The following is a 72,089-nucleotide window of genomic DNA, read 5'->3' as shown; positions in this document are numbered from 1 at the left end:
GGGAATAGGGAAGCAGGTAAGCCGAACCCCGGGTGGGGCAGGTAATAAGCCGAACCACGGGTGGGGCTCAGATAACCGTCGGACCCTGGCTTTTGCACGACAACGCCTTTCATGGCCTACCACGTCTCCACATTCGTCACCGCTTGTATGGTCTGTGCACAGAACAAGACTCTTCTGCAAGCTCTGGCTGGTCTCCTCCAACCTCTGCCTGTCCCTCACCATCCCTGGTCTCACATCTCCCTGGACTTTGTCACAGGTCTCCCCCATCTGATGGCAACACCGCCTTCCTGACCGTGTCGTTGTCGTGCAAAAGCCAGGGTCCGACGGTTATCTGAAGGCGGTGTTGCCATGGATCGGTTTTCCAAAGCCGCCCACTTCATTCCTCTTCCCAAGCTACCCTCTGTCAAAGAGACGGCCCAGCTCAGCTCTTCCCTGAGCAAGAATAAGGGGTCGGCACACCTTCGGCCCAGATGTTTGTTCACCACCGTCATCGTACCTGGAGTAGAGCCCGGTCAGTCCTCCTCAAGACAACCTCCAAGTATCGATGGCAAGCGGATCGCCACCGGACCCTGGCTCACCGTGCTTCTACACCTGCATTGCTTGCTGTTTGGGGTTTTAGGCAGGGTTTCTGTACAGCACTTTGAGATATCAGCTGATGTACGAAGGGCTATATAAATAAATTTGATTTGATTTGATCATCTCGGGCAGAAGATTTGGCTGTCCACCCGGGATCTTCCCTCCAGGTGGAATCCTGCAAACTCTCCCCCCGGTTTATCAGCCCTTTTTCCATCTCCAAAGTCATTAGCCCCTCTGCTGTTCATTGCCCCGTACCCTCCGTATACATGCCACCTTCCATGTTAAACCCATGTCTCACAGCACTTTGTCTCCTGTTTCTCTGTTTGTCTGTTGTCCATTCGTTTTGTTTCGGGAAACCGACCAGCGTTTGTTCCCCTGCTCCTGTCTATTCTTGCTCCTGTTTTCGTGTCCTTCCCAGTTTTGTTCTTTCTGCCTGCCCTGACCCTGAGCCTGCCTGCCGTTCTATACCTTGCCCCACCTCACTGGGTTATTGACCCCTGCCTGCCCTGACCATGAAACTGCCCACCGTTCTGTCGTTTGCCTGCCCCTGTCTACAAATAAAAGTTTTTTCTTCAACACTGTCTGCATCTGGGTCATACCTGAAACCTGATAGTATGTATGTATTAATTTATGGGTTTCCATCACCCATTTCACACGATATGTTGCAAATTTGAAAACATACAATATGTTACTAATTTGATAAACGTACTATATGTTACAAGACATATGATATGTTATAAATCCTAGTTAGGTGGCTAATGTTAACTAGCTGGCTAACATTAGCTAGGCTAAGGGTTAGGGTTAAGTTCAGGAGTTAGGTTATTTTGATTTATATTACCTTTATTTAACTAGGCAAGTCAGTTAAGAACAAATTCTTATTTTCAATGACAGCCTAGGAACAGTGGGTTAACTGCATGTTCAGGGGCAGAACGACAGATTTGTACCTTGTCAGCTCAGGGGTTTGAACTTGCAACCTTCCGGTTACTAGTCCAACGCTCTAACCACTAGGCTAGGGTTAAGGTTAGGGTTAGCTAAACGGGTTAAGGTTAGGGTTAAGGGAAGGGTTAGCTAACATGCTACGTAGTTGCAAAGTAGCTAAACAGTTGTAAGTAGTTGACTGGTTGCTATTTAGCTAAATTGCTGAAGTTGTCCATGATGAGTCTTAAGTGTCCCGGATTTACCTTTACTAAGTGGTTATATCTGCAGGGCAGCCAGGTTTAGGGTCATTAAATATAGTGTGGATGAAGCAGGTTGAATAAAGAGAAAAACAATACATAAAATGCACAATACATGAATCCCTAAACCTATTTTTTGTGCAATTAATATCAATAAACAACATTAAGGTTTTTCTTTCATTATTTTAGGCTATCTGACATTAGTGCATAAGCCTAAGCTTGATGGCCTAACTTTACACTGCCAAATAGCCTACACCCAATAGCCAAATGCTTTAATGAACTGGCCGCAAAAAGAACAATGTCAGAGTTTAATTCAACAAGAGAAAAGCTGTGAAATTGAGAGTTGAAAATAAATTAAAGGTAATGTATCAGAAAGATTTGGGGAAGTTATCAAAGAGGATGACAGCAGTGCCTATGTTAAGTGTGATGCTTGTGGCCCACTGGGCACACACTGTTTAAATCAATGTTGTTTCCATGTCATTTCAATGAAGTTGCATTGAACCAATGTGGAATAGGCTTTGAATTGATGTCTATGCTCAGTGGGGAGGCGCTATATAAATTTGACAGTCACAATATGGGGACTTCAAATAGGCCTATGGCAACTCAAGGGAACTGTAGCTTACTGTTCAGATGGGTTAATTGGAAACTGAAATCTGGACACTGACTGTAGGTCTGTATCCTCTCACATAGCCTTAATATTATGCTACAACAATAAAATGATAGGCTACACCAAATGTAGGCTACATTTTGACTCAGGAACAGGAGTGGAGAAATAGGATTTCTTTATTTCAGCATCTTGAGAGAATGCATCCTAAAATCTGATAGTATTTCAACCACATAAAATATGCTTCCAAGCTGAACTGAAATCTTATCAGAAACATATTGGGTCGTTTTCACAACTTTATTATTTCCTTACAACCGGTGAAACTGAAGTCATTTGGAAATGTTGCACAGAAAATCTTTCTATTTTTTAGTTTTTTGTTATTGCATTTTCTCTGTCCCTAAAGGTATCTGCTCTATGAAAGAAGCATAGATGACAGAGAACTAGATTGAATCATTCATTCTATCATTTATGACATTATTCTGGTGATTAAGGGTTTTATTTTCTATTCTAGTGCAACATAATGTATAATGACAAAAGAGAAGCGGCCTGTCTCAAATTACAGATAGGTTCAATAACATAATGTCAAAAATAATAAGCAGAAGCAAAAAATCCAGCACCCCCTGTCCCAAAAAAATATGCCTTCTATAACTGTACCCTACAGCGCATTTTCTATACTTGCGGGTTAGGGTTGGATGAGGGCCTCAGATTTTCACTTTATCACATATAGTGGGGCGGTTGCGGATGGGTTATTAGCAATTGCGGGTAGGTGTGGTTGAACAAACATCTAAGCGGTGCACCACTAGTGCGTGTGGTGATGCAAAAATCGATGGTGTACATTATCTCGGTACCAGTCCGGGCTGAATGTCTCTTGCTGAGCTCTGTCTGAAGAAAGAAATGCTGACAGGAATAAAAAGGAGAGGGACGAAATGAAACATTGACAGAGACTCTAAACTCAGTGTGTGTGTGTGTGTGCACCTGTGTGTGTGTGTGTGTGTGCGCATGCATATATATATTATACAGTAGGTAAATAAGTAGGAAACACTCATCTCAGTCGGAGCTCTTCCTCTTCCTATCTGTATCGTTATTGATATCTCCTGTATTCTCCTGGGGCTCCATTAATGGGAGATGAGTGGTTGTTCCCTGCTCCTACTGCTGTTGCTGCTGTTAGATCTCCTCTACTTAGCTTAGTGTTAGTGTGTGTGTGTGGGGGTTTGTTTGTTTTTTGTTTAGATCAGCTCAGGGGTGGATTGACCATCTGGCAATTTTGGCAAATGTCAGATGGGCTGGACCATTTTGTGCTGGGTGAGCTCAGTCAAAGGCTCACATGATTTGTTGTTTGTTTTAATTGCACAATTTCTCTCACAATTTATAATGAGCCTTTGACTGATCAGTGGGCAACACTCTTAATACAGGTTACATCCTTACGCCACACACATGGTAACTCCTCTTTATGATTCATCCCCTCTGGCATTTAGCCACCGTTATATTTTTGCCTTGCACTAATGTTTGTTTCGTTTCATATTCAGGCATAGAAACTTTAGCGCCACAGCAATAGTTCCTAAGACAGGTCCATGCATGTAGGTCAGACGTAACCATAGCAACAGTAAATATTAGGCCATACCACTGGTACAGAAATAAACAGTCATGTCCACTCCCCAGACAGGTGCATGTCTAATTGTGTCTAATGTCCCAGACGCACATACAGAGTGCACTATTCTTGCTGTCTCCTCTGAAATGAACACACATGTTCTGGAAAATACTCAGTAGGTGCAGGTGGACCTGTTTGCCTCCCTGGTCAATAAACACTGCCCCCTGTGGTACTCCATGTCGGAGCTACCAGGGCCTCAGGGCTTGGATGCTCTGGCTCATGATTGGCCATGGCTGGAGCTTACGCATTCCCCCCTTTTCCCCTGATCCAGGCTGTGCTGGACAGGACCAGGATGGCAGAGAATTGTTTGCTTCTAGTGGCCCCATACTGGCCCAGACAACTGTGGTTCAGCCTTCTCCTGTCCCTGTTGTCTGGGACACCTTGGCAACTTCCCCTGAGACCGGACCTGCTGTCTCAGGTCGGGGGAACTCTGCGCACCGCCTCAGTCTGTGGGCTTGGCCATTCAACGGCACCAATGGTCCATGTTAAGACTACAAGAGGGTGTAATGAACACCATGCAGAGAGCAAGGGCGCTTGTTACAACCGCAGCATACCAGTTGCGCTGGCGGATGTTCTGCTCTTGGTACACTGGTATTGATGTTGTGCCCGAGTCATGCGTGCAGTATGTCCTCCAATACCTGCATTCTCGCTTGGATGAGGGCTTGGCAGCCTCTACACTGAGAGCGTATTTGGCCGCTATATCTGCCTGCCATGCGGGGTGAATGGACAGGCCAGTGGGGCACCATCCCTTGGTCTCCAGGTTTATGAAGGGGGTTCGTCACCTGCTAGGACCCGCTCAATGGTGAGCTGGGATCTGTATGTGGTCTTGGCAGCTTTGGCAAAGCCGCCTTTCGAACAATTGGAGTCTGCCTCCCTGAAAACACCTCTATATGAAGGTGGTTTTCTTGATAGCGATTACTTCCATGAAGAGGATGGGTGAGCTCCATGCTCTTTCGGTAAGTTCTGAGTGCTACCGGATGGCCCTGGAGGGAGGAGTATATCTTTCCGCCCCAACCTTTCTTTCCTCCCGAAGGTTCTGTCAGACAGGCATGTGACCATCCCTTTTTATCCTGTCTCCTTATGACCCCCCGGCAGTGATGGGGGAGTCTGGGCCCCCATGAGGGAACTGGCTACCTATGTGGAGCGGACACGGTCAGTGAGATCAACAGACCAGCTCTTTGTCTCACTGGATCGTGGACACAATTACGACAGCATACCGCCTGGCTGGCAGGCCAGTGCTGGGATCTGTGGTGGCACATTCAACATGAGCTGTGGCTCGGTCCTGGGCTCTACTGAGAGGAGTGCCCCTCGCTGATATCTGTGCTGTGGCCAGCTGGGCTTCCTCTTGCACCTTTGCTAGGTACTATCAGGTAAATGTGGCACCTCTCTCTGTGGTGGGTTCAGCGCTCCTGGGCGTCGCCTCCCCTTCCGGGGACTGTGACGAGACCTCACTTCCACATTGACGGCCCCTGCGTCTCGGTCACAGGGCTGAGGATTTGCCGCTGGCTGGCCAGGTCCCTCTAGCACCGAATAATCTGGTACGGGTATACCAATATATTGGAGTGATCCAATATAGTGAAATATAACGAAGGTTACGTATGTAACCACGGTTATGTGAGCTACATGGATCACTCCAATCCTCTACGGTGCTAGAGGCACCTCAAAAATGATGTAGATAACGTGTGTCGCGGCCATGGGGTCTATATATACGGGCGGACCCCAGCCGTGATGCAGGTGTACATGGGAGTAAATCTGTAAATCCTCACCTTGGATATAAACGTCCGCCGAGGAGTGATACCAATATATTGGAGTGATCCATGTAGCTCACATAACCGTGGTTACAGACCTAACCTTTGTTTCAAGTCCTGCCACAACATCTCAATAGGCTCTATGCATTATACCACCTCCAACATTCTCATTTACTTCCTACCGGGTTGATGACTTCCGGAGCGATTTCTGCTATTATTTTTATCATTAGCTTACTAGCTATCTAACTGTCGTCAATGCATTTCTAACTGAAATAGTTTGCGATGACTATGTTTAAATGAAAGCCCGGCGAAGGAGGTGCTAATGAACATTGTTCAGGGCCTCTGTGTTCAGTTTATTCCAAATGTAATGGTATTGTGAGCTTCCATAGTTTCCCGGTCGATGTAGAGATCAGAAAAAGGAACTGGGGGCTGAATAATTTTGCACGCCCAATTTTTCAGTTTTTGATATGTTAAAAAAGTTTGAAATATCCAATAAATGTCGTTCCACTTCATGATTGTGTCCCACTTGTTGTTGATTCTTCACAAAAAAATACAGTTTTATATCTTTATGTTTGAAGCCTGAAATGTGGCAAAAGGTCACAAAGTTCAAGGGGGCCGAATACTTTCGCAAGGCACTGTAGTTAAATTAGCTAGCTAATATGATTGTAGCAAGCTAATGTTATATCTGTCACTGACTTGGTACTCACCTTCATAGTTGTCTATGTAGCTTCCTCTATACATATTGAACGCCTTTTCAATCTTGCTAGCTGGAGTCTCGGAGGATGAATTATCATTTCGATGAACATCATTAATATTAATTTGAGGCAAGTCCTGAAGACACCTGGTAAAAAACTGCAACATAGTGGTAGTAACGTTTTATCATCGATAACAACTAGACTGATTTGCGCTCTATAGTAGGTGCCACCGGAAATTGCCACGCCGGTAGGAAGTGTGTTTAGAACATTCGATCATGGAATGTGCATAAGGGCTATTGTGATTAGGTCTGGACTTTGACTAGGCCATTTCAAAACTTCAATTGTTGTGCTTTTTAGACATTTTCATGTAGACTTGATTATATGTTTTTGGTCATTGTCTTGTTTCATGACCCAGCTGCGCTTCAGCTCACAGATGGATGCCCTGACATTCTCCTGTAGAATTCTCTGATACAGAGCAGAATTCATGCTTCCTTCTAGTAAGGCAAGTCATCCAGGTCCTGAGGCAGGAAAGCATCCCCAAACCATCACACTACCACCAACAAGCTTGACAGTTGTTATGAGGTTCTTAATGTGTAATTGTTTGGTTTTCGCTCCAACTGACTTGAACTTGAGGTGAGGAAGAATGTTTTAGGCCTACCAGAGTTACTCCTCTAATCTAATACAGAATCCCTGAAGGGACATGTGAAAATAAAGAAGATAAATATTTTGCAATCCTTGGCAAAAAAGCATTGGGTTCCCAACACAATAGCGCTCTCTTGCAAAATGTTTTGCGTTCCCTTGCAACCTCGTCCCCATAATATTGTGCACAGCGCGTTTGGGCGGAAGTCTCTTGTGGAAGGCTACCTGAAACGTTTGACTCAAGTTAAACAATTTAAAGGCAATGCTACCAAATACTAATTGAATGTATGTAAACTTCTGACCCACTGGGAATGTGATGAAAGAAATAAAAGCTGAAATAAATAATTCTCTCTACTATTATTCTGACATTTCACATTCTTAAAATAAAGTGCTGATCCTGATTCCTAGCACGGTGGCTAGGAAAAACGACTTAGAAAGGCCCGACACATAAACTACTGCAGCATAAATACTGGAGGCTGAGACAGGAGGGGTCAGGAGATACTGTGGCTCCACCCGATGATACCCCCGGACAGGGCCAAACAGGCAGGATATAACCCCACCCACTTTGTCAAAGCACAGCCCTCACACCACTGGAGGGATATCTTCAACCACCAACTTACCATCCAGAGACAAGGCCGAGTATAACCCACAAAGATCTCCGCCACAGCACAACCCAAGGGGGGGCGCCAACCCAGACAGGAAGATCACGTCAGTGACTCAACCCACTCAAGTGACGCACCCCTCCTAGGGACGGCATGGAAGAGCACCAGTAAGCCAGTGACTCAGCCCCTGTAATAGGGTTAGAGGCAGAGAATCCCAGTGGAGAGAGGGGAACCGGCCAGGCAGAGACAGCAAGGGTGGTTCATTGCTCCATTCTCCTTCACACTCCTGGGCCAGACTACACTCAATCATATGACCCACTGAAGAGATGAGTCTTCAGTAAAGACTTAAAGGTTGAGACCGAGTCTGTGTCTCTCATATAGATAGGCAAACCATTCCATAAAAATTGAGCTCTATAAGAGAAAGCCCTTCCTCCAGCTGTTTGCTTAGAAATTCTAGGGACAATTAGGAGGCCTGCGTCTTGTGACCGTAGCGTACGTGTAGGTATGTACAGCGGGACAAAATCGGAAAGATAGGTAGGAGCAAGCCCATGTAATGCTTTGTAGCTTAGCAGTAAAACCTTGAAATCAGCCCTTGCCTTAACAGGAAGCCAGTGTAGGGAGAAAAGCACTGGAGTAATATGATCAAATTGTTTGGTTCTAGTAAGGATTCTAGCAGCCGTATTTAGCACTAACTGAAGTTTATTTAATGCTTTATCCGGGTAGTAGTCTAACCTAGAAGTAACAAAAGCATGGATTAATTTTTCTGCATCATTTCTGGACAGAAAGTGAATGATTTTTGAAATGTTATGTAGATGGGAAAAAAGCTGTCCTTGAAACAGTCTTGATATGTTCGTCAAAAGAGAGATCAGGGTCCAGAGTAACGCCAAGGTCCTTCACAGTTTTATTTGAGACGACTGTACAACCATCAAGATTAATTGTCAGATTCAACAGAAGATCTCTTTGTTTCTTGGGACCTAGAACAAGCATCTCTGTTTTGTCAGAGTTTAAGAACAAATTCTTATTTACAATGACGGCCTACCCCAGCCAAACACTAACCCGGATGACACTGGGTTAATTGTGTACCACCCTATGGGACTCCCAATCATGGCCGGTTGTGATACAGCCTGGAATCGAACCAGGGTCTGTAGTGACACCTCTAGCACTGAGATGCAGTGCCTTAGACCTATGCGCCACTCAGGAACACAAGACACACTGAGGGTGGAGTTTCGGAGTCCCCGGCTGGGCCAGGGTGAACCCAAAGATGGTGGATAAATGAAGATAGTTCATTCACGTCATTTACCATTGTATACTTAAGGTGGTGGCTCTCCCATAGACACCAATGTGATAGCAGCTGGGTCTGGTCTACTTATTCCATTGACTTTAAATTAAAGAGAAAAAAATGATGGAGAGGAATGTTTCACTTCCTCTGCCGTCTCTGGTGAAGCTCTTGATTCACCTGGCTAGATGTGATGTGGTAGGGTCCAGCTGACCAAGAGGTTATGCAATGGGGTCCAGTTGAGGCTACTATGAAGGAGATGGAAGATTACCTGGCACCTAGGGTGGAAATGAGGGGTGGAAAAACGAGGGGGTGTATATGTGAGTAGAGTGCTGTCAATATAAGGTCAAGTCAAATGTGAGTGTGGGTGTGTGTCTCTGCCGGCCTGCCTGACTGTCAGTCAGTTGCTACTCAAAGCATAGTCTACCTCGGTCAGTAGAGCATTGCATGGCAATGAACTTGGCTCCTACTTCGACTGGCAGACTTTTCCTGGCCTCAGCTATGGTCAGCAGACTGCACTGAGGGGTGAAGGACAGTAAGGGGAAATGATAGGTACTCACCTCTCCAGCAATAGAAGTGTTGAAGGCAGAATAAAGCATCTTTAATGGTGATTGAATGTGAGATAAATCCTAGCCAATAGTTGAGAAGAGCTTCTGTTGCTAGGCTAATCCCAGATCTGTATGTCCACTCACCCTCATCTACTAATCATAGAACAGGGGGTCAATCTGAAGTTATAGAAAGGATGAGGGAGAGAGATAATTCACCATGAGATTTAGGATCAGGTCCACTCTGTCCAGTTAATAGTATTCATGATGATCTTACCTTTCGAAAATTCTAAGTCTGGATTGTTATCTTAGGTCAAAGTGGACCCTGTACATTAACCAAATATAAATGAATACTGTAAATCCATATGTACAGTGCATTCAGACCTGTTGCCTTTTTCCAAATGTTGTTACTTTACAGCCTTATTCTAAAATTGATTAAATTGGGTTTTTTCCTCATCAATCTACACACAATACCCTATAATGACAAAGCAAAAAGAGGTTTTCAGACATTTTAGCAAATTTCTTAAATATCACATTTACATATGTATTCATACCCTTTACTGGCAGCACAGCTATTTTCAGGTCTCTCCAGAGATGTTTGATCGGTTCCAAGTCCGGGCTCTGGCTGGGCCGCTCAAGGAGATTCAGAGACTTGTTCCAAAGCCCCTCCTGCATTGTCTTGGCTGTGTGCATACGGTCGTTGTCCTGTTGGAAGGTGAGCCTTCGCACCACCTTCTGAGGTGCTGAACGCTCTGGAGTAGGTTTCCATTAAGGATCTCTCAGTACTTTGCTCCGTTCATCTTTCCCTCGATCCTGACTAGTCTCCCAGTCCCTGCTGCTGAAAAACATCCCCACAGCATGATGCTGCCACCACCATGCATCACCATAGGGATGTTGCCAGGTTTCCTCCAGACGTGACACTTGACATTCAGGCCAAAGAGTTCAATCTTTGTTTCATCAGACCAGAGAATATTGTTTTTTCATGGTCTGAGAGTCCTTTAGGTGCCTTTTGGCAAACTCCAAGCGGGCCACTCTACCATAAAGGCCTGATTGGTGGAGTGTTGCAGAGATGGTTGTCCTTCTGGAAGGTTCAACCATCTCCACAGAGGAACTCCGGAGCTCTGACATCGGGTTCTTGGTCACCTCCCTGACCCCTTTCCCCCCATTGCTCAGTTTGGCCGGGCGGCCAGCTCTAGGAAGAGTCTTGGTGGTTCCAAACTTCTTCCATTTAAGAATGATGGAGGCCACTTTGTTCTTGGGGAACTTCAATGCTGCAAATAAATTTGGTTAACCTTCCCCAGATCTATACCTCGGCACAATCATGTCTCGGAGCTCTACGGACAATTCCTTCAACCTCATGGCTTGGTTTTTGCTCTGACATGCACGGTCAACTGTAGGACCTTATATAGACAGGTGTGTGCCTTTCCAAATCATGTCCAATCAATTGAATTTTCCATAGATAGACTCCAATGAAGTTGTAGAAAAATCTCATGGATGATCAATAAAAACAGGATGTACCTGAGCTAAATTTCGAGTCTTATAGCAAAGGGTCTGAATACTTATGTAAATAAGGTATTTCTGTTTTATTATTTTATACATTTGCAAAAAATTCTACCAACCTGCTTTCACTTTGACATTATGGGGTATTGTGTGTAGATTGATGAGGAAATGTAATACATTTTCGAATAAGGCTGTAACGTAACAAAATGTGGGAAAAGGGAAGGGGTCTGAATACTTTTCGAATGAACTGTATGTCCTCTGATTCGTATGATATTGTACAAGTCCTATTTCATTGATAGTGTAACCTATATATCATACCAAATGGAGAGAACAAATGTACGTATCATATCCTACGAATTGCCCTGAGACCATGTTGGGGTTTTTGGTAAGCAGGAAGGTCTTGATATAGGCCTAGGTTAAGTATGTTACAGGCATCAAATACATTTTTATTTGTCACATGCAATGAATACAACAGGTGTAGACTTTACTGTGAAATGCTTACTTACAAGCCTTTATGGTATCTTATGGGTAGGAATGTCTTTACAGAAATATTTGGTGTATATATGTCTTGGTGTAGCTCTTTTGGTATTGTTGTGTAAATTTTGACTGTTTTGGTACTGGGGAGTTGATTCAACTGTCTTGCCATTATTAAAAACCTACCTGTTCCTCCAAGGTCCAATAGAGTTGTACTGTACCGTAGGCTTCCCTACCGTCTATGGCCTGCTCTATACATAACGGGGCCATGACTCATATTCACATAAATCCTGCAACAATCGATGGCTGTCACATTTGTTTTAATGTGCGTCGCTTTTCCCCTGTGGAATGCTTACCGGAATATTCATCCGCATTATTTATTCATGACGTATTTGGTGGGCCCTTCATCAAGGTGACTTATGTTACAGAATATTTCACTTTAATTCTAATGCTGTTTTTATGGTTACAGAGTTGGACGCTGTCATATTGACTGAAGTAATCAGGTTTAGGGTCCCAAGAACAGAGACCCATGGATTACACCCCAAATGGCACCCAATTCCCTATATATTGCACTACTTTTGACCAGGGCCAATAGCCCCATAGCATATACCTATGGGGTGTTTGACCAGGAGGACAGGGAGACAGTAGGAACTCAGATAACTAAGTGACTGCATCCCAAATGGCACCATATTCCCTACATAGTGCATTACTTTTGACCAGTGGGTTCTGGTCAAAAGTAGTGCGCTATATGGGTAATAGGGTGCCATTTGGGACACCGCCAACGTAACACAGCAGGTTCTTTACTGTCATGCAGTGGAAGAGATTTGAATGTTTGTGTGTTCCTCATCCTGATGTTGACACCAGAGCTTCTTTGTGATCTATAACACTATTTCCTCCTTTGCTGTTATTTTTGTTTATACTGAAAGTATTGCTTTTATTTAAAGTTTTCTATGTGTGTGGCTTTCCTGTAGACACAGGGCTTTATGCAGCACTGCGTTTCAGTTTGATGTGTTTTGTCAGACAACGTTTTAAGGACACTGGAGCCATTGAACTTCCTCTTTGGAAACAGAGAAACTTGAATCAAGTGTTGCTGTTTCCTGAACTGAGAAGAGAAGGATGTTGGCAGACTAGAGAGAGAGAGAAAATGTTAAGACTAAAGTAGAAAAGCAGGTGGGGGGAAGAGAAAGGGGACAGAAACACAGCTATGCAGCGAGAGACAGATCCATATTGCAAAAGGAAATATCTAGTAAGCTCACACAAATAGCCCTAAAATCTAAATTAGAGCATGACAGACGTAGGTTTACCATGTTGAGAAATAAGGTGATGAAAGAAATCAGACAGGCCAAGGCAAACTTTTTTATTAACATAATTGGTGAAGCAAAGGGAAATTCTAAATTGATATGGGAGAATCTAAAAAAGTTAACAGGGAAAGACCATAGTAACACTGCAAAAAGACTAGAAATCATGGTGAATAACAATCTAACACAGGATGCAGTCGAAATAGCAATAGCCTTCAATTCCTACTTTATTGACTCTGTCAGGGTACTGACACAGAACCCCTCCACTTGTTTCTTGGGCTCAGTGCTAGTGAATGACACTCAACCTGTCTTTATCATAAGGGAGGTTTCTGAGTCAAAGGTGAACAAGGTGATTAGCTCACTAAAGAACTCTAAAGCCAAAGATGTGTTTGGGATGGACTCTACCTTTCTTAAAAACTACAAAGAGTCACTCATTGGCCCCATTACTAAGGTCACCAACACATCTATTGGTCTCGGTGTGTTTCCAAGGGTATGGAAGTCGGCCATAATAACGGCCATCTTTAAATCAGGCGACCCTGCTAACGTGAGTAACTACAGGCCCATTAGTATATTACCTGTGGTGTCAAAGGTTGTTGAAAAGTGTGTAGCAGAACAACTGATTGCCCACCTCAACAACAGCCCCTTCACATTACACTCCATGCAGTTTGGCTTCAGAGCGAAACACTCCACAGAAACGGCCAACTGCTTTCTTCTGGAAAATGTGAAGTCCAAGATGGACAAAGGGGGTGCTGTTGGGGCTGTGTTTCTGGACCTAAGGAAGGCGTTTGATACTGTTAACCATGAGATTCTCATCACAAAATTGTCCAAGTTCAACTTTTCCCCTGATGCCTTGAGATGGATGAAATCATACCTTGAAGGCAGAACTCAGTGTGTCAGAGTGAGCAATGAGCTGTCGCCCACTCGTAGCTATGATGCGGGCGTGCCCCAAGGGTCAATACTGGGGCCCCTCCTGTTCAGCCTGTACATTAATGATCTGCCTTCTGTCTGTACTGGGTCTGAAGTTCAAATGTATGCAGATGATACAGTGATATATGTGCATGCAAAGAGCAAACAACAAGCTGCACAAGAACTCACTACTGTAATGGTCCAGGTTACAAAGTGGCTCAGTGACTCGTGTTTGCATCTCAATGTGAAAAAAACTGTTTGCATGTTCTTCACAAAGAGGGCAACAGATGCTACTGAGCCAGATGTCTATGTGTCAGAGGAGAAGCTCCAGGTGGTATCCGATTTTAAGTACCTTGGCATCATACTTGATTCCAACCTCTCTTTTAAAAAGCATGTGAAAAAGGTAATTCAAATAACCAAATTCAACCTAGCTAATTTCCGATTTATACGAAATTGTTTGACTACAGAGGTAGCAAAACTGTACTTCAAATCTATGATACTCCCCCACTTAACATACTGCTTGACTAGTTGGGCCCAAGCTTGGTGTACAACATTAAAACCTATTCAGTCTGTCTACAAACAGGCTCTCAAAGTGCTTGATAGGAAGCCCAATAGCCATCATCATTGTCACATCCTTAGAAAGCATGGGCTCTTGAGTTGGGAAAATCTTGTGCAATACACCGACGCATGTCTTGTATTCAAGATCCTCAATGGCCTGGCTCCCCCTCCACTCAATATTTTTGTTAAACAGAAAATCCAGACATATGGCAGCAGATCCACAAGGTCTGCCATGAGAGGTGACTGTATAGTTCCCCTAAGGAAAAGCACCTTTAGTAAATCTGCATTCTCTGTGAGAGCTTCCCATGTCTGGAATACACTGCCATCAGACACACATAACTGCACCACATATCACACTTTCACAAAATGCTTGAAGACATGGCTAAAGGTCAATCAGATTTGTGAACATGGTCCCTAGCTGTGTGTTGCCGCTCTCCATGTTGTCTGTTGTCTGTAGCTTGTGAGGTGTGGAAACACTTTGTTGCTTTTATGAATTTTGTCTTGCTGCTTTTTGTTTTATGCTGCTCTGTCTGTATGCTACGTCTTGCTTGTCCTATGTTGCTCTGTCTGTATGCTATGTCTTGCTTGTCCTATGTTGCTATGTCTTGCTTGTTCTATGTTGCTATTGTCTATATTGTAATTGTTTTTAATAACCTGCCCAGGGACTGCGGTTGAAAATTAGCCGGTTGGCTAAAACCGGCACTTTTACTGAAATGTTGATTAATGTGCACTGTCCCTGTAAAAATAAAAATAAACTCAAACTCAAACACACACGTCTTATATGAACTGAACACCGTCCTGGTTATTTATGTATGTTCATGTTGCATTTTACCAAAGGAAACTCATAAAACTGGTACATAACTGTAACAAAATGTGATCACAGGTAAAAGCAGGAAATCCATTTGTAAAAAGTCTATACTTTACCCCAGGATACCCATTACAGGCGGTAACTATAGAAACAAGGTAGCTTTATTCAGCTCCGCTGGGAATTTAGTGAAACAAGGTTGCCATGTTCATGTCCGGGGAATTTAGCTAATAATGTCAGCCTATTTGCAAAACACCTTGTTACTGCATTTCCATGTTGGTTTGTGTGTGTTGCACTCAGTAGCATATATGAATCACATGATTATGAAAACATAAATGTTTGAAAGTGTGTATTCTTATTTTAAATGTACGTAGTTCTGTCCTCGTGATGTACTTGTCTATTAATGTTTTGTTTCATGTTTTGTGTGGACCCCCAAGAAGAGTAGCTTCTGCTTTAGCACTAGCTAATAAAATACTAAATACACAAAGACAGTCCATTCAAAGACTCTCTTTCTTTGTGTCTGGTCAGTGCTTCAGGCTCACATCGTATTCCTTCTTTGGGTGCCAAAATATAGAAAGAGATTGTGATGAAAGAATAAAGGGGTAGAGAAGAACAACAAAAGACTGAGCCCTAAAGAAAGAAATGAGTCTGGGTGTCAGTGCCACAATGTTCCACTGTTTGATTCTCAGACGAAACAGAACAGAAAGAATACTATGACCAGCCATCCGTTCTTTCTGTGTTTGTATGTGTTTGACAGATGAAACATGTTGAATTAAAGCAGGACAGTCCGGCTCTGTGGCTGATTCAGTTGACTGACACTCAGAGAGCCTGACTTGTTAAAGCAGACAGAGGTCTGTCCAAAGACCATAGTGCTACAGAGCCTCTCTCTGTCAGCTCTCAGCTCTGATCGGATGGGTTAGAACTCCGAAGGTCTGACTGGACCAATCCAGACCACCTCTCACCCTCTCTAGATACAGTTGGTTTGTATTTTGGCTTCTTGGCTTAGAGCTTTGAGTACCTTAGAGTAGGGTGCTTTCAGTTCCGCAGGGCAGTACTTTCTACAGTTTAATTTCATTTCCATTTCACTCCTTTATCTGTAATATTTTTCTAACGCTGACAAGGTTTTATCATCTATCTGTCTTTCTCTCTCTCTATTCCATACTTTCTCTCTTTCTCTTGTTCACGTTCTCTCTGTTTCTCACGTTATTGCTCTCTCTGTTGCTCACTTTCTCTCTCTCTCTCTCTCTCTCTCTCGATAATATTACAAATGTTTATTCTGTCTTCCATTGGAGAAATAGGTTTTTGCACCACATGTCCCTGTCACCTCTGTCGCTAAGCAGTGACTCATCCCCTCGGCCATTGTTAACATGGTTTCCACAGGTATTTTTCCTGGGAGAAGATAGGGCCCTGTATCTCTGTGATAACTTAGCTGTGGGCAGCTTGACCATGTGACCTGGCATGACAATCCACTGGCGTGGAGTGTTCTATAACACTGGTGGTGTGTGGGTGGAATGGATGCCCTCAGAGCTCTAAGGCTGAACTCGTTAAACCTCTTTCATCTCCTCAACTCACATCTGACAAAATCAACTCAGCTCCCATCCTGCATTGTCTTCTCAAATGTATATCGACTGGAAAGAAACTCAACTCTCAACTGACATAACCAACTGTTAACATACATCACAGTCTTCTCAACTCTCAGCTGACGAAAACAACTCGGGTCCCATCCAGCATTGTCTCTCTCATCAACTGAGAAACTCAACTCTCAACAGACAAAAAGCAGCTGTTAACAAACATTTCACCAACGAACATCAACTGGCCTAAACATAGGCTACACTATAAGACTTGCCTAAAGAATTGATCAACATTCCTAAACCTACAGTATATCTGGGAATGTCTGTAATAGATGGTCACAGTAACTTTCTCTGATGACAAACAACACTGATGGAGTTAGTGATCCTCTCTGATTCTGACCTTATGTTGCATCTCTGTTTGTCACTTATTCGAAGAAAACCCATATGTTGCATCTGTTTAGCAGACAGACTTACGGCAAACAGTTTGAGTTGATGTGACCAATAATGGCCCCATTTAGCCTTTAGTTGAGTTGAAGCTATTTTCCTGGAAACAGATTGTGAGTAAGTTTGATCAGACAAATGGGCTCCTGAGTGGTGCAGCGTTCTAAGGCACTGCATCTCAGTGCTTGAGGCATCACTACAGACACCCTGGTTTGAATCAAGGCTGTTATCACAACCAGACGTGTTTTGGAGTCCCATAGGGCGGCGCACAATTGTCCCAGCATCGTCCGGGTTTGGCCGGTGTAGGCCGTCATTGTAAATAAGAATTTGTTCTTAACTGACTTTCCTAGTTAAATCAAATGTAAAAAATAAAAAGACAAGTATCAATCGGATGGATTTCAGTTTGCCCAGGATCATGACTCATAAACCGTAAGTCAGTTCATGAGTATGAGTTGATTCTGTGAGTTGATTTCCAGAGAACTCCCTGTAAATTGGAGAATCAACGAGTTGATTATAAAATGCTTCCCTTTATTAAAGGGGAATCAGTGAGTTGATTTCCATATGATTCCCTGTAAAATTGGGAATCTGTGAGTTGATTCCCAGATTTTTTTTTTTTTTGATGACTCCCTGTATAATAGTGTAAGCTCTGGTGGAGCCTTCAATACCTCACAGAGGCCTGTACCATGGGGTCTGTTATGGGAGCACCATATTTCTATTATCCCCCAGTCATAATGCAATCATCTCTGCTGTAATGGGGAATATTGCCTTGCACAACTCACTCATAACTCATTTGCAGAATGAATTGCAATATTAGGCACTACGCGTCCCCAGCGGCGAGTGCAGCTCTTGAGATAACCGATTTCATTAAGTTCACTTGTTTACAACCCATTCCATCTGAGACACCATTGTTATGCAAGAGAAGGAGGCAGCCACAAAGACAGGCATGCAGAGTCTTTCACAGTACAGGGCTCGGCTCAGGAACTCTACAAACATGGGCGAGAAAGATATCTGTATAGAATATGGCCTTAGTCACTAAAATAAAGTTGATTATCCTTATGTTTGTCCTAGAGTCACCGCTCAGGAACTGTACAGGCCTGGGTGAGAGATACAGTGCCCCTCGGATAGTATTCAGTCACGTTGACTTTTTCCAGATTTTGTTACAATACAGCCTTATTCTAAAATGTATTATATAAAAATATATATTTTAAAAACTCAGCAATCTACACACACTAACCTATAATGAGAAAGTGAAAACAGTTTTTAGAAATGTTGGCAAATTTATAAAAAATAAAAAAAAGAAATACCTTATTTATATAAGTATTCAGACCCTTTGCTATGAGACTCGAAAATGAGCTCAGGCGCATCCTGTTTCCATTGATCATCCTTGAGATGTTTCTACAACTTGAGTCCACCTGTGGTAAATTCAGTTGATTGGACATTATTTGGAAAGGTACACACCTGTCTATATAAGGTTCCACAGTTGACAGTGCATGTCAGAGCAAAACCCAAGCCATGAGGTTGAAGGAATTGTCTGTAGAGCTAGAGCTGGCCGCCCTGCCAAACTGAGCAAAAAAGCGGGGGAGGGGGGCCTTGGTCAGGGAGGTGACTCGGGGAGATCACTATGACAGAGCTACAGAGTTCCTTAATAGAGATGTGAAAAACTTCCAGAAGGACAACCATCTCTGCAGCACTCTACAAATTTAAGCCTTTATGGTAGCTTGGCTAGACGGAAGCCACTCTTCAGTAAAAGGCACATGACAGCCCACTAGGAGTTTGCCAAAAGGCACCTCAAGACTCTCAGACCATGAGAAACAATATTCTCTGGTCTGATGAAACCAAGATGGAATTCTTTGCCCTGGATGTTAATGTTGAGGAAACGTTAATCTGGAGGAAACCTGTCACCATCCCTTCGGTGAAGCATGGTGGTGGCAGCATCATGCTGTGGGAATGTTTTTCAGCGGAAGGGACTGGGAGATTAGTCAGGATCGAGGCAAAGAGGAACAGAACGAAGTACACAGAGATTCTTGATGAAAACCTACTCCAGAGTGCTCAGGACCTCAGACTGGGGCGAAGGTTCACCAAACAAGACAACAACCCTAAGCACACAGCCAAAACAACACAGGAGTGGCTTTGGGACAAGTCTCTGAATGTTCTTGAATGGGCTAGCAAGAGCCCAGACTTGAACAAGACCGAACATCTACCTGACAGAACTTGAGAGGATATGCAAAGAAAAATGGGAGAAACTCCCCAAATGCAGGTGTGCCAAGCTTGTAGCGTCATACCCAAGAAGACTCGATGCTGTAAGCACTGCCAAAGGTGCTTCACCAAAGTACCAAGTAAAGGGTCTGAATACTTATGTAAATCTGATATTTCAGATTTATTTATTTGTAATACATTTGCAAAAATGTGGGAAAAAACTAGTTTTGCTTTGTCATTATGGGGTATTTTGTGTAGATTGATGAGGGAAAAAAACTATATATAACATTTTAGGCTGTAATGTAACAACATGTGGAAAAAGGCACTGTGTGTATATGTGTTGAAGTCGGAAGTTTACATACACTTAAGTTAGAGTCTAGAGGTCTACTGATTAATCGGAATGGCCGATTAATTAGGGCCGATTTCAAGTTTTCATAACAATCGGAAAGCGGTATTTTTGGACACCTTTTTTTTACACCTTTATTTAACTAGGCAAGTCAGTTAAGAACACATTCTTATTTACAATGATGGCCTAGGAACATTAACTGCCTTGTTCATGGGCAGAATGACTGATTTCTACCTTGTCAGCTCGGGGATTCATTTTTGCAACCTTCCGGTTACTAGTCCAACGCTCTAACCACCTGCCTTACATTGCACTCCAGGAGAAGCCTGCGTGGCAGGCTGACTACCTGTTACGCGAGGGTAGCAAGAAGCCAAGGTAAGTTGCTAGCTAGCATTAAACTTATAAAAAACAATCAATCTTCACATAATCACTAGTTAACTACACATGGTTGATGATATTACTAGTTTATCTAGTGTGTCCTGCGTTGCATATAATCGATTAATTTCTCTGTTAATTTCTCATCGAATCACAGCCTACTTCGCCAAACGGGTGATGATTTAGCACTGTCGTTGCACCAAACCTAACCATAAACATCAATGCCTTTGATGCACGTAAATGTCTCAACTGGCCAATTGCCAGGGAAAATGGAGAGCGCCAGATTCAAATAAAATACTATCAAATTCAAATTTTCATTAAAACACACATGTAAGATACTCAATTAAAGCTACACTCGTTGTGAATCCAGCCAACATGTCAGATTTAAAAAATGCTTTCCGGCGAAAGCATAAGAAGCTATTATCTGATGATAGCACCAGCAGTAAACAAAGGGGTTAGCATATTTCAACCCTGCAGGCGCCACACAAAACGCTGAAATAAAATATAAAACATGCATTACCTTCGACGAGCTTCTTTTGTTAGCACTCCAATATGTCCCATAAACATCACAATTGGTCCTTTTGTTCGATTAATTCCGTCCATATATATCCAAAATGTCCATTTATAAAGCGCATTTGATCCAGAAAAAACAGCTTACAAAAAACGCAACGTCACTACAAAATATTTCAAAAGTTGCCTATAAACTTTGCCAAAATATTTCTAACTACTTTTGCAATACAACTTCAGGTATTTTTAAACGTTAATAATTGATCAAATTGTAGACGGGTCTTTCTGTGTTCAATACAGGAATGAAAACAAACCAGCAATACTTTTTACGTCTTGTGCAACTCTCAACAGTGTACCCAGTTCCTAGTTGGCCTACTTCTTCATTGCACAAAGGAATAACCTCAACCAAATTCCAAAGACTGGTGACGTCCAGCGGAAGCGGTAGGAACTGAAAACAGAGAAAATAAGAAATAAGAAGAAATATCCCTGGGCAATGACAACTCAGGGAACAGAGAGAGGAACAAAAAACAAATTCTGAACAGTTAGTCCTCTGGGTTTTGCCTGCTACATAATTTCTGTTCTACTCACAGACATGATTCAAACAGTTTTAGAAACGTCAGAGTGTTTTCTATCCAAATCTATGAATAATATGCATATCTTATATTCTTAGCATGAGTAGCAGGAAGTTTAAATTGGGAATGCTATTTATCCAAAAGTGAAAATTCTGCCCCCTAGCCCCAAGATTAAAATCAATACACAAGTATATATTTTTAAACCTGCACATCTTTTAGTTAATATTGCCTGCTAACATGAATTACTTATAATTAGGGAAATTGTGTCACTTCTCTTGCGTTCCGTGGGTATATGCAGCAGTTTGGGCCGCCTGGCTCGTTGTGAACTGTGTGAAGTCCATTTATTCCTAACAAAGACCGTAATTAATTTGCCAGAATTGTTCATAATTATGACATAACATTGAAGGTTGTACAATGTAACAGCAATATTTAGACTTAGGGATGCCACCCATTAGATAAAATATGGAACGGTTCCGTATTTCACTGAAAGAACAAACAATTTATTTTCGAAATTATAGGTTCTGGATTCGACCATATTAATGACCAAAGGCTCGTATTTCTGTATGTTATAATTAAGTCTATGATTTGATATTTGATAGAGCAGTCTGACTGAGCGTTGGTAGGCAGCAGCAGGCTCGTACGCATTCATTCAAACAGCACTTTTGTGCGTTTTGCCAGCAGCTCTTCGCAATGCTTCAAGCATTGAGCTGTTTATTACTTCAAGCCAATCAACTCCCGAGATTAGGCTGGTGTAACCGATGTGAAATGGCTAGCTAGTTAGCGGGGTGAGCGCTAATAGCGTTTCAATCGGTGATGTCACTCCCTCTGAGACTTGGAGTAGTTGTTCCCTTTGCTCTGCAAGAGCCATGGCTTTTGTGAAGCGATGGGTAACGATGCTTCGAGGGTGGCTGTTGTCGATGTGTTCCTGGTTCGAGCCCAGGTAGGGGCAAGGAGAGGGACGGAAGCTATACTGTTACACTGGCAATACTAAAGTGCCTATAAGAACATCCAATAGTCAAAGGTATATGAAATACAAACGGTATAGAGGAAAATAGTCCTATAATTCCTATAATAACTACAACCTAAAACTTCTTACCTTGGAATATTGAAGACTCATGTTTTAAAAGGAACCACCAGCTTTCATATGTTCTCATGTTCTGAGCAAGGAACTTAAATGTTAGCTTTTTTACATGGCACATATTGCACTTTTACTTTCTTCTCCAGCACTGTTTTTGCATTATTTAAACCAAATTGAACATGTTTCATTACTTATTTGAGGCTAAATTGATTTTATTGATGTATTATATTAAGTTAAAATAAGTGTTCATTCAGTATTTTTGTAATTGTCATAATTACAAATAACGTTGTTTTTTTTTTAAATCGGCTGATTAATCGGCCTCAGCTTTTTTGGTCCTCCAATAATCGGTATCGGCGTTAAAAAAATCATAATCAGTCGACCTCTATTAGAGTCATTAAAAAATTGTTATTCAACCACTCCACAAAATTCTTGTGAACAAACTATAGTTTTGGCAAGTCGGTTAGGACACCTACTTTGTGCATGACACAAGTCATTTTTCCAACAATTGTTTACAGACAGATTATTTCACTTATAATTCACTGTATCACAATTCCAGTGGGTCAGAAGTTTACATACACTAAATTGACTGTGCCTTTAAACAGCTTGTAAAATTCCATAAGATGATGGCATGGCTTTAGAAGCTTCTTATAGACTAATTGACATCATTAGAGACAATTGGAGGTGTACTTGTGGATGTATATCAAGGCCTACTGTCAATCTCAGTGCCTCTTCGCTTGACATCATAGGAAAATCAAAAGAAATCAGCCAAGTCTGGTTCATCGTTGGGAGAAATTTCCAAATGCCTGAAGGTACCACATTCATCTAAACAAACAATAGTACGCAAGAATAAACACCATGGGACCACGCAGCCGTCATACCACTCAGGAAGGAGATGCGTTCTGTCTCCTAGAGCTGAATGTACTTTGGTCCGAACAGTGCAAATCAATCCCAAAACAACAGCAAAGGACCTTGTGAAGATGCTGGAGGAAACACATACAAAATGATCTATATCCACAGTAAAACGAGTCCTATATTAACATAACCTGAAATGCCGCCCAGCAAGGAAGAAGCCACTGCTCCAAAACCGCCATAAAAATGCCAGACTACGGTTTGCAACTGCACATGGGGATAAAGATCGTACTTTTGGAGAAATGTCCTCTGGTCTGATGAAACAAAAATATAACTGTTTGGCCATAATGACCATTATTATCTTTGGAGGAAAAAGGGGGAGGCTTGCAAGCCGAAGAACACCATCCCAACCATGAAGCACAGGGGTGGCAGCATCATGTTGTGGGGGTGCTTTGCTGCAGGAGGGACTGGTGCACATCACAAAATAGATGGCATCATGAGGAGGAAAATTATGTGGATATATTGAAGCAACATCTCAAGACATCAGTCAGGAAGTGATAGCTTGATCCAAATGGGTCTTCCAAATGGACAATGACCCCAAGCATACTTCCAAAGTTGTGGCAAAATGTCTTAAGGACAACAAAGTCAAGGTATTGGAGTGGTCATCACAAAGCCCTGACCTCAATCCTATGGAAAATGTGTGGCCAGAACTGAAAAAGCGTGTGCGAGCAAGGAGGCATTCAAACCTGACTCATTTACACCAGCTCTGTCAAGAGGAATGGGCCAAAATTCACCCAACTTATTTTGGGAAGCTTGTGGAAGGCTACCCGAATCGTTTGACCCAAGATAAACAATTTAAAGGCAATGCTACCAAATACTACATTATTCATCTCATATGTATATGTATATACTGTACTCTATATCACCTACTGCATCTTTATGTAATACATGTATCACTAGCCACTTTAACTATGCCACTTTGTTTACATACTCATCTCATATGTATATACTGCACTCAATACCATCTACTGTATCTTGCATATGCCGCTCTGTACCATCACTCATTCATATATCTTTATGTACATATTCTTTATCCCCTTACACTTGTGTCTATAAGGTAGTAGTTTTGGAATTGTTAGCTAGATTACTTGTTGGTTATTACTGCATTGTCGGAACTAGAAGCACAAGCATTTCGCTACACTCACATTAACATCTGCTAACCATGTGTATGTGACAAATAAAATTTGATTTGATTTGATTTAATTGGGTGCATGTAAACTTCTGACCCACTGGGAATGTGATGATAGAAATAAAAGCTGAAATAAACAATTCTCTCTACTATTATTCTGACATTTCACAATCTTAAAATAAAGTGGAGAATCTAATTGACCTAAGACAGGGAATTTTTTGGCTAAGGTGTATGTAAACTTCCGACTTCAACTGTGTATATCTGTATACATAAACTCAGCAACAACAACAAAAAACGGTGTTTATTTTCATCAAACTTAACATGTGTAAATATTTGTATGAACATAACAAGATTCAACAACTGAGACAAACTGAAGTTCCTCAGACATGTGACTAACAGAAATGGAATAATGTGTCCCTGAACAAAGGGGGGTCAACAGTCAGTATCTGGTGTAGCCACCAGGTGCATTAAGTACTACAGTGCATCTCCTCCTCATGGACTGCACTAGATTTTACAGTTCCTGTTGTGAGATATTACCCCACTCTTCCACCAAGGCACCTGCAAGTTCTCTGACATTTCTGGGGGGAATGGCCCTAGCCCTCACCCTCCAATCCAACAGATCCCAGATGTGCTCAATGGTATTGAGATCCGGGCTCTTCACTGGCCATGGCAGAACACTGGCATTCCTGTCTTGCAGGAAATCACGAACAGAACGAGCAGTATGGCTGGTGGCATTGTCATGCTGGAGGGTCATGTCAGGATGAGCCTGCAGGAAGGGTACCACATGAGGGAGGAGGATGTCTTCCCTGTAATGCACAGCGTTGAGATTGCCTGCAATGACAATAATCTCAGTCTGACGATGCTGTGACACATCGCCCCAGACCATGACGGATCCTCCACCTCCAAATCGATCCCGCTCCAGAGTACAGGCCTCGGTGTAATGCTCATTCCCTCGACGATAAACGCAAATCCGACCATAACCTCTGGTGAGACAAAACCGCGACTTGTCAGTGAAGAGCACTTTTGCCAGTCCTGTCTGGTCCAGCGACGTTGTTGCCGGTGAAGTCTGGTGAGGACCTGCCTTACAACAGGCCTACAAGCCCTCAGTGCTGCCTCTCTCAGCCTATTGCGGACAGCCTGAGCACTGATGGAGATATTGTGCAGTTGTTGTTGCAATCCTGTACCTGTCCCGCAGGTGTGATGTTCAGATGTACCGATCCTGTGCAGATGTTGTTACATGTGGTCTGCCACTGCGAGGATGATCAGTTGTCTGTCCTGTCTCCCTGTAGCGCTGTCTTAGGCATCTCACAGTTTGGACATTGCAATTTATTTCCCTGGCCACATCTGCAGTCCCCATGCCTCCTTGCAGCATGTCTAAGGCATGTCCACGTAGATGAGCAGGGACCCTGGGCATCTTTTTTTGTGTGTTTTTTAGAGTCAGTAGAAAGGCCTCTTTAGTGTCCTTAGTTTTCATAACTGTGACCTTAATTGCCTACCGTCTGTAAGCTGTTCTTGTCTTAACGACAGTTCCACAGGTGCATGTTCATTAATTGTATATATCTATATATATACAGTATGTTTATACGATGCTTACAGTAAGATACCTTTGATTATCCTTTTTCTTTTTGTGTTAGTAAAGGAAATAGATCAGAAACCCTACAAAGTAGGCTATATTTGCATTATACAGTGTCTTTGATGACAGGGTTTTCTAATGCATTTTAATGTAAACAAACACACACACACAGAAAATACACCTTATATTCTCTCCTGAGAATGAAAATGTCACACACTGCCAAACACGTTCTAATACTTTCATAATGATTCTAAAACCTGTATATATCTTTATTCTCCCGTCCCTGCAACTCATGTGAAACCAAACAGCCCATTCCAGGTTTTGAAAAGACAAATGCCCTTTACTATGATAGGAAAGCCTGTCTCCATTTTGAAAGGGGACCCTTGACAACTGGTCCAAATGGTAGCTGATGCACCCTGGAGTAAAGTCCCACCAGTTGTTGACTATAGTGAGAAACCCACTTTGCCTCACAACTCTCCTCTGACAACCAGGCCTGGAACACATACAGTAAACTTTCCTATTGACTGATGGAGGATCAACACAGTGAGAGGCTTCAGATAAGTTGGTCCGATAGAGCTCATCTCAGTCATAGAGAGATTGCTCATGTGTGTTGCTTCTTCCAATTGAACACTGTCAGAAAGAACAGCAGGGCAGACTGAGAGGTACAGAAAAGTAAAAGAGTGAAAGGTTTCACTGTTGAGTCTGTTGTGGAGGTCTCTCTCTTTCTCTCACTCTTGCTCTCCCTTTTTCTCCCTTGCACTCATGCACTCTCTCACTCTTGATCAACAGTGACACAGAGTCAGAGATGCTGTGCAGAGCGCATTGCAAGGTACCAGTCTACAAAGCTATCAGTGACACAGAGTCAGAGATGTTGTGCAGAGCGCACTGCAAGGTACCAGTCTACAAAGCTATCAGTGACACAGTCAGAGATATGAAAAGCGTCTGGTACTGTGCAAAGGTATAGTTCCTTTATGCCATATGGCTGCATCTACGGCCTCAAATGAGTCAAACACGTGGGGGGTTATACACTAAGGAAGTTAAGAATTAAATGGTGGCACAATATGTCTCAAGAAGACGATAATCCTAATAAGGACCCTGATGTGCCACATGCTGTATGGAACTACAGTACATATGTGTACTGATGCAGTGTATGCACTACGTACCTCATGTCAACCCACGCCCACATACACATCTATTCCCTCTGTCAGATCTTTCCAAAGCTGCGTCCTCTTGGACGAGTTCCAAATAAGGAGGTATTTCATTCTGTCTGACCTGAAAGTACTCAGAAGAGGACACAGTGTCATCTAGTGGTGATACTGGGTTCTACACTCATGAGAGAAAAAAAAGAAAAAACATTTTATTTGTCACATGCTTAGTAAAAAAAAGGTGTAGGCTAACAGTGAAATGCTTACTTTGGGCCCTTCCCAACAATGCAGAGAGAAGAAAAGAAAAAATGTATAAACTGTTGAAAGATAATAACACAAGGAATAAAAAGAAAAATAATAACACAATGAGTAATGATAACTTGACTATATACACTGTTTACCAGCACCAAGTCGATGTGCAAGTCGATGTGCAAGGTAATTGAGGTAGATACTGTATGTACATATAAGTAGGGATAAAAGTGACTAGGCAACGGGATAGATGGTAAACAGTAGCAGCAGCGTATGTGATGAGTCAAAAGAAATTAGTGCCCGTGGAGGAAAAAGTACCCAATTGTCATACTTGAGTAAAAGTTAAGATAACATAATAGGAAATGTCTTAAGTAAAAGTGAAAGTCCCCCCCCCCCGCCCCCACACTCCAACTCACTGAACTCAACTCACTTAGTGAGTCTGCCAGATCAGAGGCAGTAGGTATGACCAGGGATGTTCTCTTGAATGTAGTGAAGTAAAAGTATAAGTTGTCAAAAATATAAATAGAAAAGTAAAGTACAGATACCCCCAAAAAAACGACTTAAGTAAAAATACTTTAAAGTACTACTTATGTACTTTACACCACTGATTAGTGCGAAAAGGGTCAATGCAGATATTCTGTGTAGCTATTCGTTAACTATTTAACTAACTATTTAGCAGTCTTATAGCTTGGGGGTAGATGCTGAGTGGGGCAGATACCTGCATTTTCCACCAGTTGCAATCACGCAGTCACAATGAGATGTAACACTTTCTTGTAGTCAAATGACCTAGTGGCCTCATGGGTGGAATGCTATTAATATTTTTCATAATTTCATAATTAATCAACACAACAACAACTAAATGTATGCAGAAAATCCACTTTAGTTGTATTTCAGTCTTCTGTGATGTAGATAAAGTGTTATATTGGGATGCAAACTCTAAATGTAATACATTTCAACATGGTACAGGTAGGTGTCTTTTTTTTTTTAAGCCCATAACCCTGTGTGTGAGGTGCGTACTTTTGTTTCAAAGTAGTTTAGTTGGGGGAATTGGAACAGATTTTTGCTCACACCACCTAAAAATCCCAATTGAATCCTGAGTACCTAATAAATGTGTCTGTGACCATCTCTAGTAATGCTGTTAGAAGTAATACTATCAGTGATCTTACATTTTCATGTTCAGTAGTGTTGATTCAACAAAGCGGCACACATTAGAACAGCCCACAGGCATATTTTCCACATGTACATGTGAAATGAATAAATAATGGATGCCAATGGAGAAATAAGATGAGAAGTAGAGCCTAGTCCCCCAACAAATCAGGCTCCACACGACAACGGAGAGCATCACAAGTTTTGATACCTTTATGATTCATGATTATTCCCCCCCTCCCTCCCTTTCTAGGCATTTAAAGACACATTTCTTTGATGAGCCCACACAACACAAACACACACAGTCTGCTTTGCTAGTGCACCGAGTCCCTTAATCCAACTCATTACCTAGATGCTCCATCGAGGGATAATGGTGATTGAATTAAGATTGTGCTGTATTGTATTAAGCGGAAAGCACAAAATACAATTCCAGCATTTCAGTCAATCTTATCTGCTATGCAGAACACAGACAGCTACATAGTTATCTCCTCCCTGTACACAGACAACACACACACATACAGTCACACACACACACACAGTCACACACACACAGCCGCATGGCATGATTATCTCCTCCCAGTACATAGTCAGGGGAGGCGCTGTGTTGTGGCGTCTGTGAGGCTCCTCTTCTCTTCGAGAGCGAGAGGACAGAGAGGGAGAGAGAGCGAGAGAAAGAGAGGCAGCGACCATAGAGAGAGCTCTGACTCACTCTGATAAGAACTGGAGCCATGGCGGAATATAGGGAGTTAAGGGGGAGGAGGGGGGACGAAAATTAAATTCATGATCACCATGGTTCACTTAGGGTTATGATAGCATCCTGCTGAGGATGGCAGTTAGCTAACTGCCTGCATACTGAACGAACCACCTCTCCACCCTCAGCAACACACACACACACACACATTGCATCTACCCCAGCCTATTCATCTTGTCAATTTAAATCCTGTGTGAAACAGTTTAACAACATACAACTTGTGACCGGTGGACTATAACTCTACAGTGCCATCATGGATCTAACATACAGTATACAGGTGGACTAAAACTCTACAGTGATGGTATGGATCTAACATACAGTATACAGGTGGACTAAAACTCTACAGTGATGGTATGGATCTAACATACAGTATACAGGTGGACTATAACTCTACAGTGATGGTATGGATCTAATATACAGTATACAGGTGGACTATAACGCTACAGTGATGTATGGATCTAATATACAGTATACAGGTGGACTATAACTCTACAGTGATGTATGGATCTAATATACAGTATACAGGTGGACTATAACTCTACAGTGATGTATGGATCTAATATACAGTATACAGGTGGACTATAACTCTACAGTGATGTATGGATCTAATATACAGTATACAGGTGGACTATAACTCTACAGTGATGTATGGATCTAATATACAGTATACAGGTGGACTATAACTCTACAGTGATGGTATGGATCTAACATACAGTATACAGGTGGACTGTAGCTTGTGGCGTACAGCAGGTCAGCCACCAGGGGGAGACACTTCGAGGCCTGGTTACAGACGGAGTATACATCATGAGGCAATGGCTCCATCTGCTGGAAGTGCCAGGTCTCGACGGGCTCTCCGGCCAAAACTAATTGAGGCTGATTGGGAGTTGGTGAGTAATTAAGGGCTGATTGCTCAACAGCTGTACAAGTCCCATAAAGCTGCCAGAAGAACAGCACACAGGTGAGAGAGTGGGGGAAGAAAGGACTCCCATATAGTTGGGGACAGTTGCAGAGGTAACAGGAGTGAGTTCAGTTTTCGATCCCCACAGGATACAGCAAGACCCGGAGACAAGAAGAAGATATCGTCTCATGGGGGAGACCTATTCTTTTCTTTTGAACTATTATTTTAGTAAACACCTTTGAAACTGAGTTCATCCTACTCTGTCCGTGTCTGATCTGTGTAAACGTTTTGACCCAACCCCCTGGTATGGTGGAGAATGCGGGCATTCTGATAACGTGGTCAGATCAGGGTTGACGTTTACACAGCATCAGCATGGACGAGCTGATAGCTCAGTTCGTCCGGGCCCAACAAGCACAACAGGCTGTTCAGGAACGAACGCTGGAGGAACAGCGACTACAAAACATCCGCCTCGTTGAGGAAATCAGGAAGCTGCAAGGAGGAGCGTCTCCTGAATTACATCCCAACCAGTTTTTAATCAAGCTAACGGAAGACGACGACATCGAAATATACCTCTGTACGTTTGAACGGACAGCGCTATGGGAAGGATGGCCAAGGCCGAAGTGGGCAAGTCTGCTGACCCCGTTCCTCTCTGGGAATGCCCAAAAGGCGTATTGAGACCTGAATGACGAACAGGCAGCTAACTACGACGGACTCAAACGGGAGATACTCAGCCGCTACGGGTACAGCCTGGCCCATCGGGCTCAACTGTTCAATGACTGGAGGTTCGTACCCGACACATCCCCCCCGAGCCCAGATGAGCAACCTACTGCGCGTCACCAGGGCATGGCTCCTAACCAACGTATCCACCCTCTCCATCCTCGATAACGTGGTCCTGGATCGCTACCCCTGACATGAAGAGGGCAGTGAGTCTATGTGCGCCCCAGACCTTGGAGCGCCTACTGGAAACAGTGGAGACGTATCAGAACACTCAGGCCCTGCTGAGTGGGAGCCGGGCCGTGTCGGCGACCCGTTCGAGGAGACAGAAGGACAGCCCCACCGCTGTGTACCCCAAACCGACAGTCGGCAGGGTGAAAGGACCGCAAACCCATGGAGATGGCTGGGATAGGGCCGAACCGCCACCGACAACCTCAGTTAGATGAGACCAAAGGAGGTGTTTTGAGTGTGGCGCCCGTGGGCACATTGCCTGGAATTGCCCAGCTCGAGAGGAGTCGATGCTATCAGCAAGCCCCGGAGGCGAGGTGGGCCACGCCGTGAATTATGTCACCTGCTGTTGGGCGCACCGCGAATCAACTGCACCCATGGTCCTGGTGAAGGTTGACAGACACGACACGGAAGCTCTATTAGACTCCGGAAGTATGGTTACGCTCGTAACCACGAGCCTGCTGAACCAGGAGACCGAACGGGGTAGGGAGATGTCCATTTCCTGTGTTCACGGTGACACAAAGCGGTATCCAACCGTACGGACCAACATCGTGACACCACAAGGGAGCTGCAGTACCTGGGTGCAGTACCAGAGTTGCCGGTACCTCTCCTAGTGGGACGGGATTGTCCGCTGTTCACAGCCCCATGGTGTCACGAGCTGAAGAAAAAGATACGAGCCGGCCAAAGAAGAGAGCGGGGACGAGCCATTGCCTGTGCAACACGGAAGCAACCGGTTGACCAACCTGTATCTACAGGTCCGGAGTCGGAGTCAGAGGGGGCGCCGGAACCTGATCCCCCCCCCCCCTCCTCGATTTCGAGGGCCCGTTCGAGACACTCGCTGGGGGCCGACTGAGGGGACAATTCGGGACGGCCCAGTTGGAGGATGCGAACTTGAAAGCCTTCGCAGCCCAAGTGATAGCGGTGGATGGACAGCTACTTCTAGGCGTGAGTGACTGGCGATACTCCCATTTCCAAATCAAGAATATCCTTTTGTATCAGGTGTCGCGCCAACAGGGGGAACTTCGAGCGGTATTGTTACTGCCCCGACGGTACGTGGGAACCATTCTTCAGCTGGCCCACACCCACCTGTTGGGGGTGCACCTGGGAATGGGGAAGACCCGAGAATGGATCGCTGCCCGGTTCCACTGGCCCGGGATGAGGAGGGCTGTGGATAACTACTGTCGTAGGTGCCCGGAGTGTCAACTCCCTGCCCCAAAAGCACACTGCCGAAACCCACTGGTCCCCCTACCGATTATCGGGGTGCCCTTTGAACGCATCGCCATGGATATGGACCCCTGGTAAAAACAGCACAAGGACACCAGTACATCGTTGCGATAGTAGATTATGCCACCCGGTATCCCGAAGACATTCCCCTATGGCCAGCGTTATCCAAGGGAATCGCCCGGGAGCTGTTCCACCTCTTTAGCCAGGTAGGCATCCCGAATGAGATCCTGACAGACCAAGGTACTGAGTTTATGTCCCGCCTAATGAAAGAGTTGTGTGCTCTCCTGCAGATCAAACGGATCCAGACCTCCGTCTTTCACCTGCAGACGGATGGGCTCGTTGAGCGCTTCAATAAAATGCTCAAACAAATGCTGCGGACGGTCATCAAGCAGGACGGGAAGAACTGCGATCAGCTACTACCCCACCTAATGTGGTAAGTTCCTGACAACATGGCACGGGCCGTACGAGGTGATCGAGAAGCTGGGACCTGTCAATTACTGCGTACGGGGACGGTTGCAGAGTTGGGGACGGTTGCAGAGGTAACAGGAGTGAGTTCAGTTTTTGATCCCCACAGGATACAGCAAGACCCGGAGCCAAGAAGACAACATCCCGGAGAGGGTCTCATGGGGGAGACCTATTCTTTTCTTTTGAACTATAATTTTAATAAACACCTTTGAAACTGAACTAATCTTACTCTGTCCCTGTCTCATCTGTGTAAGCATTTTGACCCAACCCCCTGGTCTGCCACAAGCTCTACAGTGATGTATGGATCTAATATTCAGTACGCAGGTGGACTATAACTCTACAGTGATGTTATGGATCTAGTATACAGGTGGACTATAACTCTATAGTGATGTGGATCTTAGTATACAGTATATAGGTAGACTATAACTCTACAGTGATGGTATGGATCTAATATACAGTATATAAGTGGACTATAACTCTACAGTGATTTATGGATCTAATATACAGTATACAGGTGGACTTTAAATCTATGTGGATCAAGTATACAGTATATAGGTAGACTATAACTCTACAGTAATGTATGGATCTAATATTCAGTACGCAGGTGGAATATAACTCTACAGTGATGGTATGGATCCATCATACAGGTGGACTTTAAATCTACAGTTATGTATGGCTTTAACATACAGTATACAGGTAGACTATAACTCAACAGTGATGTATAGATCTGATATACAGTATACAAGTGTGCTATAACACTATAGTGATGGTATGGATTTAACATACAGTATACAGGTGGACTATAACTCTACAGTGATGGTATGGATGTAATAATATACAAACCGTATCATGTCACTCTTTTATCCTGTCATACTGAGTCAGTCAACCCATTCCACAGACACATGCACACGCAAACACAGCCGCATGCACGCACACACAAAATCACACACACACACCGCCCTGAACCCTACCCACCCACCCCACCCTAACCCCCAACATAGCCCTCCTCTGACACCTCATCAGCATATGGAATAATTGCACATGGAAGCAGAATCTCCCTGCCCCCCAAGTCTTCAGCGGTGTCTCAAATGTCTGCCTATTCCATTTATAGTGCACTACTTTTGAACATAGGGCTCTGGTCAAAAGTAGTGTGCCATATATGGAATATAGTGCCATTTGGGACATACCCGTCTTCTCTAGTCCCTGAGATAATTCATACAGCCTGTGTGTGACATTCTACAACAGCAGGAGGGAGTAGCATGGAGGAGGCAGGTGATGCCTATTCTATGACTGGGTTATAAATGAGCCAACAATCAATAACAACCCCAGTAACACTGACAGTAAGGGGAGCAACACCAGGCCAAGTCACCCCTATATCAAATCCAACACCCTCAACTCAGCCCAACTGCCCTGTTCCGCTAGACCTGAATTCCACTAGATCTTTCCCACTAGACCTGAATTCAACTAGATCTGAATCCTGTTGTTTGGCAGCCCAGATAGGCTCAGTCCAGTCCAGCCTAACCCAGCCCAAACCAGTCCAGTCCAGCCCAACCAAACATAATCCAGCCCAGAAGGCTGACACTCCGAGGCTTTTTATAGATCAGTGGTGCCGGAAGAGAGCAAAACTATCTGATTAGTGATGCAACAATAACCACTGGACAGAAGCCCCTGCCCAGCCCCTCTAAATACACCTCTGCTGTTTTCAACCAAGATCTCAGGGATCACTGCCTCATTGCCTGCATCCGTAATGGGTCAGCGGTCAAACGACATCCACTCATCACTGTCAAACGCTCCCTGAAACACTTCAGCGAGCAGGCCTTTCTAATCGACCTGGCCGGGGTATCCTGGAAGGATATTGATCTCATCCTGTCAGTAGAGGATTCCTGGATATTTTTTTAAAATGCCTTTCTCATCATCTTAAATAAGCATGCCCCATTCAAGAAATTTTGAACCAGGAACAGATATAGCCCTTTGTTCTCTCCAGACCTGACTGCCCTTAACCAACACAAAAACATCCTATGGCGTTCTGCATTAGCATCGAACAGCCCCCGTGAAATGCAACTTTTCAGGAAAGCTAGAAACCAATATACACAGGCAGTTAGAAAAGCCAAGGCTAGCTTCTTCAAGCAGAAATTTGCTTCCTGCAACACAAACTCAAAAGAGTTCTGGGACACTAAAGTCCATGGAGAATAAGAACACCTCCTCCTAGCTGCCCACTGCACGGAAGATAGGAAACACTGTCACCACCGATAAATCCACTATAATTGAGAATTTCAATGAGCATTTTTCTATGCCCCCCCCCCCCCAGCAACTCGCCCAAGCTTGCCCCATTTCTCCTTCTCCCAAATCCAGTCAGCTGATGTTCTGAAAGAGCCGCAAAATCTGGACCCCTACAAATCAGTCGGGCTAGACAATCTGGACCCTTTCCTTCTAAAATGATATGCCGAAATTGTTGCCACCCCTATTACTAGCCTGTTCAACCTCTCTTTCGTGTCGTCTGAGATTCCCAAAGATTGGAAAGCAGCTGCAGTCATCCCCCTCTTCAAAGGGGGGGGGGTACTCTTGACCCAAACTGCTATAGACCTACATCTATCCTACCCTGCCTTTCTAAGGTCTTCAAAAGCCAAGTCAACAAACAGATTACAGACCATTTCGAATCCCACCATATCTTCTCTGCTATGCAATCTGGTTTCAGAGCTGGTCATGGGTGCACCTCAGCCACGCTCAAGGTCCTAAACGATATCTTAACTGCCATCGATAAGAAACAATACTGTGCAGCCGTATTCATTTACCTGGCCAAGGCTTTCGACTCTGTCAATCACAACATCCTCATCGGCAAACTCGACAGCTTTTGTTTCTCAAATGATTGCCTCGCCTGGTTCACCAACTACTTCTCTGATAGAGTTCAGTGTGTCAAATCGGAGGGTCTGTTGTCTGGGCCTCTGGCAGTCTCTATGGGGGTGCCACAGGGTTCAATTCTTGGACCGACTCTCTTCTCTGTATACATCAATGATGTCGCTCTTGCTGCTGGTGAGTCTCTGATCCACCTCTACGCAGACAACACCATTCTGTATACTTCTGGCCCTCTTTGGACACTGTGTTAACAACCCTCCAGGCGAGCTTCAATGCCATACAACTCTCCTTCCGTGGCCTCCAATTGCTCTTGAATACAAGTAAAACTAAATGCATGCTCTTCAACCGATCGCTGCCTGAACCTGCCCGCCCTTCCAGTATCTCTACTCTGGACAGTTCTGACTTAGAATATGTGGACATCTACAAATACCTAGGTGTCTGGTTAGACTGAAAACTCTCCTTCCAGACTCACATCAAACATCTCCAATCAGAAGTTAAATCTAGAATTGGCTTCCTATTTCGCAAACAAAGCATCCTTCACTCATGCTGCCAAACATACCCTTGTAAAACTGACCATCCTACCAATCCTCAACTCAGGTGATGTCATTTACAAAATAGCCTCCAATACCCTACTCAATAAATTGGATGCAGTCTATCACAGTGCCATCCGTTTTGTCACCAAAGCCTCATATACTACCCACCACTGCGACCTGTACGCTCTCGTTGGCTGGCCCTCGCTTCATACTCATCGCCAAACCCACTGGCTCCAGGTCATCTACAGGAACCTGCTAGGTAAAGTCCCCCCTTATCTCAGCTCGCTGGTCACCATAGCAGCACCCACCTGTAGCACGCGCTCCAGCAGGTATATCTCTCTGGTCAGCCCCAAAACCAATTATTCCTTTGGCCGCCTCTCCTTCCAGTTCTCTGCTGCCAATGACTGGAACAACTACAAACATCTCTGAAACTGGAAACATTTATCTCCCTCACTAGGTTTAAGCACCAGTTGTCAGAGCAGCTCACAGATTACTGCACCTGTACATAGCCCACCTATAATTTAGCCCAAACAACTACCTCTTTCCCAAATGTATTTAATTTTAATTTATTTATTTATTTTGCTCCTTTGCACCCCATTATTTTTATTTCTACTTTGCACATTCTTCCATTGCAAAACTACCATTCCAGTATTTTACTTGCTATATTGTATTTACTTTGCCATCATGGCCTTTTTTGCCTTTACCTCCCTTCTCACCTCATTTGCTCACATTGTATATAGACTTGTTTATACTGCATTATTGACTGTATGTTTGTTTTTACTCCATGTGTAACTCTGTGTCGTTTTATCTGTCGAACTGCTTTGCTTTATCTTGGCCAGGTCGCAATTGTAAATGAGAACTTGTTCTCAACTTGCCTACCTGGTTAAATAAAGGTAAAATAAAAATAAATAAATAAATCCTTTCTCCTCTGTACTGATGTAGACCCAGCCCTGGCCTTGTCAACCATCCTTTCTCCTCTGTACTGATGTAGACCCAGCCCTGGCCTTGTCAACCATCCTTTCTCCTCTGTACTGATGTAGACCCAGCCCTGGCCTTGTCAACCATCCTTTCTCCTCTGTACTGATGTAGACCCAGCCCTGGCCTTGTCAACCATCCTTTCTCCTCTGTACTGATGTAGACCCAGCCCTGGCCTTGTCAACCATCCTTTCTCATCTGTACTGATGTAGACCCAGCCCTGGCCTTGTCAACCATCCTTTCTCCTCTGTACTGATGTAGACCCAGCCCTGGCCTTGTCAACCATCCTTTCTCCTCTGTACTGATGTAGACCCAGCCCTGGCCTTGTCAACCATCCTTTCTCCTCTGTACTGATGTAGACCCAGCCCTGGCCTTGTCAACCATCTTTTCTCCTCTGTACTGATGTAGACCCAGCCCTGGCCTTGCCAACCACACACACAAACACACACACACACACACACACACACACACACACACACACACACACACACACACACACACACACACACACACACACACACACACACACACACACACACACACACACACACACACACACACACAGAAGAATATCCACAACGTGTTATATTTTACAGCAAAGGCTGCCGCATAAGCAAACTCCTTTTTCGCCGACTCATTTGCGTGTGTGTGATAGGCTTTGGAACGACGGCTGGCTGGCAGCTCCATGAGGAAACTCGTTTAAACCTGTCTGAATGCTCTCATACCTTCCGCAAAAAGTTTTATTCAACAAAAATACATGTAACGCATGCACGCAAGCAAGCATGCACATACGCGCACACACACACACACACACATTCCCCCTCTGCACTATAGAGGAGACTGCCTGTATCGGGGCCTGTATCTCGCCCCTGGCCACTGCCTACTTGAAACCCAAAATGAGTGCTCAGGGCCAGTGTTACAGTCTCAGGCAAGATGCTCCAGTGAATTTAGAGAGGCGTTTGAGCTCTTCAAAATGTCCTAATTGCACCCACTGGGAATGATCTGAAATAATCCTTGAAGGCTTTTTGGTTTCATGACTTTGCAACGAGTGAAGAACAGTTTTGTGAGCAGTTTATGTTCATTTTCCTACATAATACATAATGGTGGTTATGTGGAAGTGTCTTTAAATGCATATTTTTAACATTAAAGAAACGCATTTCTGTATGGCTATACTATGTCTGTGTTCCTTGTTGTGCCTTGTGTTTGTATACATATCACGAGTTTTGTAATAGCTTTCTTCCTCCACTCGGTTCCCCAGTGGCAGAGCAGCTGAATGAATAACGGGTGGTGGCTATGAAGGAATGACTCCCTAATCCCTAATGCTGCTGACTCACATCAGCTGGTACCTGATGAACAACTCTCCCTCTGACTAACTGTTCAGCCTGCTATCTCCCTCTTGAGTCAACATCTTTTTGTTTCTATTTCTCTCTTTCTCTCACCCTCTCTATCTCTGCATCTCACTGTATGTGGGTCTCTCTCTCTCACTCACACATTCCCCCCTCTACACTATAGAGGAGTCTACTGCCTGTATCCCGCCCCTGGCCACTGCCCACTGCCTGCCTACTCGGACACAAAATGAGTGCTCAGGGCCAGTGTTAGCCAAGAAGCTCTGGTGAATTTAGAGAGGTGTTTGAGCGCTTAAAAACGTCCTAATTGCACCCACTGGGAATGACCTGAAATAATCCTTGGAGACGTTCTTCTTTCATGATTTTGCAGCGTGTTATCTCCATCTTGAGTCAACATCTCTCTCACACACACACGTTCAAAATGAGAGAGCATGAGCAGAATAACATCAACATGCCTATGAGAGCTATCATGCTTTTGGGTGGTTTATTAAGCATAACGACAGAGTATATTTTAAGTGTGCATTTGGTTTGTTTGCGGTAAGAAATATCTACCCCCTCTACTGTCATTAACATATTTTCAAAGGCAGCATTTGCATAACGGTAGTGATCTGTCGCACTGGGCACAGACGTCTATTCCAAGTTGGTTCAACATAATTTCATTAAAATGACATAGAAAACAACGTTGATTCAACCAGTGTGTACCCAGTGGGTTAGGTCATTAACATTTAAGCATGTCTTACTGTGACAGTCGAACATGACAGTACTGAGTTTCAGCCTGATAGGAACAGTCACATTTGCTCTGAGATTTGCTCGTTGCCAGTCTGCCTCCATTTACTCTGCTATCTAATAGTAATGAATGTTTATCTGGTAAGTGAAACACTTAGAACACAAATTAACATTTCAACAACTCATGACACCATTACCACATTGTTTACTGCAAAACTAAATAATCACCCACAAAAAGCACAACTTAAGAGTATATATATATATAATATATATAAATATATAAAAAATATTTATTTTAAACAAGGTATTTTATGTTGTCAAAATTGGCTTGCTTCCAATTACTGGTAGCTGAATTAATCAACACTATTTTTTATGGAAAAATCTAATCTAAAAATGTTCAACATTATCCATGAATGTCAGATAGCACCTACTGTATTAACAGGTTATCACTCCCATCTCCACAATATCCCAAATTCTCCATCTCAGAGGAACTAAGACACAGACACACACACACACACACACACCAGTGTTTCGCTTATTTATTTATTTATTTTATTTTACCTTTATTTAACTAGGCAAGTCAGTTAAGAACAAATTCTTATTTTCAATGACGGACTAGGAACAGTGGGTTAAACTGCCTGTTCAGGGGCAGAACGACAGATTTGTACCTTGTCAGCTCGTGGATATGAACTTGCAACCTTTCGGTTACTAGTCCAAGTGTTTCCGCCACTCCCAAAAATATGTTTGAATGATTTTTCAAAAAAAAAAACCCAGTTGGTAAAATATTTTCAGTGTAAACTAAACTGACTAAAACTAGATATGAAGTATGTAGAAAAGATAATGGAGCTATAAACAGTACCAGTCAAAAGTTTGGACACACCTACTCATTCAAGGGTTTTTCTTTATTTTTTGCTATGTTCTACATTGTAGAATAATAGTGAAGACAGTGAAGACATCAAAACTATGAAATAACACATCCCGAATCCTGTAGTAACCTGTAACGTATATTTAAAATGTTTGATTCTTCAAGGTAGCCACCCTTTGCCTTGATGACAGCTTTGCACACTATTGGCATTCTCTCAACCAGCTTCATGAGGATTGCTTTAACAACAGTCTTAAAAGAGTTCCCACATATGTTGAGCACTTGTTGGCTGCTTTTCCTTCACTCAGCGGTCCAACTCATGCCAAACAATCTCAATTGGGTTGAGGTCGGGTGATTGTGGAGGCCAGGTCATCTAATGCAGCATTCCATTACTCTCCTTGGTCAAATAGCCCTTACACAGCTTGGAGGTGTTTTGGGTCATTGTCCTGTTGAAAAACAAATGATAGTCCCACTATGCGCAAACCAAATGGGATAGCATATTGCTGCAGAATGCTGTGGTAGCCATGCTGGTTAAGTGTGCCTTGAATTCTAAATAACTCACTGACAATGTCACCAGCGGGCCTCCCAGGTGGCACAGTGGTCTAGGGCACTGCATCGCAGCGCTTGCTGTGCCACCAGAGACTCTGGGTTCGCGCCCAGGCCGCGGGGCGACGCATAAATGGCCTAGCATCGTCCGGGTTAGGGAGGGTTTGGCCGGTAGGGATATCCTTGTCTCATCGCGCACCAGTGACTCCTGTGGCAGGCCGGGCGCAGTGCACGCGAACCAAGGTCGCCAGGTGCATGGTGCGGCTGGCTTCCGGGTTGGATGTATTAAGAAGTAGTGCGGCTTGGTTGGGTTTTGGAGGACGCATGACTTTCGACCTTCGTCTCTCCTGAGCCCGTACGGGGGTTGTAGCGATGAGACAAGATAGTAACTAATAATTGGATACTATGAAATTGGGGAGAAAAAGGGGTTCAAATAAAAAGAGACAATGTCACCAGCAAATCACAGTCGCACCTCTTCCTCCATGCTTCATGGTGGGAACCACACATGTGGAGATCAACTGTTCACCTACACTGCGTCTCACAAAGACACGGCGGTTGGAACCAATAATCTCAAATTTGGACTCATCAGACCAAAGGACAGATTTCCACCGGTCTAATGTCCATTGCTCGTGTTTCTTGGCCGAAGCAAGTCACTTCTTATTGTTGTGGTTTCATGAAGGCCTGATTCACGCTGTTTCCTCTGAACAGTTTGTTACTTGAACTCTGTTAAACATTTATTTGGGCTGCAATTTCTGAGGCTGGTAACTCTGATGAACTTATCCTCTGCAGCAAAGGTAAATCTGGGTCTTCCTTCCCTGTGGCGGTCCTCATGAGCCAGTTTCATCATAGCGCTTCATGGTTTTTGCGACTGAACTTGAAGAAACTTTCAAAGTTCTTGAAATGTTCCGCATTGACTGACCTTCATGTCTTAAAGTAATGACAGACTGTCATTTCTCTTTGATTATTTGAACTGTTCTTGACATTGCCCTATTTGGTAAAAGACCAAGTCCATACCATCTTCTGTATACCACCCCTACCTTGTCACAACACAACTGATTGTCTCAAACGGATTAAAAAAGGAAAGAAATTCCACAAATTAACTTTTAACAAGGCACATCTGTTAATTGAGATGCATTCCAGGTGACTACCTCATGAAGCTGGTTGAGAGAATGCCAAGAGTGTGCAAAGCTGTCATCAAGGCAAAGGGAGGCTACTTTGAAGAATTTCAAATATAAAAAGTACAATTTGTATAACACTTTTTTGGACATGACTCCATGTGTTATTTCATAGTAATGTCTTCACTATTATTCGACAATATAAAAGTCAAAATAAAGAAAAACCCTTGAATGAATAGGTGTGTCCAAACATTTGACTGGTACTTTACTTTTAAATAAGATCTTTGAGAACTAAAAATCACCAAAATAAAAACGAGACATTCAGGAAACATCAAATTCCGAAGGTGTCATGGCCCCCCCATTATTTTAAAAATGTTTGAGTCACACAGATAGCAGAAAAGGACGGCATAAACCCGCAAGATGTGTAGAATTGCAAGAAATTAGCTTTAAAACAGCTAAATGTTTTCTCTGCACCCAACAATATTGGTTGGAGACCGCGCCATTAACCACGCCCACAACCCCGCCTGTTGGTTCCAGTCTATGTCTTGAGTCTTTTACCATTTTAGGGCCGTCCTCCGACACCTGGATGGCAGGGAGCTCGGCCCGTGATGTACTGGACCACACGCACTACCCTCTGTAGCGTCTTGCGGTCAGATGCCAAGCAGAAGCCATACTAAGCGGTGATGCAGACAGTCAAGATGCTCTCAATCGTACAGCGGTAAACTTTTTCAGGATCTCAGCCCATACCGAATCTTTTCAGCCTCCTAAGGAGGAAGAGGTGTTGTCGTGCCTTCTTCACAACTGTGCCATGATCATTTCTTAATGATGTTGACACGGAGGAACTTGAAGCTCTCAATCCGCTGTGTTAGAAAGAGCAATCACTGTTCTTTACCGTTTTATTTTCTCTATTTCTTCAGCTGGCAGGACACACTTCTCCCCCTCTATTACCTCTTTCAAAATACTTTGGGTTTAATTTAAGAGAAACAAACATTCAAGAAGCAGACCGTTTTAATGTATACAGTACAATAGAAAAATATTCTGCATTAACATCTTCAAGCACAAATGTACAAAACAAAGCTCTTCTCTTTCTGTTTAAATTTGCTACTTATTTTCTCATTAGAAAAAGACAAGATAGTGTGAGCCCTTGACAAACGGCAGCAATTATGAAGCATTATCTCGTCTCCTACAGAAACCAATTGACTCAGAGATTATGTTACACATTCAGCAATGACAACTCCAGAAATATGATCTCTATCTGATCTCTATCACACACAAACACACTGATCCTGGCCAGTGTTGTATTACAGTAAAAACAGGGACATACGCCCCCTGGTGTCAAAGCAGAGCATAACAGAAACCAGATCAGAGCACTAACAGTCAGTAGCATGTGTACCTCAGAGTGACAATAGTCTGGGTGATGTCTCACTTCTTCAATCTTCTACAGGCAATGTAGAAGGCTGAGGAGAGAAAGAATACCTGCCATATCTTTGTCTCCCATCCAAAACAACAGATCTATCATCAGTCTCACTCACTGACAGTCTCACATACTGACGACACGCTCTTGGCATTCACCTTCCATTGACTTTAGTGATTGTCTTTCTCTCAAAGGTTCTGATCTTATTAGTTTCTTTGTGTTCCCGTTACTTGTGTTCTTTAATCGTGTTCTCATCTCAGATCTCCTCCTCCTTGTCCATGCAGATGTTGGCCAGTGTTTTGAACTTTGACCCCAGTGAGTCCAGGAAGTCCAAGTTTTCCTGGTCACCAAAGTCACTGCAGCAACCCACTGACCCGGCTGGTGACCCTTCACCCTCGTACCCGTACGCTCGGGCCACGTCGTCCGCATAACGCTCCTCTGACTCATCTGCAAAATAGACCAGCTTCTGCAGAATAGAGAAAAGAGGTGTCCAGGTCCCAACTGTTGTCACACCAACCAAGATATTTATTGCAAAAACACCTGACAGGAATGACAAATTGAGTGCTGAAATTGCATTCTTTTGAAACAGGCCATTATGACTAAATCTACAAATAATGTATTGCAATCTGAATACCATCACAAAAACCACAATAACAAAAAACACATGTTGCTTTGGCTATGGCTTACCTTGCCCAGGTAGAGTCCGTTGGTCTTCCAGGTGTGCAAGGCGGAGAGAGTGGAGGAAGCCTGGGACTGTTTGAGGAAGGTAGTGTCTGTGTAGAAGTTACCGCCCCCGTACTGTCCAGTGGAGTAAAAGCTACTCTGTCCCTGAGCTGTCAGGAAGTCCCGCCTACTGCTCTCCCGATTCAGATTGATCGTCTTCTGACCAATCAGAGGAGGACCTGGAGCCGGACACCCCACCCCATTCTGATCCAGAAGCCCCACCAGCCCTGCCCCCTTCACGGAGCCATCCACTGTGTCCACGGCAACACCGGTAGAAGGTACATTCAGCAGGGCCGCAGATTTCTGACCAGAGATAAGAGACAATGACAATGAAAGTCCCCTTCACACACACGCATACACACACAAAACACACAGGCAAACAGTACACACACACACACACTCATCAATGATAGAGCAGCTAATCCAGAGGAAAGCTGATCTCACCACTTCATCTCCAGGAGCCTCTGTGTTAGACTTCAGCAGCATGCCACCACTACAGTCTTCCATGTAGATCTTCTCTCCCTTAGTGGTGCAGTAAAACACAAATAATAGACCTGCATATGAGAGAACAAATATGTTAGTTACATAAATCCATATAAATGGAGAATTGACTAAAATGATAGATGTGAAGTATAATGTAGGATATGTCTTATTCATGCCTGAGAACATGGTATGAGTACTCTGAGTGGTATTTGATTTAATACAGGAATAAACTGACAAAGTATTCGATGTGACTAAGTGATGCAGGATAAGATATTTGATGAATGTACAAGTGTGGGCATGTGCTAGTGTGTATCCATCATTCCTACTCACAGAGCAGTAGGAGCAGCAGGAATGCCAGCAGCATGGCTAGGACGCCCCAGATCCCCACAGAGACAGAACTCCTCTTGGCCACACACTCTCCCCCCAGGCACTGACACACCCTTAAAGACAACACCTGGACCCCGCCCTTATTCTGGAGGTCAGTCACATGCACAGGGACCGTATACACACCCCGGGCCATCTCCACCACCTGCTCCAGCACAGCTGACCCATCTACAGAGGGGGCGGGGTGTAAGAAGGACGGGAGTTAGGAGGTGATTGACAATATGAGGGATAGAAGAATAGAGGAAGGGGATTTAGAGAGTTAGGTAGAGAGAGAGAGAGAAAAAGAGAAAGGGAGGAGAAACAAAATGAGAGACAGAGCAAGCTAGAGATAGATTACTTTGGTAACCAGGGTATAAATTCCTCGTGAGGAGATAACCTTTGGAATGTTCAGTGTTCAGAGAGTTTCCCTCCATATTTGGTAGTCTCCTGTGGTGGCTGTGTGCCCCTCACAGTGTGTGTGTGTTTGTGCATTTGGAAAGTATTCAGACCCCTTGACTTTTTCCACATTTTGTTACAGCCTTATTCTAAAATTGATTTAATTGTTTTTTACCCTCAATCTACACACAATACCCCATTACGAGAAAAAAATATATATATTAAATTTACATAAGTATTCAGACCCTTTACTCTGTACTTCGTTGAAGCACCATTGGCATGGATTAAAGCCTCAAGACTTATTGGGTATGATGCTACAAGCTTGGCACACCTGTATTTGGGGAGTTTCTCCCATTCTTCTCTGCAGATCCTCTCAAGCTCTTTCAGGTTGGATCAAGAGCGTCACTGCGCAGCTATTTTCAGGACTCTCCAGAGATGTTAGAATGGGATCAAGTCCGAAATCTGGCTGGGCCGCTCAAGAACATTCAGAGACTTCTCCCTAAGCCACTCCTGTGTTGTCTTGGTTGTGTGCTTAGGGTCGTTGTCCTGTTGGAAGGTGAACCTTCATCCCAGTCTGAGGTGCTGAGCGCTCTGGAGCAGGTTTTCATCAAGGATCTCTGTACTTTGCTCTGTTAATCTTTCCCTCGATCCTGACTAGTCTCCCAGTCCCTGCTGCTGAAAAACATTCCCACAGCATGATGCTTCCACCACCATGCTTCACCGTAGGGATGGCGCCAGGTTTCCTCCAGACGTGACGCTTGACATTCAGGCCAAAGAGTTCAATCTTGGTCTCATCAGAACAGAGAATCTTGTTTCTCCTGTTCTGAGTCCTTTAGGTGCCTTTTGGCAAACTCCAAGCGGGCTGTTATGTGCTTTTTACTGCGAAGTGGCTTCCGTCTGGCCACTCTACTGTAAAGGCCTTATTTGTGGAGTGCTGCAGAGATAGTTGTCCTTCTGGAAGGTTCTCCCATCTCCACAGAGGAACCCTGGAGCTCTGTCAGGGTGACCATCGGTTTCTTGGTCACCTCCCTGACCAAGGTCCTTCACTCCTGATTGCTCAGTTTGGCCGGGCAGCAAACTCTAGGAAAAGTCATAGGGGTTCCAAACTTCTTCCATTTAAGAATGATGGAGGCCACTTTGTTCTTGGGGACCTTCAATGCTGCAGAAATGTTTTGGTACCCTTCCCCAGATCTGTGCCTCAACACAATCCTGTCTCAGAGCTCAACGGACAATTCCTTTGACCTCATGGCTTGGTTTTTGCTCTGATATGCACAGTTAACTGTGGAACCTTATATAGACAGGTGTGTGCCTTTCCAAATAATATCCAATCAATTGATTTTACCACAGGTGGATTCCAATCAAGTTGTAGAAACATCAAGGATGATCAATGGAAACAGGATGCACCTGAGCTCAATTTCAAGTCTCATAGCAAAGGGTCTGAATAGGTATTTCCTTTTTTTTTTTAAATTCTTTATCAGTTTTTGCTTTGTCATTATGGGGTATTGTGCGTAGATTGATTAAGACTTTATTTATTTAATACATTTTGGAATAAGGCTGTAACAAAATGTGGAAAAAATTCAAGAGGTCTGAATACTTCCGAATGCACTGTATATGCTTTGCAGCATGTGGCTGTGCACCCTGGGGTAATGCGAGTATCCTGCAGCGTGAGGGTCCTGCAGTGCGAAGGTCCCCTAGAGTGTGACGTGTGTATTTATCGCCATCCCTATCCCCTCCAGCATCTCACTCTATGGTCACTGTGCGTGTGTTTGTGTGTGGTGTGTGCGTGCCTCCATGCACGTGTGTCTATGTGCCCACTGTGTGCTGGGCCTATGGCAGCCTGTGATGGTTGTTTTGAAACTTATCCTCAGGTGTATTTACCATGCCACTAAATAGAGAGTGACAGATACACTAAATGGAGGGTGACATTTCCTCTGTGCTGCCTAGCATTTAGTTGGACATTTCTCCCCTGTGAGGCTGCAGATGTCTGGCTAGGGCTGATATACACACAATACCCCCACCACACACACACACATCTGGCTCTGTCTAATATACACGAAGGTTGCATCTCAAATTGTACCCTATTTCCTATATAGCGAACTACTTTTGACCAGGTCACACACGGTAGTGCCCTATAAAAGGGAATAGGGTGCCATTTAGGACTTAATGTGGCAATCTGGGATCTAGTAATCTGTTTTACGGTCATTTAAAATTGTAGATATAGTCTTCAAATCAAGTTACTTGTCACACGCTCTGTGACCTTAACGAAATACTTACTTACAAACCCATAACCAACAATGCAGTTAAGAAAAATAAGAGTTGGCAGTATAAAAAAGGGCCAATGCAAATAGTCCAGATAGCCATTTGATTAGCTGCTCTGCAATTTTATGGATTGGGGGTAGAAGCTGTTAAGAAGCCTTTTGGATCTAGACTCGGCACTCCGGTATGGTTTCCATGGAGTAGCAGAGAGAACAGTCTATGACTAGGGTGGCTGGAGTCTTTGACAATTTAATGGGTCTTCCTCTGACACCGCCTGGTATAGAGGTCCTGGATGGCAGGAAGCTTGGCCCCAGTGATGTACATACTGGGCCGTACGCATTACCCTCTGTAGCCTCTCCTTTGTCTTGCTTACATTGAGGTAGAGGTTGTTGTCCTGGCACCACACTGCCAGGTTTCTGACCTCTTCCCTATAGGCTGTCTCATCATTGTCATTGATCAGGCCTATCAACCTTGTGTCGTCGGCAAACTTAACCTCTCTAGGGTATATGGGACGCTAGCGTCCCACCTGGCCAACATCCAGTGAGATTGCAGAGCGCCAAATTCAAATACAGAAATACTCATAAAAATTCAGAAAAGATAGAACTATTTTACATAGGTTTAAAGATTAACTTCTTGCGAATCGAACCACGGTGTCAGATTGCTGGTATGCTTTATGGCGAAAGCATACCTTACAATTATTTGAGACCATAGCCCAGCAGACAAATCATTACAAACAGTAACCAGCCAAGTAGAAGAGTTACAAAAGTCAGAAATAGAGATAAAATGAATCACTACCTTTGATGATCTTCATATGGTTGCACTCAGAAGACATTCATTTATTCAATAAATGTTCCTTTTGTTCGATAAAGTCTCTCTATATATGCGAAAACCTCTGTTTTGTTTGAGCGTTTTTTTCAGTAATTCACAGGCTCAAACGCAGTCACAACAGGCAGACAAAAAAAATCCAAATTGTATCCATAAAGTTCATAGAAACATGTCAAACAATGTTTATATTCAATCCTCAGGTTGTTTTTAGCCTAACTAATTGATCATATTTCAACCGGACAATAACGTTGTCAATATAAAAGGTCAACAAGAAAGGCACTCTCTCGGTCGTGCGCATGAAAAAGCTCTGTGACACGGCAGGGTCCACTTATTCAGACTGCTCTTACTCCCTAATTTTTCACAATACAAGCCTGAAACAATTTCTAAAGACTGTTGACATCTAGTGGAAGGCATAGCAATTTGAGTCCTAAGTCAATGGATACTGTAATGGCATTAAATTAAAAACTACACAAAAAAAAAAAAAGATCCTACTTCCTGAATGGATTTTTATCAGGTTTTCACCTGCCAAATCAGTTCTGTTACACTCACAGACATTATTTTAACAGTTTTGGGAACTTTCAAGTGTTTTCCATTCGAATCTACTAATTATATGCATATCCTATCTTCTGGGCCTGAGTAGAAGGCAGTTTAATTTGGGAACGCTTTTCATTCAAAATTCAAAATGCTGCCCCCTACCCTAGTGAAGTTAATGATGGTGTTGGAGTCATGCTTGGCCACGCATTCGTGGGTGAACAGGGAGTACAGGAGGGGACTACACACGCACACCCCTGAGCGGCCCCCGTGTTGAGGATCTGCCTGGCAGATGTGTTGTTGCCTACGCTTACCACACGGGGGAGGCCCATCAGGAAATTCAGGATCCAGTGACAGAGGGAGGTGTTTAGTCCCACTGTCCATAGCTTAGTGATGAGTTTGAGGGCACTATTGTGTTGAACACTGAGCTGTAGTCAATGAACAGCATTCTAACATAGGTGTTGCTTTTGGCCAGGTGAGAAAGGGCAGTGTGGAGTGCAATAGAGATTGCATCATCTGTGGATCTGTTGGGGCGGTATGCAGATTGGAGTGGGTTTAGGGTTTCTGGGATGATGGTGTTGATGTGAGCCATGACCAGCCTTTAAAAGCACTTCATGGCTACAAATGTCAGTGCTACGGGTCAGTAGTCATTTAGGCAGGTTACCTAGGTGTTCTTGGGCACAGGGACTATGGTGGTCTGCTTGAAACATAGGTATTACAGAATTAGTCAGGGACAGGTTGAAAATGTCAGTGAAGACACTTTCCAGTTGGTCATTGCATGCTTTGAGTACAAGTCCTGGTAATCCGTCTGGCCCTGCGGCCTTGTGAATGTTGACCAGTTTAAAAGGTCACATCGGCTACGGAGAGCGTGATCACAGTCGTCCGAAACAACTGGTGCTCTCATGCATGCCTCAGTGTTGCTTGCCTCGAAGCGCACATAGAAGTAATTTAGCTAGTCTGGTAGGCTCGTGTTACTGGGCAGCTCGCCCCATAATATTTTGCAAGCCATGACACATCCGAAGAGCCTCAGAGCCGGTGTAGTAGGATATAATCTTAGTTCTGTATTGAAGCTTTGCCTGTTTGCCAGGTTAGAGTCCCGCTCCTTGAAAGGGGCAGCTCTACCCTTTAGCTCAGTACGGATGTTGCTTCTGGTTGGGGTGGGGTATGTACGTATGATCACTGTGGGGACGACGTCATCGATGCACTTATTGATGAAGCCGGTGACTGACGTGGTGTACTCCTCAATGCTATCGGATGAATCCCAGAACACATGCCAGTCTGTGCTAGCAAAACAATCCTGTAGCTTAGCATCTGCGTCATCTGACCACTTCCACATTGATGGAATCACTTCCACTTCCTGCTTTAGGATTTACTTGTAAGCAGGAATCATGAAGATAGAATTATGGTAAGATTTGCCAAATGGAAGGCGAAGGAAAGCTTTGTATGCGTCTCTGTGTGTGGAGTAAAGGTAGCCTAGAGTTTTTCCCTCTGGTTGCAAATGTGACATCCTGGTAAAAATTTGGCCAAATGGATTTAAGTTTTCCTGCATTAAAGTTCCCGGCCACTAGGAGTGCCACCTCTGGATGAGCATTTTCTTGTTTGCTTATGGACTTATGCAGCTCATTGAGTGCGGGCTTAGTGCCAGCATCGGTTTGTGGTGGTAAATACAGCTTTATTTTTTCTCATCTTAAATAGACTGCTACAAAAAATGTAGATGTAAACTCTCTTGGTAAATAGTGTGTACTGTCACTACTTACTCTGTCACTGATAACTAAAAATGATCTTGACCTGTGCACCTGTGCATAGCCTAAACCTATCAATGTTACATTGAGCTGGGTGAATAGAATATGAATGACAGTCATCCAATATGCTGTAATAGAAATAAGGCCAAGCTCATTTAAAAATATATCTTCCTCCCTCATCTTAATCGTCACCGACCGCCACTGCTCTGGATGTAGACATACTATACCCACAATTCAACCACATTTCAACCCCGACCCACTCTACTCACTTTGAATGTCTCTCAGCCTCCATTTCCCATCATGCCCCTCTGGCAACATGAAGTTGAAGGGTCTGGCATAAGGTGATAGGTCAGCATCCTCTGCTTCTATGGTTACGGAGCCCATCTGCCCGTCCTCCCCCTCACACAACGTCAGGTATGTCCCCGGGACGATCATCGGGACGTTGTCATTAACGTCCTCGATCAGCAGCGTTATATTGCCATTGCCAGACTTCTTACCTAAGAGACAGAAAGAAGGTGGAGGGGTCAGGTGAAGAAGGTCAAGCTCTGAGCGGCAGTCCCGATTGGGTAACTTTTCAGGTTTCACTCATTCAAAACTGAAATGATTAATTCATTTGTTCATTCAAACCTGGAAACTCTCATCCATTCATTCAAACATGATGTCATCTGTAACCTGAATTAATTTGTCTATTCATTCAACTATTTTGTTACATCTAAAATCCATTGTATTATACAATAGTGCCACATAACAAAAGTACAATACTTTGAGTGGAATATCTAATAACAGTTGAAGTGCTGTACACAAACATCCACAGTTATGTTATGGTCAAATGTTGCCATTATTATCTAAATATGAAATAATTTATGGTTAACAATAAAGCACCTTACTGTGATTGATTTAAATTAAAATGGTCAATCAGAAATATTTATATTTCTCAAGCTAGAATGTAGCTAGGACTGCCTGGGAGTGGCCTGGGTGAGAGGCCTAATGGGAGGGATATGTAACCTGAAAACTAGCAGTTATGGAGGTTTGAAACTCTGTTAGTTGGAATTGCAGGCTGTCTTTTCAAACAGCTCTTATAATAAAAAGGTATTATCATAATTTTCTAAACTTCACAGTATTATTCCAACCTCATATTGTGAAATATATATATATATTTTTAAGATAAATCATGTTTTTGACTGCACTGCTCCTTTAATAAGAAAAACAGCTTGTGAGTGTTCTGTTGTGTAGATTTCCTTTGGGGGTTTAGAACAGTTCAGCCCTAATGAAGATAAAACAGTTCAAGTGTCTTGCATGAATGTCCTCCTGCCACATTCTATGTGACTCTGTAATTAAAGCAAGACTAGATAGAGACAGATAGCAGCCAACGGCTTTGATCTAATTTACACTATGGTGTCGCGTGACCCTTTCACCCATATCACTCTCAGGAATGGTAGACATTCAGATAATACAGATTAGCTTAACCCTTTCAATTCAATGGGCTTTATTGGCATGGGAAACATACACTACATGACCAAAAGTATTTGGACACTTACTCGTCAAACATCTCATTCCAAAATCATGGGCATTAATATGGAGTTGGTCTCCCATTTGCTGCTATAACAGTGTCCACTCTTCTGGGAAGGCTTTCCACGAGATGTTGGAACATTTCTGTGGGGACTTGCTTCTATTCAGCCATATGGGCATTATTGATGTCGGGCACTTAGCCCTGGCTCACTTAGCCCCAGCAACGAGTGTGGCTGAAATAGCCGAATTGACTAATTTTAAGGGGTGTCCACACATATATATAATATATACATAAAGCATGTTTACATTGCCAAAGCAAGTGAAATAGAGAATAACCCAAAGTGAACTAAACAATGCAAAATTAAGAGTAAACATTACTCACAAAAGTTCCAAACAGAGGTATTTCAAATGTTATATTATGTTATATATACAGTGTTGTAACAATGTGCAAATTGTCACACCCTGACCTTAGTTCTTTGTTTTCTTTATTATTTGGTTAGGTCAGGGTGTGACAAGGGTAGTTTGTCTAGGAGTTTTTGTATGTCATGGGGTTTTCTAGTCTAGGTGTTTATATGTCTATGGTTGCCTAGATTGGTTCTCAATCAGAGGCAGCGGTTTATCGTTGTCTCTGATTGGGAACCATATTTAGGTAGCCATATTCCTTGGATATTTTGTGGGTTGTTATTCTGTTCATTTGCCTGTTCTGCACTAGCCATATTGCTTCACGGTTAAGTTTTGTTTAGTTCTGTTCAGTGTTCTCCCTTTTATTAAAGAGTTATGTTCGCTTACAACGCTGCGCCTTGGTCTCCTCTCTATGACGACAGTGACAGAACAACCCACCAAAATAGGACCAAGCATCGTACTAAAAAGGAGTGGACATCTTGGACCTGGGAGAAAGAGGAGTGGAGGACATCCTAGACCTGGGAGGAGGTAATGGCAGGGGACAAGACCCTGCCATGGAAGCAGGTGGAGACAGCGCAGGAGGAACAGTGTCGATATGAGGGTACACGGCTGGCACGGAAGCCCGAGAGTCGGTGCACACGAGGAAATTGCATGAGTCAGGTCGGAGACTTGAGGCAACTCCTCGTGCTTACTGTGGAGAGCGTGTTACTGGTCAGGCACCGTGTTATGCGGTGGAGCGCACGGTGTCTCCAGTGCGCTATTCTAGCCCGGTGCACTCTATTCCAGCTCCTCGCATTAGCCGGGCTAGAATGGGCATCCAGCCAGGAAGGAGGGTGCCGGCTCAGCACTCCTGGTCTCCAGTGTACCTCCTTGGACCAGGATATCCTGCGCCAGCTTTGCGTACTGTGTCTCCGGTGAGTCTACACAGCCCAGTACGTCCTGTGCCAGCGCACTGCATTTGCAGGGCGAAAATCCACATCCAGCCAGGACGGGTTGTGTCAGCTCTACACTCCAGACCTCCAGTACAGCTCCACAGTCCAGTATGTCCTGTTCCTCCTCCCCGCACTCGCCCTGAGGTCTGTCACCAGCCCAGAACCACCAGTTCCGGCACCACGCACCAGGCCTACAGTGCGCCTCGGCAGTACAGAGTATCCGGCAACAGTGCCCAGTCCAGAGCGTCCGGCGACAGTGCCCAGTCTCCAGCGACGGTCCGCAGCCCAGGTCTCCAACGACAGTCCCCAGCCCGGGGTCTCTAGCGACGGTCCCCAGCCCGGGGCCTACGGTGAGGATCCACGGGTCAGTGCTAGAAGAGCGGACTCAGTGTGAAGGGGGGCAGCATCCAGAACCAACGCCACCACCAAGGTTAGATGCCCACCCAGACCCTCCCATATAGGTTTAGGTTTGCGGCCGGGAGTCCGCATCTTTGGGGTGGGGGGGGGGGGGGGGGTACTACTGTCACGCCCTGACCTTAGTTATCTTTGTTTTCCTTATTTGGTTAGGTCAGGGTGTGACAAGGGTGGTTTGTTTAGTTTTTGTATTGTCTAGGGGTTTTCTAGTCTTGGTTTCTGTCTATGGTTGCCTAGATTGGTTCTCAGAGGCAGCTGTTTATCATCGTCTCTGATTAGGAACCATATTTAGGTAGCCATATTCCTTGGTTATTTTGTGGGTTGTTATTCTATGTTTAGTTGCCTGTTCTGCACTAGACATATTGCTTCACGGTTCGTTTTGTTGTTTTGTTTAGTTCTGTTCAGTGTGCTCTCTTATTAAAGAGTTATGTTCGCTTACCACACTGCGCCTTGGTCTCCTCTCTATGACGACTGTGACACAAACAGTTAAAGTACACTGAGCACAAAGGAGAGTTTCCGCCTACCACAACCTGATTGACAACCCAACAACACTGATCAGCCACACCCCAGTTCAGCTACTCCAGGTGTTCTCACCAATGACTCACAACAGCATAGCAAGTATGTTATACTGTAAGGACGTGGTCCTTTATGAACACCAATAAAGTCATGTTTTACTGTGTCACTGCATGTTCACCTACACAGAGTAACGCTGTAAACCTAACAGGGAAATGTTATTAAACCCCAAAAGGCAGATGTGTCATTTCATACTAATACATGTATGAAGGATATTTCATACATCTCTCCAGTGCGGTTGCCCATGTGTAATAACAGTTTGGGTGAAAACCACACTCACTCTCGTCCACAGCTTTGATAGTGATCGTGTAGGCTCCGTTGGTAACTAGAGGAGACTCAAGGTCGATGGTGTTAGCTACCCTCAGCTCTCCCGTGGTCTCTCCCACAGCTATCCATGAGCCAGGGTCAAATTTTGTGTAGTACCTACAACACACAAATCAACATTTGTATTGGTAACATGCAGATGTTATTGCAGATGTTGTGTAAATAATAATACTACAAAGTTGCTTAGGAGCTAGAAGCAGACCTGCCATGTCTGTCAGCACGATCTTACACACACAGAGAGAGAACAGGTTTAACAGATAGCATAGAGCTATTGATGCATTCCAAACTATAGGTGACAAGTGCAACATGATATGCATGTAGAAACATGAATAGAAGAATGTATGAAAGACACGAGAAAACAACTAATTTAATATAAAGGAAAATATCATTTACTCCCAATCTACTCTACTATAACCAGCTTTAGGGTAGTCATTGGTCTATATTCTTCCTTTACTGTTACTGGATGTGTAGGGACAGTGAGTCGCTAGTGTGCACTAGGGACAGTGGTCCGTACTTGATCCCCTTGCTACTCTTGGTCTCTGGGTCCAGTGCGGTGTAGGTGGAGAGGAGGGTCCCGTTGGGAGTGTTCTCTTTAACCCTGATCACCATGTTAGGAGGGGTAAACTCTGGCCCCTCGTCCTCATCACCCACACTGACATCCACAGGGATGGACAGCCAGGTCCCTGCCATGCCCACCAGGGGAGCCTCATTCTGGGCAGAGATCATCAGCTTCACTGTCTTCCCCTTCTCATAATCAAGAGGCTGGAGGAGGGGTGGGAGAGTAGGGAAGAGGGGAAAAAAACAGGTTAGGCTCATGACTAACTCAGACTGGCCTGGCTGTCATTGTCAGCATTAGCCTGAGCTCTGTGGTTGCATCCCCAATGGCTCCTTATTCCCTACCAAGTGCACAACTTTTGACCTGAGCCCTATGGCCCCTGGTCAAAAGTAGCACACTATATAGGGAATAGGGTTCCATTTGTGACATAACCTGTGCAAAATGTTCCTGTTACGACTCAGGTCAAGCTGAAGTCTCCATCCTCTGACACATTTAACACCCACCTACCAGAGAGCAGAGACGCACTGTGACCTGCTAATAATAACAACCACGCTCACTTCTTATCACTGCTACAACTTAGACACACATACAAGTCTGACAAGACTAATCCACACTCACCAGGCAGGCCAAAAGTCCATCCAACCTCATATTGTGGAAATATATATAAAACACAGGGAAATCATGTTTTTGACTGCACTGTCCCTTTACTAAGAAAAACTGCTTGTGAGTGTCTCTGTGTGTGACACTGTGTGACACACACAGAGAGACAAGTCTGCCAAGACAAATTCCACACTCAACTCTCCAGAGAGCTGCCTCTGAATTATAAAAATGTGAGCAGATTAATATCATCATTCATCTTTTAGTCAGTGTCGCTCTGTCTTTGTCATTCTGTCAGTCTCTCTCTGTAGCAGTCTTTTTATTTGTGTCAGTCAAGTAAAGAGCAAGCGTTGACACACCCAAACGAGATGGACATGTGCTGACTAATGGAATAGTAAAGTTATGAAATCATAGTAGTATACCCATAAAAGTATTTGGAACATATTTCAAGTATGTGACTATCTTTGTTTGTGTCAGTGCTTTCGTCTGTGGTTGTTGTTATCTCTGTCACCTTGATGACATAGAGCAGGCCCTCGTTGGTTTCAGGGTCCGTGTCGATCCGGAAATTCCCATTCTCGTTGCCCTGGGTGATGACAAACCTGGCGTTCCAGTTTGGAGTCTTCTCCTCATCCTTGTCATCCACAGGAATCCTCAGGACCAGCATGTCTGCTTGGTTCTCCTTTACAGTGGCCTTGTACTGTCAGGCAGAAACAAACTAAATCATTTTGTAAAATAAGTGGAGCCCTCGTTTTTTGTTGTCGTTGTTTTTGCCCCGTTAAATTTCACCAATTTTTTTATGTATAATGTTTCCTTTTAAGTGCAAATGAATACATTAAATAAATAGCGTCGCCTGAATATATTTGACTATTTAAGTAGCGTTTCAATAATGACCACTTAGCACCTACCGAAAATACCCTGAGGTGATTTGTTGACTGCATTATTAACACCGCATACCTGTTTTGATCAGACACATATGGACAGGTACGAAAGGTCAAAAGGGTAAAAGAGGGCAGTAGTCTTTTTAAACCAAGATATCAGACAATACCACTTCTGTGAAGGATTGCACAACTTGTTAACTTTCCCCAAATTCCCAGGTTTATTGCTTACTCCCTTTTGATTCCGGGAATCTTTCATCCAGGATTTCTAGGAAATCTGGTAATTTAGTAAAAACTTCCAGAATTTTACAACCTTACTATGTGTTATTCTCTTTACATTAAAACACATTTTGCAGGTCTGCTTCCAATCAAAATAATGTGTTAACTAATACACTCTAAATGGCCTGTCACGCAGAGATTAGCCAGCAGCCAACAGCCAATAAAATGTAAATAATTTCCTTTATAGTGCATGACTTTTGACCAGGGCCCATAGGGCACTATGCAGGGAATAGGGTGCTATTTGGAACACAGACACAGTGCTGTCTCATGGCAGAAGGGTTGAGAGGTTAGAATAGGACCTCAGGTTAAAGAACTGGTAACCTGTCCAGGCAATCACTCTCTACAGCTTTGATGTTACCTGAATATCTCAGCATGTTTGAGAAAAGTGAAAATCTATTTACCATTTTCAAATGCTGTAGGCTAATGCATTGTGGTGGGGGGTTGGGATAAAGGACAAAAAATAAATAAAACATTCTGGGTCAAGTGTTGTCAAAATGTAACGTTTTCCACATATTCACTCTATTGCGATTATTTGTGTGCAATATCGTTGAGTTTGCGTCAAAGATTAGTGATTTATTGACTGAATTCCAAATGGCACCCTATTCCCTATATCCAGACGGACTCCGGTCAAAAGTAGTGCACTATATAGGGAATAGGGTGCCATTTAGGATGCAACCATAGTCGTCATCTTAAACACAAGTGGGAGGAGTGACGTACGGTGGTCTCCCTAAAGGTGGGAGGGTTGTCGTTGATGTCCAGTAGCGTAATGGTGGCCGTAGCAGTGTTAAACAGGCCGTTGTTAGCTCCGTCCATGTCCCGGATCTCCACGGTAACAGCATTGACAACCTGCGTCTGGAAAGACCCAAACACACAGAGAAACATTTCTACTACATATATATTTTAGTCATTTAGCAGACGCTCTTATCGAGAGTGCATACATTGTTTCGTACTGGTCTCCCACAACCCTGGCATCGCAAAGGGGGCGGTGTTGCGATCTACTGCAAAGATAGCCTGCAGAGTTCTGTCCTACTATCCAGGTCTGTACCCAAACAATTTGAACTTCTACTTTTAAAAATCGACCTCTCTAAAAACAAGTCTCTCACCGTTGCCGCCTGCTATAGACCACCCTCTGCCCCCAGCTGTGCTCTGGACACCATATGTGAACTGATTGCCCCCCATCTATCTTCAGAGTTCGTGCTGCTAGGCGACCTAAACTGGAACATGCTTAACACCCCAGCCATCCTACAATCTAAACTTGATGCCCTCAATCTCACACAAATTATCAATGAACCTACCAGGTACCTCCCCAAAGCCTTAAACACGGGCACCCTCATAGATATCATCCTAACCAACTTCCCCTCTAAATACACCTCTGCTGTCTTCAACCAAGATCTCTGCGATCACTGCCTCATTGCCTGCATCCGTAATGGGTCAGCGGTCAAACGACCTCCACTCATCACTGTAAAACGCTCCCTGAAACACTTCTGCGAGCAGGCCTTTCTAATCGACCTGGCCGGGGTATCCTGGAAGGATATTGATCTCATCCCGTCAGTAGAGGATGCCTGGATATTTTTTTTTTTAAATGCCTTCCTAACCATCTTAAATAAACATGCCCCAGTCAAGAAATTTAGAACCAGGAACAGATAAAGCCCTTGGTTCTCCCCAGACCTGACTGCCCTTAACCAACACAAAAACATCCTATGGCGTTCTGCATTAGCATCGAACAGCCCCCGTGATATGCAGCTGTTCAGGGAAGCTAGAAACCATTATACACAGGCAGTTAGAAAAGCCAAGGCTAGCTTTTTCAAGCAGAAATTTGCTTCCTGCAACACTAACTCAAAAAAGTTCTGGGACACTGTAAAGTCCATGGAGAATAAGAACACCTCCTCCCAGCTGCCCACTGCACTGAAGATAGGAAACACTGTCACCACTGATAAATCCACCATAATTGAATTTCAATAAGCAATTTTCTACGGCTGGCCATGCTTTCCACCTGGCTACTCCTACCCCGGTCAACAGCACTGCACCCCCAACAGCAACTTGCCCAAGCCTTCCCCATTTCTCCTTCTCCCAAATCCATTCAGCTGATGTTCTGAAAGAGCTGCAAAATCTGGACCCCTACAAATCAGCCGGGCTAGACAATCTGGATCCTTTCTTTCTAAAATGATCTGCCGAAATTGTTGCCACCCCTATTACTAGCCTGTTCAACCTCTCTTTCGTGTCGTCTGAGATTCCCAAAGATTGGAAAGCAGCTGCGGTCATCCCCCTCGTCAAAGGGGGGGACACTCTTGACCCAAACTGCTACAGACCTATATCTATTCTACCGTGCCTTTCTAAGGTCTTCGAAAGCCAAGTCAACAAACAGATTACCGACCATTTAGAATCTCACCATACCTTCTCTGCTATGCAATCTGGTTTCAGAGCTGGTCATGGGTGCACCTCAGCCACGCTCAAGGTCCTAAACGATATCTTAACCGCCATCGATAAGAAACATTACTGTGCAGCCGTATTCATTGATCTGGCCAAGGCTTTCGACTCTGTCAATCACCACATCCTCATCGGCAGACTCGACAGCCTTGGTTTCTCAAATGATTGCCTCGCCTGGTTCACCAACTACTTCTCTGATAGAGTTCAGTGTGTCAAATCGGAGGGTCTGCTGTCCGGACCTCTGGCAGTCTCTATGGGGGTGCCACAGGGTTCAATTCTTGGACCGACTCTCTTCTCTGTATACATCAATGAGGTCGCTCTTGCTGCTGGTGAGTCTCTGATCCACCTCTATGCAGACAACACCATTCTGTATACTTCCGGCCCTTCTTTGGACACTGTGTTAACAACCCTCCAGGCAAGCTTCAATGCCATACAACTCTCCTTCCGTGGCCTCCAATTGCTCTTAAATACAAGTAAAACTAAATGCATGCTCTTCAACCGATCGCTACCTGCACCTACCCGCCTGTCCAACATCACTACTCTGGACGGCTCTGACTTAGAATATGTGGACAACTACAAATACTTAGGTGTCTGGTTAGACTGTAAACTCTCCTTCCAGACTCATATCAAACATCTCCAATCCAAAGTTAAATCTAGAATTGGCTTCCTATTTCGCAACAAAGCATCCTTCACTCATGCTGCCAAACATACCCTTGTAAAACTGACCATCCTACCAATCCTCGACTTTGGCGATGTCATTTACAAAATAGCCTCCAATACCCTACTCAACAAATTGGATGCAGTCTATCACAGTGCAATCCGTTTTGTCACCAAAGCCCCATATACTACCCACCATTGCGACCTGTACGCTCTCGTTGGCTGGCCCTCGCTTCATACTCATCGCCAAACCCACTGGCTCCATGTCATCTACAAGACCCTGCTAGGTAAAGTCCCCCCTTATCTCAGCTCGCTGGTCACCATAGCATCTCCCACCTGTAGCACACGCTCCAGCAGGTATATCTCTCTAGTCACCCCCAAAACCAATTCTTTCTTTGGCCGCCTCTCCTTCCAGTTCTCTGCTGCCAATGACTGGAACGAACTACAAAAATATCTGAAACTGGAAACACTTATCTCCCTCACTAGCTTTAAGCACCAACTGTCAGAGCAGCTCACAGATTACTGCACCTGTACATAGCCCACCTATAATTTAGCCCAAACAACTACCTCTTTCCCAACTGTATTTAATTTTTATTTATTTATTTATTTTGCTCCTTTGCACCCCATTATTTTTATTTCTACTTTGCACATTCTTCCATTGCAAAACTACCATTCCAGTGTTTTACTTGCTATATTGTATTTACTTTGCCACCATGGCCTTTTTTGCCTTTACCTCCCTTCTCACCTCATTTGCTCACATTGTATATAGACTTGTTTATACTGTATTATTGACTGTTTGACTGTTTGTTCTACTCCATGTGTAACTCTGTGTCGTTGTATCTGTCGAACTGCTTTGCTTTATCTTGGCCAGGTCGCAATTGTAAATGAGAACTTGTTCTCAACTTGCCTACCTGGTTAAATAAAGGTAAAATAAATAAAAGCTCAATGCTCTATCAATTGAGCCACACGGGACATACAACATTTCCACCACAGAAAACCTCAGTGAAGTATCATCATTCAAGAGTACTCAAGTCTGCTCTGGTTTATACCTCAAATTCAGTACACCGTTCAATTAGCTAGAATGTCAGAGACTAACAATCACTTGTTACACAATATTAACATAGCCCAACAATACAATAGGCGAACTCTATATTACAGTGATGCTGGTGTATTTAGAGGGAAACAGGTGGGTGTTGAATAAGGAAGGAAGCCCTGCCTATGGTACCTCTCTGTCAAGAGTGCTGGTCTTGGCTGTGATCAGCCCACTGTGAGACCCGATGGTGAAGAACTGACCACCAGTCAGAAGGGTGTATCTGATCTTAGTGTGGGGGGTGTCTGCTTCATCCTTATCAGTGGATTTCACTTCTCCTACCTCAGTACCTGGAGAGAGGGAGGGAGGGGGAGAGAGAAAGAAAGTTAAAATACAATATTGATCTGACACACACACACTCACTCACTCACCAGGTTTGCACTGCTCTAACACAGAGAAGGTGAGTGGTCCAGAGAAGGTCGGTGCGTTGTCATTGATATCTTCCACCAGAACAGTAATGTCCAGAGGCCGATCTGTCTCCTTCCCCGACCGCCTGTCAAACACCTGGGCTGTGAACTACACACCACTCATTAAGAACACACATACTGAACACTTTTTGTCTGAGGTACAGACAGCAGACAGACAAGATGACGCCACTGCTATTATCTTGCCTATAATCATTGTGCGTTCATTTAGACCAACTTTGTGGCCTGTATTGAAGGTCTGTCACACTTACCACAAACTTGGGGTACTGTTCCCGGTCAACAGGGTAGTGCACACGCACCATGCCTGTGTCACGATCCACAGAGAAAAGCTTCTCCGGGGGCATGGTCACCCCTGAACCACTGATTATATAGTACACTGTGAAATTCACTGATGAATCTGACCCCACCTACAGAGAGGGAGGGGGAGAGAGACACACAAACTTACAGAAATAGCCTAAAATAACACCAGTACAGTTCTAACACACTGACACATAAATCAAGAGCCAAGGAGAGAAGTGAATGATGATTCCAAAAGGGGGGAGTTCAAGATTGGAGGGAGGTGATTGAGATGAGGGGAGGGGGATTACAGAAGAGGGATAGGAGAGTAAGACTGATGGGATACATGAGGAAACAGAAGGGAGGATGTGAGGACGGTGATAATGATGAATGCATGTCCTCACCAGTTCTACATCTTTGGGGAAAGGAGGGATGTCCTGCTCTATGATGGTGAAAGGGAGAGGACTCCATCTCCTTTTAGAGCGCCTCAGGACCTCAGACGGACCCCTCTGAACCCCTTTATGTGCAGGCACATTGAAGGGCACCCTCATGGGTACTTGAATATGCTCCTACAAGGACAGTGTCACAGTGATAAGTAAAGATACAAGCAGTCTACTTTCTAAACCTTACAGGAAGACTCACATATCTACTGTAACTCTGTTATTGCTTTTCTGTTGTAGAGGGCAGTTTGAGTAGAAGGGTTGGTGGGGAGTACTGGGTGCGTCTTCTGTTTGTGATTCAATACTGTATGTTGCATGTATGATTCATTGCATGATTCAGTAATGTTACAGTAAAGTCATTCAGAAGTATCCCTCCCTCCCTCCCTCCCAGGCATTCCTCACCTGTTCAAGATCTGGGGACAGATGGACCTCCATCCTCCAGCGCCGTCCTCCCCCATCCCTCCCCCTCACCCAGAAGGACCTGCCCTCCGCTGTAACCGTTGTGACGTCCACCGTGACAATGGTGCCGTCGCTCCGCATGGCGAAGTGGGGGTCACTGGAGGTCAGCCACTGTCCCTGTATGTGACACCCTGTCACTGGTACTGGACAACAGAGAACACAGACACCACACACTGTTAAGTCAATTGAACTATCATTAAAAGTGAAGACATTTTATCAAAACAATTTTCTAGGTGTAATTATTATTACGCGATTTAACTAATCATGTAAACTTTAATGAACTATGAAGTCGGGGCACCACGGATTTTTTTTTATAGAGTCTATTTCCCGAATCGACTCTTCAGATGTTTTTATATTCGAAGTTCGAACTACTAATTTTGAAAATTACTCTCTCCAGAAATAAGTCTCTCACGGTTGCCGCCTGCTACCGACCCCCCTCAGCTCCCAGCTGTGCCCTGGACACCATTTGTGAATTGATCGCCCCCCATCTAGCTTCAGAGTTTGTTCTGTTAGGTGACCTAAACTGGGATATGCTTAACACCCCGCCAGTCCTACAATCTAAGCTAGATGCCCTCAATCTCACACAAATCATCAAGGAACCCACCAGGTACAACCCTAACTCTGTAAACAAGGGCACCCTCATAGACGTCATCCTGACCAACTGGCCCTCCAAATACACCTCCGCTGTCTTCAACCAGGATCTCAGCGATCACTGCCTCATTGCCTGTATCCGCTACGGAGCCACAGTCAAACGACCACCCCTCATCACTGTCAAACGCTCCCTAAAACACTTCTGTGAGCAGGCCTTTCTAATCGACCTGGCCCGGGTATCCTGGAAGGACATTGACCTCATCCCGTCAGTTGAGGATGCCTGGTCATTCTTTAAAAGTAACTTCCTCACCATTTTAGATAAGCATGCTCCGTTCAAAAAATGCAGAACTAAGAACAGATACAGCCCTTGGTTCACCCCAGACCTGACTGCCCTCGACCAGCACAAAAACATCCTGTGGCGGACTGCAATAGCATCGAATAGTCCCCGTGATATGCAACTGTTCAGGGAAGTCCGGAACCAATACACGCAGTCAGTCAGGAAAGCTAAGGCCAGCTTCTTCAGGCAGAAGTTTGCATCCTGTAGCTCCAACTCCAAAAAGTTCTGGGACACTGTGAAGTCCATGGAGAACAAGAGCACCTCCTCCCAGCTGCCCACTGCACTGAGGCTAGGTAACACGGTCACCACTGATAAATCCATGATTATCGAAAACTTCAATAAGCATTTCTCAACGGCTGGCCATGCCTTCCGCCTGGCTACTTCAACCTCGGCCAACAGCTCCGCCCCCCCCCGCAGCTCCTCGCCCAAGCCTCTCCAGGTTCTCCTTTACCCAAATCCAGATAGCAGATGTTCTGAAAGAGCTGCAAAACCTGGACCCGTACAAATCAGCTGGGCTTGACAATCTGGACCCTCTATTTCTGAAACTATCTGCCACCATTGTCGCAACCCCTATTACCAGCCTGTTCAACCTCTCTTTCATATCGTCTGAGATCCCCAAGGATTGGAAAGCTGCCGCAGTCATCCCCCTGTTCAAAGGGGGAGACACCCTGGACCCAAACTGTTACAGACCTATATCCATCCTGCCCTGCCTATCTAAGGTCTTCGAAAGCCAAGTCAACAAACAGGTCACTGACCATCTCGAATCCCACCGTACCTTCTCCGCTGTGCAATCTGGTTTCCGAGCCGGTCATGGGTGCACCTCAGCCACACTCAAGGTACTAAACGACATCATAACCGCCATCGATAAAAGACAGTACTGTGCAGCCGTCTTCATCGACCTCGCCAAGGCTTTCGACTCTGTCAATCACCATATTCTTATCGGCAGACTCAGTAGCCTCGGTTTTTCGGATGACTGCCTTGCCTGGTTCACCAATTACTTTGCAGACAGAGTTCAGTGTGTCAAATCGGAGGGCATGCTGTCCGGTCCTCTGGCAGTCTCTATGGGGGTGCCACAGGGTTCAATTCTCGGGCCGACTCTTTTCTCTGTGTATATCAATGATGTTGCTCTTGCTGCGGGCGATTCCCTGATCCACCTCTACGCAGACGACACCATTCTATATACTTTCGGCCCGTCTTTGGACACTGTGCTATCTAACCTCCAAACAAGCTTCAATGCCATACAACACTCCTTCCGTGGCCTCCAACTGCTCTTAAACGCTAGTAAAACCAAATGCATGCTTTTCAACCGGTCGCTGCCTGCACCTGCATGCCCGACTAGCATCACCACCCTGGATGGTTCCGACCTAGAATATGTGGACGTCTATAAGTACCTAGGTGTCTGGCTAGACTGCAAACTCTCCTTCCAGACTCATATCAAACATCTCCAATCGAAAATCAAATCAAGAGTCGGCTTTCTATTCCGCAACAAAGCCTCCTTCACTCAAGCCGCCAAGCTTACCCTAGTAAAACTGACTATCCTACCGATCCTCGACTTCGGCGATGTCATCTACAAAATGGCTTCCAACACTCTACTCAGCAAACTGGATGCAGTCTATCACAGTGCCATCCGTTTTGTCACTAAAGCACCTTATACTACCCACCACTGCGACTTGTATGCTCTAGTCGGCTGGCCCTCGCTACATATTCGTCGCCAGACCCACTGGCTCCAGGTCATCTACAAGTCTATGCTAGGTAAAGCTCCGCCTTATCTCAGCTCACTGGTCACGATGGCAACACCCATCCGTAGCACGCGCTCCAGCAGGTGTATCTCACTGATCATCCCTAAAGCCAACACCTCATTTGGCCGCCTTTCGTTCCAGTACTCTGCTGCCTGTGACTGGAACGAATTGCAAAAATCGCTGAAGTTGGAGACTTTTATCTCCCTCACCAACTTCAAACATCAGCTATCTGAGCAGCTAACCGATCGCTGCAGCTGTACATAGTCTATTGGTAAATAGCCCACCCTTTTCACCTACCTCATCCCCGTACTGTTTCTATTTATTTACTTTTCTGCTCTTCTGCACACCAATATCTCTACCTGTACATGACCATCTGATCTTTTATCACTCCAGTGTTAATCTGCAAAATTGTAATTATTTGCCTACCTCCTCATGCCTTTTGCACACATTGTATATAGACCCCCCCTTCGTTTTCTACTGTGTTATTGACTTGTTAATTGTTTACTCCATGTGTAACTCTTTGTTGTATGCTCACACTGCTATGCTTTATCTTGGCCAGGTCGCAGTTGTAAATGAGAACTTGTTCTCAACTAGCCTACCTGGTTAAATAAAGGTGAAATAAATAAATAAAAAAATAAATATGTTATTGAGTACAGTGTTCTTTTAATGATTATTAATCTTTACCTTCCGTTAGTCTCATTCCAAACGTCGTAAAATCTGCACGAACCCTAGCATAAATTATGAATCAGCGATATACAAATTGGTTTAATTATTTATTACATGGGGTTTTACATCATACAAAAAAAATTCCCTGGCAGACAAAACCCATAGCTGATAACTACACTCATAGAAATTGATAATACCTTACATGAACTACCTTTAATTTGAAAGGAAATTGCAATTGACATATTTACGAATGATTGTCGTCTCTCTCCATGGTCGCCGGTCCATCGGCTGGAGAGAGTCGACAGAAAGCCTCTGGTCCACCAGAGATCGAAGTCGAAGGTTGTTAGAATGGATACTTCAGAGTATCATTCAGAAATGCTTTTAGAATAGATGTTTCGGCGGTTGTCTGTATTCTCGTTCTAGACTTAATTTCTAGCTGCAGACTAGACAATATTCGTCTAAGATTTGCTCTTATTCTGTAGTGATCAATGTTCTCAGAGTTGAACCATTTCCAGCTGTGTAGCCAATGATCCACGTGGTATGGTCTTGTCCTTTGGTAGAGTTGTAGTGGCAACTATTTCAACATGTCGTGTCAGCTGCATGTTTTCTAGTCTCATGTCAATTTCTTTAGGTAGTATTGTAGTTCAACCATTTGCAACCTCAGCTTACACTGTGGTTTGTGTGGTCTGGTGTGAATTACGTCACGAGTGTTTTATACACTTCAAAGAAAAGGGCGGTCCATGACACTGACGTAATGTCTATCTTCATTGTAAAGGGTTTAAACAATGTTTCCCATGCTTGTTCAGTGAACCATAAACAATTAATGAACATGCACCTGTGGAACGGTCGTTAAGACACTAACAGCTTACAGCCGGTAGGCAATTAAGATCACAGTTATGAAAACTTAGGACACTAAAGAGGCCTTTCTACCGACTCTGAAAAACACCAAAAGAAAGATGCCCAGGGTCCCTGCTCATCTGCATGAACGTGCCTTAGGCATGATGCAAGGAGGCATGAGGACTGCACATGTGGCCAGGGCAATAAATTGCAATGTCCGTACTGTGAGACGCCTAAGACAGTGCTACAGGGAGACAGGACGGACAGCTGATCGTCCTCGCAGTGGCAGACCACATGTAACAACATCTGCACTGGATCGGTACATCCGAACATCACACTTGCGGTACAGGATGGCAACAACAACTGCCTGAGATACACAAAGGAAGGCACAATCCCTCCATCAGTGCTCAGACTGTCCGCAATAGGCTGAGTGAGGGGTGGCAGGTAGCCTAGTGGTTATAGGGTTGGACTAGTAACTAAAAGGTTGCAAGCTCGAATCCCCGAGCTGACAAGGTAAAAATCTGTCATTCTGCCCCTGAACAAGGCAGTTAACCCACTGTTCCTAGGCTGTCATTGAAAATACAAATTTGTTCTTAACTGACTTGCCTAGTTAAATAAAGGTAAAATAATAAAAAGACCTGGCAACAATGCCCCCTATGGGCACAAACCCATCGTCGCTGGTCCAGACAGTACTGGCAAAATGTGCTCTTCACTTACGAGTCGTGGTTTTGTCTCAACAGGGGTGATGGAGGTGGAGTGTCCGTCATGGTCTGGGGCGGTGTGTCACAGCATCATCGGACTGAGCTTGTTGTCATTGAAGGCAATCTCAACGCTGTGCGTTACAGGGAAGACATCCTCCTCCATCGTGTGGTAGCCTTCCTGCAGGCTCATCCTGACATGACCCTCCAGCATGACAATGCCACCAGCTATACTGCTCGTTCTGTGCATGATTTCCTGCAAGACAGGAATGTCAGTGTTCTGCCGTGGCCAGCGAAGAGCCCGGATCTCAATCCCATTGAGCACGTCTGGGACCTGTTGGATCGGAGGGTGAGGGCTAGGGCCATTCCCCCCAGAAATGTCCAGGAACTTGCAGGTGCCTTGGTGGAAGAGTGGGGTAACATCTCACAGCAAGAACTGGCAAATCTGGTACAGTCCATGAGGAGGAGATTCTCTGCAGTACTTAATGCAGCTGGTGGCTACCCCAGATACTGACTGTTACTTTTGATTTTGACCCCCCCCCTTTGTTCAGAGACATTATTCCACTTCTGTTAGTTACATGTCTGTGGAACTTGTTCAGTTTATGTCTCAGTTGTTGAATCTTGTTATGTTCATACAAATATGAACACATGTTAAGTTTGCTGAAAATAAACACAGTTGACAGTGAAAGGACATTTCTTTTTTGAAGTTTACATTGACTAGGCTACACACAGATAGGCATGTGTTATAGGCCTACCTTGAGAGATGACATAGCCAGGCCTGACCTCCACTGGGACCTGGGCTTGGATGGAATGAGGAACACAGCACTCAGACTGAGCTATGATCTGAGAGAGAACAGGGAGAACAGGGTTTACATGTGTGTCTTTGTCACTCTCCTTCTCCCACAGTCCATATTTTCAATTCATTATTGGCAGTGATGCATTAACCCCCAAATCCATTTCTGCTATCTGCCTACTCCTTGTCAAGAGAGCAGACAGACTGGCTACAGATGCATGTCTTCTAACCCTAACCTTAAAGCTATAATCCTTCATTAAAACAATAACAAAGCAGGCACACTGCCTCTGTTTTCCTAAAAAGATTAGGGATTGGTCTGGAGAAATGAACCACTGAAATTCAGACAGATCTATGGATGCATGGACTGACCATACAAATGCATGGACTGACCATAAAATTTCCAGGGAACTCACGATATTATCACAATACGCAGGTGCCGATACGATATGTATTGCTCATTGTACACAGTGTACAAAACAGTAGGAACACCTGCTCTTTCCATGACATAGACTGACCAGATGAATCCAGGTGAAAGCTATGATCCCTTATTGGTGATGTGACTCGTGGCAGAGGAAAGGGAAAAGGATTTTTAAGCCTTGAGATATTGATTTAAGTGTGTAAAGAACTGCAATGCTGCCGAGTTTTTCATGCTCAACAGTTTCCGTGTTTATTAACAATGGTCCACCACCCAAAAGACATCCAGCCAACTTGACACACCTGTGGGAAGCATTGGCATCAACATGGGCCAGCATCCCTGGGGAATGCTTTTGACACCTTGTAGAGTCCATGCCCTGGTGAATTGAGGCTGTTCCAATAGCAAAAGGGGGTGCAACTCAATATTAGGTGTTTGTAATGTTTTGTACACCCAGTGTATGTCTACTGCAGAGAGACAAGTGAGACCCATAACAAAAATTAGTATTGATCAGTCATGGAAATATAAGTGCTGAAAACTTGTTGGTTCACTATTTAAAAAGCTATAGGATGAAAAATACTTCAGTTTTGGCATAGATACAACAGACTAGTGCTTGCTAACGCTACCAAGCCAAAACATAATAATCTACAAATCTATACTTGGAGTCAAAGTATCGATATAATATCATCCCAAATAATATTTTGATATGTAACTTTATCAATTTCTTTCCCCATCTTTCGTTGAGGCTGTACGGTGTTTGTTCACATTTCTGTTGTTTACAAACATTGAAATAAAACAAGCTTAAATTTTGGATTCTGATGGGGTATGACAGTTGAACTTCGCTCATGAGGCATTTATAAGTTATATTCTTCAAGAATTAAAGGGTATATTTCCCTCAAACATAACTCTGGACCTCGAAACCTGTTCCACTCCATTTATTGTTCCCCTCTAATCAGGGACTGATTTATAACTGGGACAGCAGGTGGGTGCAATTAATTATAAGGTAGAACAGAAAACCATTAGGCTTCGGACCTCGTAGGGTAAGAGTTGAATACCCCTGTTATATACCATTTATTGTATAAGTCCAAAAATGGATGTAGATACTAGGGATTCTAGCTTCACTGAAAATACCTAACCTTTAGAGTGGCAGGTAGAGCTCTGGGTCAGTTACCAAAAGGTTGCAAGATCAAATCCCAGAGCTGACAATGTAAAAATCTGTCGTTCTGAACAAGGCAGTTAACCCACTGTTCCTAGGCTATTATTGTAATTAAGAATTTGTTCTTAACTGACTTGCCTAGTCACATTTTTTTATTAACCAATCAAATGTATTTATAAAGCCCTTTTTACATCAGCAGCTAAATCAAATCAAATGTTATTTGTCACATACACATGGTTAGCAGATGTTAGTGCGAGTGTAGCGAAATGCTTGTGCTTCTAGTTCCGACAATGCAGTAATAACCAACAAGTAATCTAGCTAACAATTCCAAAACTACTACCTTATAGACACAAGTGTAAGGGGATAAAGAATATGTACATAAAGATATATGAATGAGTGATGGTACAGAGCGGCATAGGCAAGATACAGTAGATGGTATTGAGTGCAGTATATACATATGAGAAGAGTATGTAAACAAAGTGGCATAGTGGCTAGTGATACATGTATTACATAAGGATGCAGTAGATGATATAGAGTACAGTATATACGTATACATATGAGATGAATAATGTAGGGTATGTAAACATTATATTAGGTAGCATTGTATACGTATATACAGCTATAAAGAAACCCAGCCTAAAACCGCAAACAGCAAGCAATGCAGATGTAGAAGCACGGTGGCTAGGAAAAAGACACTCCTCTTGTTGGACAGATCAGTTTTCCAATCACACTCTGTTCACATCATTGAAATGTGTTTGAACTAATAGGCCTATAGTAATACTACTGCTGAAGAGTGCCTAACTAATTCTAGCAAGTGTGAGGAAACCAGTAGACGTGTGAATAACATACAATGATAAATGTAGCCCGAGTCAAAGGCAATACTACTTATTCAAGTTTAATCTTCAATGTGAGATTGGTACATTCATTTTATCAAAACAAGTTGTGAGGTGACTGCTTTGTTTTTTAATCCCAGATTGGGATATGGGTTATTTTAAGCAATATTTCTAATATTTGTCTCTGAAACAATATAGGATGTTTTGGTGGGGCATTGTTGAGCAATGAGTAAGTAGGCCTTATGCTGTTTGTTTGAGGGCCCCAAATGACCTTATTATTTTCCTATATGGAGTAGCCTGGTCATAATGGCTCAAAACAATATGTCAACATGGGCCGCCACACACTAGGCTATTTGAAAATATTTGAGCTTTACGGGAGTTTATCAAAAAAGTCTTATCTGGATTCGCATTTCCCAGACCTTTGTTTATTTTATAACCCGTAGTGCCTTCGATAATCATTAACCCCATTCGCAGCGAGAGTGCTGTATCAGTGAAATGTATAACTAATGAATGCATTTGCAAAAGATCTAGTAGGCAGGCCTACTCAGTTTGACAAATAAGTAGCCTACAGCCTAAACACACGTCAGAGAAAGAGACCAGGACAGGAGACTACAGAATACCGATCATGCTCATTTTATACAAAGTTTCAGCTCAACAACATACGTCTGTCATTTCTGTGCTTACATTCCACACCGATTTGCTCACGAAACGTCTACATGAGATACGCGTAGTGGTCAGACATTGAGGACTGTACTGCCCACCTACTTTTAAACCTGAACTTTAGTCCCTCAACACTTTTATTCAGGGAAATACCGAAAACGGATCCCAGTCAAGAATTCCGTTCCACTGGGCACAGACGTCCATTCAACGTCTATTCCATTGAAATGACGTGGAAACTAAATTGATTCAACCAGTGTGTGCCTTGTGTGTTAAATAGTCTAGCCTACATCAGCGCTATTCTCCAAGACAGCGATTGTAACTTTCAAGCCAAAATTATTGTTTGCGGTTTCCGTCACTTACCACAGTGAGTAGGCTGACGCAAAAGACGCCCGGGGCCATTGCGCGACGGGATGAATAAACAGAAGTCTGGAGAATCGCGCCCTACCTAAAATGACTGAAGTCGTTCGGTGAAGTCCCGGGTGCAGCGCGGCGCGAGGGATGGGTGGAGGTTTTGGCTCTAGAGCCTTGGTAATTATTTTAGCTCACACATTAATTCCAAGGGTGTGTCGGGAAGAATTGAGACGGAGAGAAAGACAGGCTGTGAGGGGGTACGGAGTCCGCTCTGGGGCTGGCCGTAACGATCACCACCTACAGGTTTACCGGGAGGGACTGTCCCGCCTCCTGTCCTGTCTTATCTCGGGTCTGGACTCCACCCACGCCAAACCTTCCCAACTATGTATGTTTTACTGTCTATGTTGACTATAAGTGTTTATCTAAGTTATTATCCAACATTTCAAAATGTGCTATAGTAATAAAAGTGTCACCCTGTATATTAGGCCTATGTTTTTAATGGATTCAGAGTGAGTCATTAACCAAACCA

The 72,089-nt window shown here is 43.9% G+C and overlaps 1 protein-coding gene across 2 annotated transcripts; it reads right to left on the bottom strand.

Annotated features, from left to right (window-relative positions):
* Positions 1 to 42,509: 42,509 nt before the first annotated feature.
* On the bottom strand, positions 42,510 to 71,873 carry LOC109902780 (desmocollin-2). Of its 2 annotated transcripts, none has more exons than XM_020499416.2 (16): positions 71,570 to 71,873; positions 68,111 to 68,198; positions 62,431 to 62,630; positions 61,993 to 62,157; positions 61,564 to 61,719; positions 61,259 to 61,403; positions 61,023 to 61,177; positions 57,431 to 57,565; positions 56,071 to 56,256; positions 54,921 to 55,168; positions 54,363 to 54,505; positions 50,522 to 50,749; positions 44,470 to 44,691; positions 44,101 to 44,210; positions 43,621 to 43,959; positions 42,510 to 43,399 (listed from the first exon to the last, which is right to left on the bottom strand). In XM_020499416.2, exons 1-16 carry the CDS (start codon positions 71,606 to 71,608, stop codon positions 43,190 to 43,192), a joined length of 2,769 nt encoding a protein of 922 aa, XP_020355005.1. In that variant the 5' UTR covers positions 71,609 to 71,873; the 3' UTR covers positions 42,510 to 43,189. The 2 variants fall into 2 exon arrangements, with proteins under 2 accessions (XP_020355005.1, XP_020355006.1); XM_020499417.2 differs by having other exon boundaries at positions 71,655 to 71,872.
* Between the last annotated feature and the right edge of the window lie 216 nt (positions 71,874 to 72,089).

The sequence above is a fragment of the Oncorhynchus kisutch genome, linkage group LG13, assembly GCF_002021735.2.
Source record: "Oncorhynchus kisutch isolate 150728-3 linkage group LG13, Okis_V2, whole genome shotgun sequence".
NCBI lineage: Eukaryota > Metazoa > Chordata > Actinopteri > Salmoniformes > Salmonidae > Oncorhynchus > Oncorhynchus kisutch.
This window is presented reverse-complemented; position numbering and strand designations above follow the sequence as displayed.

Excerpts from the sequence above, each read along its gene's own strand:
- LOC109902780 (XM_020499416.2), bottom strand. The coding sequence starts at position 71,608 with ATGGCCCCGGGCGTCTTTTGCGTCAGCCTACTCACTGTG. Across the intron at positions 62,158-62,430 it reads TGTCCCCAGATCTTGAACAG|GAGCATATTCAAGTACCCAT; the intron begins GTGAGGAATGCC and ends CTGTCCTTGTAG. Across the intron at positions 54,506-54,920 it reads AAGAGTAGCAAGGGGATCAA|GTACTACACAAAATTTGACC; the intron begins GTACGGACCACT and ends TGTGTGTTGTAG.